Source organism: Uloborus diversus, chromosome 5, assembly GCF_026930045.1.
Source record: "Uloborus diversus isolate 005 chromosome 5, Udiv.v.3.1, whole genome shotgun sequence".
NCBI lineage: Eukaryota > Metazoa > Arthropoda > Arachnida > Araneae > Uloboridae > Uloborus > Uloborus diversus.
The window spans coordinates 58,643,982-58,706,130 of NC_072735.1; the positions used below are offsets into that span (position 1 = coordinate 58,643,982).

At 32.3% G+C, this 62,149-nt stretch overlaps 1 protein-coding gene across 4 annotated transcripts; it reads right to left on the minus strand.

The window, feature by feature from the left end:
• Window positions 1-3,046: 3,046 nt before the first annotated feature.
• On the minus strand, window positions 3,047-44,121 carry LOC129222103 (kynurenine aminotransferase-like). Of its 4 annotated transcripts, none has more exons than XM_054856544.1 (14): window positions 44,025-44,118; window positions 41,494-41,629; window positions 37,799-37,857; window positions 34,952-35,102; window positions 33,814-33,963; window positions 29,541-29,627; window positions 27,544-27,666; window positions 26,496-26,616; window positions 25,753-25,829; window positions 20,916-21,005; window positions 14,947-15,133; window positions 10,690-10,763; window positions 9,357-9,443; window positions 3,047-3,179 (listed from the first exon to the last, which is right to left on the minus strand). In XM_054856544.1, the coding sequence occupies exons 2-14, from the start codon at window positions 41,614-41,616 to the stop codon at window positions 3,114-3,116; spliced, it is 1,395 nt and encodes a 464-aa protein (XP_054712519.1). In that variant the 5' UTR covers window positions 41,617-41,629; window positions 44,025-44,118; the 3' UTR covers window positions 3,047-3,113. The 4 variants fall into 4 exon arrangements, with proteins under 4 accessions (XP_054712519.1, XP_054712518.1, XP_054712521.1 ...); XM_054856543.1 differs by lacking the exon at window positions 44,025-44,118 and adding an exon at window positions 43,787-43,946; XM_054856546.1 differs by lacking the exon at window positions 41,494-41,629 and having other exon boundaries at window positions 44,025-44,121.
• Between the last annotated feature and the right edge of the window lie 18,028 nt (window positions 44,122-62,149).

The window sequence follows — 62,149 nt, forward strand, 5'->3', positions numbered from 1 at the left end:
CTTTTCTGTATTTTATATATATATATATATATATACATACATATTGCCGGCTAAAAAATATTAAAAAATTTTTTTTTTTTGAGCAATCACGATTGCTTATTGTTCTTACTTGACTGTTTTTGACGTTCCTTTGATTTTTCCCACCACCACCCTCCGCACCATCACCATTGACGGGCTCCTCACGATGCTGCTCCTATAGCGAAAGCAGTCTCCAGGTTGCATCCATGTCCTACACACACACACATACATACATACATAACTACATGCACGCACACGCAAACATATACACAACTACACACATGCACGCGCACACACAAACACATACACACACATACATACATACAGACACCCACACATACACACAACTACCCACACATTCATGCCTGCACACAGACACAAACGCCTACACCCCCCCCCCCATACACATACCCCCCCCCACACACATTCATACACACAACTACCCACACACTTATGCCAGCACACAGATACAAACACGCATGCCTACACACACATATGCATAACCCCTACACACAAACACATACCCTCACACACAAACACACACTCATGACTGCGAAAAACATAATTTGAATTCAAGATGTCAAAATTCAAATTAATTTTTTTAAGCATATTTTCATCAAGAAACTATGATGAATACATTTATGAACAATAAATAAAGGTAATTAGTTGCTAACATAATTTTAGAACTGCAGTATGAAAGTGTACAGAGTAAAAACAAATAGTTTAGAAAGTGCATAAAACTGAATGAAATGTTAAAGAATAATTCTCACAGCTGAAATTCACATGACACTATAAAGAATAATTAAATTACAGAACTTTTGAATTGAAATGCGAAAAATATTTATCAGCCATAAAGACTCATTTCTTTTTCCTACACTTTTCATATTACCTGCAGGTGATTTTTATTTTTATAATAATTAATGTTATTTCAATTTATGTTTTGAAGGACAGAAATGTAACAGAAATAAACAAATGTGTTTATGATCCCACTGTAACCTCCCCTTAACTCTCTCCAACGAAAAAGAAAAACTTCCTAAGGCTTTTGTTTTATTTTTTAAAGAAAATCAGGATCATTTCCTAAAGTTTACAATGATACCCTAACCCCAGCTTTTGGTGACACAACTTGATTATTTTTTCAGTTATTTTGTTCCCCGAAACTATGCATATGATTACATCATATAATAAGCAATTTAAATTTAATTTTTGGTTCAACAAAAGAACAAAACATTTTTTAAAATATTATTTGATATAAAAAAAATATGTACATACTTTACTATTATTAATATTTTTTTAAAAACTGATGGTTGAAATAGATTTTTAATTTTTTATTTTGAACAAATATGCACATTTATCTAATGTTGCATTATGTTTCACGAGTCAATACTTTTCCACTTTCAAATGGTGCTTTTTGATAACCTTATAATGTTTTCAATAAATAAAAAAATCTTGGATTAAATGGCTACTAATAATTTAAAAATAAATTTTAATTAAAAATGCTCCTAAATTTGCTTGCTGACCACAGGCTGCCCCTAATATTTTAAATTTTCATGTCTAGTTAACATTTTCTGATTTTATTAACACTAATGATATGAAAATTGGCTAAAAGAAGTTGCATTATACTTTGAAATTATTTTTGGAAAACTAGGAAAGATTAGACAAATGGTCTCTCAGAAATAAACTGTAAAGTCAAAAAAAAAAAAAAAAAAAAAGACGGAGGAATTGGTAGCATTAAACATAATGATTATTTGAAGTTGAAGTTTTTTCTCTTTTTTTTACATCCGTTGGTATTTTTTACATTTTATTCGCTTTTAAGCTGAAATAGTAGTTTTTTTTTTTTTTTTTTACAAAATAGTCGTTTTTGTCTCTTTTTAGGCTAAAATAGTCATCATAGTCTGCAACTCTTCAAAATAGTCGCTTATTTGTCTGCAGTGGCAGCCATGCACATTAGAACATACCCAACACATTTAAAATTTCAAACCTCAAAACAGCAGTTTAGGATTTATTTATACTGTGAATTGAAAACTAGAGAAACAAGGTAAAGTGAATTAAGTACACAACTCCCCCCTTAAACATTTTAATTCATAGGTGAAAACAAATGCTTTTCATAAGAGGGGTTGTCCCAGCTGAGGACTTTTAATATCTTCATTAAATAGAAATTAATTTAGAAGAGGCGTTTGAGAAGTATGAGGTGTTGGTTATCTTTGAAAAAACTAACTTCACAACAGCAGAAAACTTCCAATCTTGTTTCTCCAAGAACCAGGATTTAGGACTTAAAATAATACTAAAAGTGACATTATTAGATCAAATACTGCAGAATTTTTGCATACATGACACGATTTGCCCCCCCCCCCCCCCCCAAGGTTCAACATGCAGATTTTTTAAATTGGGAATCAGTTAACTGGGAGGTAAAACTTTGCAGTTTTTGTGCTAGATTTTATAAATCCTTTTTTTTTTCAAAGGTGACATGGATTTGTTCGACACAATATTATAAAAATTTATATTAATGTAGTTTAATAGCTTTGTTTGGAAGTAAATTTTTATTCATAGCAGGGACAGAGCCAGCTTCTGGTTTTGGAGAGGGTCAATATGGGAAAAGGGAGAGGTTACAGTGCAATTTTGTGCTCAAGTAGGCGCTCTGGGGTGAGGTTTTTGAAATGTAGGTCCCCAAAGTAGTTTTAGGTAATATTTAGTCGCTTGGGGGGGGGGGCATCAAAGCAGTTTTAGGCAATATTTGATCGCTTGGGGGGGGGGGGGGGGCGTCATGACTTCTGTACCCGCGTCTGAGCTAGAGATATTTTTTGAAGCGCATTTAACATTTTAAAATGTTCACTGGAATACAAAAGATGTAAAATAAGTCATTATTTTATAAATTATAACAATAATACTGATAAGAGTTATTTTTTGAAATTATCTTATTAATTATCATAGGAAAAGTTGCGCAGCTTCATCTGCTTGGAAAATCGCACACAAATTAGCCATTCACACATAAATTAGCATACAATGTGGTTATTAAATAACAAGAAATAAATAATTTATCAAAATAAACTTTATTAGATACAATATATAGAGATTATCTTCGTCATAAACCATATAATTTAAACATTAAGTGATTTCTTCAAGTCATTTATAATATTTTCAGCTTGTTCTAAAGTTGAATCTTCCTGAAAAATAAACAGTCCAATGTATTAAAAATGAAATCTCATTTGATACTGACTAGAAAAATTAACAATAATTCTGTGACACAAGTATTTTTGAAAGTGGTGCAGTGAATAAAAACTACTCAATAGAAAAATAAGTTGAAAGCAGTTTTGAAAATCTTAATGCTTTGTGTTATACTGCATTCACATAAGCATCATCAATAATTATATAGTAATCTAACCCACATATGTATTGGTGCATATGGTGATTTTTTGAGTTGTACAAAAATTAAATCTGTAGTTTAACTAATAGATCATTAAAAAAAAAGTGTTAAGTTTTACTTAGGTAGAGAAAAAAATAATAAAATTTATCTACAAAACATCGAATTATCACAGATTTTCTTTAGTTTATTTCCTTGATCTGCAAAAGTTGATAAAGAATCTTTAGACGTTGGAAAATTTTAATTATCATCTTTGCTAAGTTAAATAAATAGCAACATGTTTTATTTTATAAAAGAGCATTTATATAAAATAAAGCATTAATTTAATGCTAGTAAGTAATTGACATGAAAACTAAGACAAACAGAAACTTGCATCCTTGTGATATATGACAATAAAAAGAATATTCAACAAGTGTGCTTTTCTCCATGATTGCAATTTGTACTAGTAGCTATTGGAAACTAGTTTATACCAGGAAGCAACGTAGAAGACATGTAGGTCCCTTTTGTACACTACATAATACAATAATGATTTTTTGAAGACAAAATACAGTTGTGGTTTAATATTTTCCAACTAATCGATTTGCAAACCAAAATTAGATGCTATTCTTGAACATCTCATATTTAAAAATGCTAGGTAGGTAAATCTTAGAACTTTTAAAAATGTAAAAAGATCAAGATTTTGAAGGCATTAAAAAAAATAATTGGGTACTTAAAAAACCGACTGTCATACAATTTTCTTGAGAAAGAGGGACAAAGGGGCAAAAATCATCATTATACAGGGTACATCATAATACCTTCCAGGGTTTAGAAGGTTTATTGAAACAAACATATATTATCAGTACAGCAGCAGCGTTGATTTTACTAGAGATAAAACCGTACACAACTTTTGTTTCCCAATTGTTCAGTTTGAGAACCTTTCGTAGCGCAGCAGATATCAAGACTAAAGTCTAATTTTTGTTTCACTTGCTGTAAAAGGTTGCCTTCAATACTAGTAAACGTTTTAGTGATCTTTTGGCAAGGGGCACAAATACAGTCTTTGATGTAACCTCATAAAAAAAAATTGCCAGGAGTTGTCCCGAAGAAAGCAGTGGATGCAGTAGAAGGTTATTGTTGTCATCAAAATCAGAACCTTATCTAACTATTATGAAGTTTGTTGTTAAGGAAATGGTGAACATGGGTCAGATAATGGGAAGCTGCAACACCTTGCTGGAAAATGAACAATCATTGTTCACAAAATGTTACAGCAGGTAAAATAAGAATTAGACTTTAGACTTGATATCAGCCACATTATGAAAGGTTTAAACATCCAGCATTTGGGGAACAAAACTTGTAAAATGTTTGTTTAAATAAGCCTTCCAAGTCTCGGAGGAAATTGTGACACTCTCATCATTCATTAACCCATAACAGGGGAGGTGAAAGAGTAGGACACATCAGAGGATGTGAGGTCGCATTGACAGATTTATTTTTATTTTTAAAAAAAATCGGGTAATTACGATACATTCCTGTAATTTCCCTTTGATGTTCTTTGGACTTTTATTTGCACGGGAAAAAATATCTTTAAAAATCATATGCTGTAGTAAATAATTTACTACTAGTATTAAAAGCGAATCTCTTATTTATTAATGATTTTATTTTAGTTATTTAATGTATACAGGACATTTTTATGCTAGAAAATTGATTATCTTACATTATGGGAAAATTTTAACAGCACCTTAACTATTAGTATTTAAGAGCCATTGTCTGTAAGAATCAGGCAGTTTACGGCATTTGTAATTGTTGACATTTTTAATTTTTCTTATTTTCACATATGTTGTTCCTTATGAGGAATGTAATGTTTGTGCAAAATATGAGCTTAGTCTGCCTTACCGTTTTTGGGAAATTAAATTTTAAATTTAGGGGGCGTGGCACATTTTTGCATGTTTTTCAAATTTGCAGATTTTAAAGTTCTTGTTGCTTTAAGCGCCCCTATGATGACATGGATTTTTAAATTCTATACTATTATATGGTCTTCTTAGATACTATTACAGCTATCAAATCCGTGTCACTACGAGGGCGACAGTCACAAACTCCGTTTAAAAATGATCGAAAGTGAATTTTTTTTACTACATTCAATGACAATTTTCTCAAAGCGCCTTCATGATGACATCAACGTTTTTACATAAATTCCTAACTACATTTGCATACATCAAAAATATGTAATAAAATTGGTGTCACTATAAGGGCGCTAGAAGATATTGGAACTTTTATGTGATAAATTTCACAAAAATGCAAATGTTTAAAATCTAACTACTATTCTCGCCCTCATAGCAGAGACCTGAAACTAATAAAGTTTGACAACCAACATGTTTGTCTAACATAGGAAATAAAAAAAATCGGTGTCACTCTTATTACTTTCGGAAATATAATCATTCGAAATTAGTATGTTATGGAGTTATTTAAAAAAAGACTTATCTAATTCAAATGGCTTTTTGCACAGTTTTTTTTTTTAAACTTTAATATAAAATTACAGTAGTGACACCTAAAATAATGTTTCTAATGCTTTTTATAAAAAAAAGCTTTATAAAAAGCATTAGAAACACAGTAAATCGATATAGGTACAGATGGACGTCTTGTGTAATGTGCATTATGGCCTAAAATAGTCGTACTAATATTCATATTTTTTCAACCATACTAATTTTTTATCTGTTATTTGTATTAAAAATGCAACTATTTATAACATAATGCCTTAAATAGTGATGAACATAATGTATTATATAGCGAGCATTCAGAATCTAAAACATAATTTGAGGATGACGCAGACTAAAACAAAGAAAGCATAAAAAAATCAAATCACCCAGTTTCAGAAAGACGGTCATCTCTAATTGATATCTGTTAATTTTGTTGCACTAAAGCTTGGGAAAACATGGTATACTGGAGAAATTGTAGAAGTTGACCATTTGCTAATTTGAATACAATCAGCATCCTAATAGCAGAGATCTGAAACTATTTAAGTTTGATAACCAAAACGTTTGTCTAACATTTGAACTAATAAAATTAGTATCACTCCTACTACTTTTGGAAATATAATCATTCGAAGTTAGTATGTTGTGGTGCATTTTTTTCATTTATTATTATTAATTTTTTTTTATTTGTTTATTTATGTATTTTGTTAATTTAATCTTATCACACCCAGATAGTGTTTTGACCATATTTATTTTTAATTTATTACAAAAAAGCAATGTTTAACATAAACAGCTTTGGGCAGTAAGAGCATCTTCATCTTGAATAAAAAATGCTCGTTTTGATATAGGTACAGGTGAATCTATTGTGCATAATATGTTTGAATTATCATACCAATACTCGCCTTTCTTCCGGTCAAATAAATTTATTTATTCCAATCCTTCTTGCCATGCATTTGACCTTTACTTGCAAATGGTCAACTTCTGCTATTTCTCCGGGATACCATGTTTTAACCCAAGCTTTAGTGCTACAAAGTTACCAGATATCAATAAGAAATGACCGTCTTTCTGAAACTGGGGTGATTTGATTTTTTATGTTTTCTTTGTTTTAGTCTAGGTCATCCTCAAATCATGTTTCAGATTCTGAATGCTCGCTATATAATACATTACGTTCATCACTATTTAAGACATTATGTTATAAAAAGTTGCATTTTTAATGTAAATAATGGATAAAAAAAATTAGTATGGTTGAAAAAATATGAATATTAGTATGACTATTTTAGCCATAATGCACATTACGCAAATACGTCCATCTGTACCTATATCGATTTACTGTGTTTCTAATGCTTTTTGTAAAGCTTTTTTATATATATATAATTAAAAAGCATTAGAAACATATTATCTTAGGTGTCACTACTTTAATTTTATATTAATGTTTAAAACAAACCATGCAAAAAGCCATTCGAATTAGAAAAGTCTTTTTTTTAAATAGCTCCATAACATACTAATTTCGAATGATTATATTTCCGAAAGTAATAGGAGTGACACCGATTTTTTTTATTTCATATGTTAGACAGAACATGTTGGTTATCAAACTTAATTAGTTTCAGATATCTGCTATGAGGGCGAGAGTAGTAGTTAGATTTTAAACATTTGCATTTTTGTGAAATTTATCACATAAAAGTTCCAATATCTTCTGGTTCCCTTATAGTGACATCAATTTTATTACATATTTTTGATGTATGCAAGTGTAGCTAGGAATTTATGTAAAAACGTTGGTGTCATCAAGAAGGCACATTGAGAAAATTGGCATTGAATGTAGTTAAAAAAATTCATTTTCGGCATTTTTAAACGGAGTTTGTGGCCGTCGCTCTCGTAGTGACACCGATTTGACAGCTGTAATAGTATCTAAGAAGACCATATAATAGTATAGAATTTAAAAATCCATGTCATTATTGGGGCGCTTAAAGCAACAAGAACTTAAAAATCTGCAAATTTGAAAAAACACGCAAAAATGTGCCACGCCCCCTAAATTTAAAAATTTAATTTCCCGAAAACGGTAAGGCAGACAAAGCTCATATTTTGCACAAATATTACATTCATGATAAGGAACAACATTTGCAAAAATAAAGAAAATTAAAAATGTCAACAATCACAACCTGCCTGATCCTTACAGACAATGGCTCTTAACGTCTTATATCCAAGAATAATTCAGCCCTCATCGACACTAGAACATTTTTTTTCACAACTTTAGAGAACAATTCAAAGAACTCTCAACTTCATCTAGAATATTTTCAAGGTTTGCTGATATATATCAGTCGATATATACCATGATAAATATCATGATATTTGTCCAATATTTTGTTTGAAAATATGATATTTTCAACATTTATGTTTTCAACTACGGTATTTCAGTATTAAAATTATATTAATCATAGTAATATTGTTCATTTATTATTAAAAATAACCAAAAAGTTACGTACTATAGTTTTATGATGTATTAATACATCATTAATATAACAAAGTAATATAACGTATTCTTTTTTTTAAATCTTAACAATTTTAATTTATATTAAAAGTGCTTAGTTAAATATAAAACATTGGTCAGAAAAAAGAAAATGTCTTATGACTGTGCACTGACTAATGCATATTTTCTGAATCATACAACTGCATAAAACTAGCTAACAGAGGAAAAATGAGTAAAACAGCTAATGTTAAATTAACTCCATTAAAATTAATAAAAATTTTAAATGAAATATTAGATATAAATAATGAAAGAAACCTTAATTTTAAGTCTACATAGTGTATTAATAATCCAAAAAAAGAAAGAGTGATTTGAGGATGCATTTATCTCTTCGGCATAACACGGATAAGATAAATAAATCCATTTCCTCGGTCTTAATGTTAAAAGCCATGTCTACTACTGGTGAAAATTGTTACACTGAAGGGGAGGTGTGGTCTCAGAGACTGCTCCTAAAGAATGCAATGAAATTTAAACCAGATGCACTTGCCAAAAGATACTGATAAGCATGGGGGGTGTTTAAGGTCACAAAACAAAAAGCTATTGGGAAAAACCATTCAATATCACTAAAAATGAAATAAGGGTGAAGGGATGAACTTTGAGCGGTCTCATTCTTACTTTTGTGATTAGCATCACTTTACAATGCAATAATCTTGCTTTCATGCTAGACTTTTTTTCTTTACATTTTTATGGGAGGTTAGGCTACAAAAGGACGACTAGCTTATCAAGAAGATAAGAGAGCATGTTGTCATTAATCACTCAGCTAAAACCTCATTTTTAGAGTTTCGAAAACACAATTTAACCACAATTATGTTCAGCTTTTGTTTCACCAGATGCAATGCATGAAAAGTATCAATTTTAGGACATATAACTTTGCTACGTGAAGATACATCTTTAAATGGGTTGATAAGAATGGATCAAACACAGAAATATAACACCTATTTAGTAATCAGCTTAATAAACAAGTATCACAAGGTATTAAAAAAATATTTCACCCCCATAAATTATAAACCAAACTTACTTTAATAAAGCAAAATCGAATAAGGTTTTCAGCTAAATGCTTATCTTGGTCACAATAGAATGCACTCGGAGGTATGCCCTGAAGCTTCTAAAATGACAATTCAATACATAACATTATATACATATATAACAATACATAATAAACATTTTACAAATTTTTTGTAGGAATAAAAAAGGCTATTGCAACCTAAATTGCTTTCCAATACAGAAGAAGACTATTTTAACACATTTTGGGACAAGAGGATTTGCGTTTTACAAAGATCGTCTCACAAATTTATAAAATCATATTCAGAATACAGTAAACTCCCGATTATCGGCAGAAACAAAGGGCATAGTAACTACACATAAGCAAATTCGCGGAAAATCCACAAATTTGATAAAAATGCTGCTAGTAGTTTAAGAAGATCAATATAATTTGCATAATGTTAAACTATGGATAAGACAATAACAGTGTATGTAAAACATGCATGTAAAAGCTAAAAAAGGATCACTCGTTACTGTAAACAGAATACACACATACATGAGCAAAGAGTGCAAGCAGATTGACTGTAACAGATCAAACTAGGTTACACCAAAAAGAAAGGGGAGAGGAGGAGAATTTTTAAAGACTAGTCCGGACATTCCTTTATGCACACAACTAGTGTAGATTTCAGCATTCAGGGTAGATCTAAAAATCAGTAAGTAGTATAGATCGGAAGCAGAAAGTAGTGTAGAACTAAAAATCAGGTTTCAACAAGTAAGATTTTGGTTACCCTTGACTGTTTGATGTCATTGGAAAGGGAGAGAGATTTTTCACAAATTAAGTTAAAATGTGTGCATTTATCTACATTCACTGAATCATCTCCAATTTCGATTTATTTACTTACTTATTTATTAAAGCATGAAAGGTCGCGAATAAGCTGCCCATGGATAATCGGGAGTTTACCATATATCAATATATTTGCACAACAGAATAAGTAATAACTAAATTGAATATAAAATTCAAATAATGAAATTTAATTACCATTTAAAAATAAATAGATTTTTTTTAACAGAGCATCTTGCACTTAATGGTTAGCATAGCAGCTACATTTTCAAAGACAAACTGTTACTATTTTTTACTGCAAATACTACTTTGTTTTTAAAAGCTTCGAATTAAGGTGGAAAGATAAGCAGAAAAAGGGTATATTTTAACGATACAAATTATTGCTCACTACTGAAAAATTATGCAGTTTATAGAGAATTGCATAATATAGGTCAGCAGTTTAGTGGTATTCTACTATATAGGCCTTTATAAGAAAATGCATGCATTGAGACAGTTAAATTTTGAGGAAAGTATTTACTAAACTACAAACCTTTGTTTTAGATAACCATTTGACAAATTTATAATCTTTGGTACCTTCCTCCTGGTCTAAATTAACCTTATTACCTAGAAGGAAAAAAATATTGGAATGTAATAAAGTACCAATATTTGATTAAATTGAAAAAAACATAAATAAAGAACAAATTTGCCCCCCTAGCTGCGTGCCACAGGGTTGACTTGTAGTTTGCCGATTGTTTGGTTGTTGTCTCTCGTCGTGAATTCCTTTTGGTTGACCCATTTGGTATAAATACTGGTGTCCATGTGTTTGAAATTCAGTTCTCTTACGACTTTCTGGTTGTGTGCTAAGGTTTTTCATTGATCAAGATGTTCTATTCTAGCCTTGATAAAGCTATATGTTCTATTTCTTGAGAATTTGCTATATTTACATTGGCTTTTCAGTGTAATCATTTTGCAGCGCAAAGCTTATTTGATCATTTTTCATTTAACTATAAGGTTTGTTTGATAGAACTTATGAATATTACTTCTTTTTTATTAATGCACAGTTATTGTTTTCAGCTCTCGGAATAATTTCTCAGACTAAAATGTGAATATATATGCAAACTATTTTTTTTTTCAACTGACTTCAGTCTTTTACAACTACTGCAGTCACTCGCCCTGTAGTGGTCTGGAGTCCGACTATGATGGGAAAGTCCCGGCTTGGGCATAAATGTACATTTTCTCTCCTGTCTTGTCCTTTCTTTGTGTGAATGTGTTGTTATGCTGTGAATAGTTGCCTACCCTATAAACGGGTCCTTACGGGATGTGTGTGCAGTGGAAGTCGGAATTCACCACAAATTTTGGTACAGTTGGAAAAGTGAAGCAGTACACCTCAAATTGCCTGGCACAAGACGACAACAACAACTACTGCAGCTTCAAAGTATTGTAACAGATATTCTACAAGCTATATACGAGGTGTGATAAAAAAAAATTTGGTGAATAATTTATTTAAAAAAGTAATAAGGTAACATAAAATTTGATTTAATCTCCTTCAAAGTAGTGTGCTTGGCGGACAATACACTTATCCAAATGTTGTCTCCATGATTGGAAGCATTCTGGAAGGTGTCTTTCGGAAGGGCTATCAGCTGCTCTGTTGTGGCCCTCTCAATGTCAACGATGGTGTCAAAACGTTTTCCTTTAAGCACAGCTTTAATATTTAGGAAGAGCCAGAAGTCGCGTGGTGCTAAATCCGGTGATAATCCAGGATGTGGACAGACAGGAACACTTTTTTAAAGCCCAAAAACTTGTGAAACAGCATCTTCCTTCGGTTCATCACTCAAAAGTCTGGGAACAAGTTTTGCCCTCACTTGTCTCATTTGCAACTCATCAGTTAAAATGCTTTGAACAGAACTGTATGAGATGTTTAGGTCTTCTGGTAGCTCTTAAATAGTCATTTGCCTGTTTGAACGAATTATTGTTTCCACTTTTGCACATTATGTTCTGTTTTTTAGGTTACTGGACGCCTTGCATGCTGCTCGTCTTCAACAGTCTCATTTCCGATTTTAAATTGGTGATACCACTTGCACAGAGTCTTCAAAGTATTACATTATTGCTGTGCACCAATTTTAACATTTTGTGAGCTCTTTTGAAACTTAAGAAATAACTTGATGTGAATGCATTGTTGAAACAGACACGATAAACTCAACCTCCCTCTAGCAGCTCTGGCAGCTTACTGACAACTTTAAACGTGTTACAACTTATCCTGCTAGTCTCAGATGATCACGCTACTGGACAAATCACAGCATATGGGTGTAGCTTCAGCAGATGCTGATATAAAAATTCATTCACCGTACTTTTTGATCACACCTCGTATGCAGATTTAGATTTGTTAGTATCTCCAAATAACACATTCGTGGAACCTGCAGTTTTGTCCATTATTGGCAAGTGTCTGCTATTAGGGAGGATTACATTTCGACATTTTACTAAGTTTACAGCAATCCATTTAATTAAAAATGACAATATTAATTAACTGCATATTGTTTATCATATTACATCTTAAATGCATAACTAACCCTTTGGTCTTGCATAAAATTAATGATTATGTTAATTAAATAGGAAGAACACTTGTTTAATTAAAATGTTCATTTGACAGAATTTTACAGTTCAATTTTCATTGAAAATCAATTTCTCTATCTCTTCAACATCAGTCTCTTTTTCACAACTTGTTGAAAAACCACTCCTTTGAGCGCTGCTATGAAAACCAGTACATGTGATTTACATATACCATGGTCATACTGATAGTGATGTGGATTTTAGGGGTGACTGTATCATATGCCTCTTCCCCCCCTCCTCTTGATAACCCCTATAACTTCACACCAGCTGTAGGTGTGGTGTGCTGGGGATAGATTTCTTTCTTTCTTAACTACATTCTTCAAAAGTTTAAAAAGAAAGACTAACTATTGGATCTTTTGAGCATAAATTTCACACCATACGACTCTTTAAAGAGCCAAGAAAAAAGCAAATATTTCTTCATCAAAATTACCCAAATGCAACCCATAATAGCAAATATTGTGAGCAAAATTTTTAATTCTGATGCTAAGGTTCATACTTGTCACCAGAATATTTCAATAGCATTAAAAGGAAATCAGAAAAGTATTTATCAAGTTTCCATCACTGATAACAGTACCAAGAAAATACTTAGGGCTGTGCTTAAGGGGTAGCAAACTGTGCTGCCGCAGAGGGCCGCTAAAATATTTTGAAGTTAAAGGGCTGCTAAAATATTGTGAAAAATATCTTCTTTCTAATGATACCAACGAAAAGAAGATGCAATGTGACAAACTTGAGCAACAGCGCATTGAAAATAGGCTACATTTCATGTGAACGATTTTGACAACCTTTTTGGATGCCAATATCTTTCAGAAAATCAATATTTACGCTCTGCAACTATAGCCTATTAAAAGCATGTATAATGACAATAGAATTACAAAAAAAGAGCTTTTGAATCATTTTTGTTCAGAATTTATGACATTATAAAATCCAAGAACAAGTTTCTCGACTGCGATTTTCTTGCGACTTTGCATGCGTGCTACACAAAAGTCAATGAACTCAAATTCATAAAAATACTAGAACTTATTGAAACCAAAAGTACTTTAAGTTCCTAAAATTTCAGGTTTCCAGTGTGATAAAATTTCCTGTAATCTGAACTTAAACATGGCAATTTGTTAAAACAGAATTTAAAACTCATTATTCTATCCTTATTCAAAAGAACACCATCGAAGAGAAAACTTATCTTGAAAGGAAAAAATCTGTTCTTTCTTAAAGAAGATGCAAGGTGACAAACTTGAGCTAAAGCGCTTTGAAAATAAGTTATTTTTCACTTGAACGGTTTTGATAGCCACATTGGATGACAATATCTTTTAGAAAATAGATATTCAAACTCTGAAACAGTAACACATACATCAAAAACAAGTATTTTTACAATGTAATCACGAAATAGGAGCCTTTGAATTGTTTTTGTTCAAATTTTATGACAACCTAAAATCTAGGGAAAAACTTCCCCGCCACGCTTTTTCACGAGTTGCGATATAATTTTCTGTAAACTTGGCACTTAGGCACAAAAAGCTGATCCGCTATCTTGGAATACATTTTTCGGAGATCCTAGATCCTCAAGATTTGGATCTATGAAGCTGAAAATTTGCATAGGATAGTTTGAAAGGCATCTCTACACCCCTATAAAATTTCATCCAAATTGGAGAAGGTCGAATGGGGAATGGGGACCCCTAGGTCACTTGCCATGAAATGACTCTCTTATATTTACTAGTAGTAAAAATAAGTGAAAAGGTAGAGAAAGGTCAAAATTTTTCATTCTTTTCCTGAACGTTGTTCTGAAGTTAGATTTCAATTTCGTATTTCATACCCCTCCCCGGGCTGAAAACAACGCAAGTCGGATACCAGTCTTTATTTCATCAATTATATACCTTTTGGATTCCAAAAATTTTCCTTCCAACCACATTTTGTGTCATATTGTTTTATATTAATTTTGTAATTACTTATAAAAAACTCGAACTAACTTAGACAGCTGGGTGACACACTACAGCAGGTTACGTTTTGGAACAAAATAAATAATAGTTGATAAATAATCATTTTTGTTATTTAAGACAAATTTGGCACAGGGTCGCTAAAACTCTAAGCACGCCCCTGAAAATACTAATACAATGGATATAAAAATAAATTTAACTCTGCATGCATGCACATTACAAAAATTACTATGCCTAAGTCCGAGGTATAATTGATTAAAAAATAAAGAACTGACCTAATTGGGAAAAGTCTGCAATCAAAAAATAGCCACCTTCAGGTATAGTTGGAGCCATATTGACTTCAGATAAAAATTTAACAATTCTATCTCGTTTTCGCTCAAGCATATCAGCTAATTCTTTCCAGTAGCTGTCTGGCTTACCCAAGCGAGCAATTTCAGTTTCAAATCCAACAGCACAAGCTTCCTATAAAAATAAAATGTTATTAACACAATGGGATACATAAATCTTACCAAAGTATAAACCAGAAATAAAAGTCTATGCCTAGGCATTTATTAATTAGAAAAAAATACAGTAATTATTTACAAGTTTGACTCTTTTTTAAAGCCATAATTATATTTTTTCTACATCTTTATAAAAAACATATGTTTTAGACATTATTGCAATAAAGTATCAATGTATTATAGCAATAAATTAAATTTATATGAAATTCATATTAATAACTAAAGGAAATTAGTAAAATCATCATAATAAAAAAGAGTCATTGAAAAATTAGAGGAATTCTTTTTTCAAAACTGGCTGGAAAATAAAAGATTGTCATAAATTATCTATAACACAATTTGATGTGGATAACATATTGGGAAAATCAATAACTGCAATAGAGTAACATAAACAATAGAATTTTTGATTGAAATACAGTCACAGGGTTCATATCCTTCAGAGAGAAAAAATTCAAGCACTTTTCAAGCCAAAAAAAAAAAAAATTTTTTTTCAAAGCAATATCATAAATTTGTACTTAAAACATTGTATGCAGATTTCATTCAAATTCAAGCACATAAATAATACGCAATAATATAAAAAAGTAGAGGAAAACAAAATTGCCTTTTCTACATTAAGAGACTGATAAAAGATCTACTGTGTCAAAAGTTTTTCTGCAAATGTCTGAAAAGCTCAGTCATAAAGAGGAGCAGATCCAATGAGGTTTAATTTTGAAATCTCTATATTCAGAGAAGTATATTTTTATAGAATTTGCAAGTGAATATTAAAAAAAATAAAATAGACAAGAAACTACAATACCCAAGTTCAACAGAATAGCCAGAGAGGATGTTTTGAAGTCAACCCCCCACCCCGGTTTCAACACTTAATTCCAATATTGATAGTGGTTAACTTGTATAAGGGAGGTTAGGACCAAAAACACCACCCAAAAGGTAATTTCCCGTTGCACTATTAAGTTGAAAAATATTAGAGGTTTGCAAATCAATTATTTGTCTGTATGTATTAGTTGTTCAGCCAATAAGGCATTTCAGCTGTCCTCAAGTAAATTTAAAAATTAGTAAGAAAGAAAACATTTTATGAAAGTCAGCAGTCCAGTCTCCACACCTCAAAGTTTGCAAAAGCTGCTTAAGAAGTGATAAATACTCTGAATGTAAACTTGAGTCTGCTTTTACTGAATAACTTGTCATAGTCAATAATGTGCAAGTTCAGATCCATAGAGCCATATTTCCAAATTAAAAAGTTTCACAAGAAGTTTATATATATTATGACGAATGGGTTATTATTGGAATTCCCTCTTGTGGTAAGCTGTTCCAAGGGCCAACAACCCAACAAAAGTTGAACATTTGAGGTAAAGGGAGGAAATCGGAGGTAGGGAGGTGAAAGCATAACACACATTACTGGATCTCCAGTGAATAACCAAAACACAATCAGTCCTGTTACATACCTTAATTATTTTAGCAGACATAAAGAAAATGATGTACTTATAAATACAACTTAATAAAATTATATAATTCAGCTTTCTATTTGAAATACAAACTTTAAGTTAAAATGTTCGGTGCTCAATTGTTTAAATTTATTTTTCAAAAAACCTGCAATAACTGAAAATTTGATAATGATAATTAAAATCAAAATTACAAAATTCAATAAGTATATATGTACAGTCGAACCCGCTTAATGGAATAGCCATTTTGCCACGAAAAAGTATTCTAATAAGTGGGATATTCCCTTAACCGGGATCAAAATAACACATTACATTGGTTTGGTACATTGAAAATGTATTACAATAAGCGGGATATTCTATTAACCGATATTCTAATAAGCGGGCTCGACTGTATTTAAGCAAAACAAAAGTAATTAATTTTTTAGTTATTAAAAAATAATATGAAACGTTAATCTGATGTAGCATGTCACAAATTAATTTCTAATTGACAAAAATATAAAAATATTTAAAAGATGCAAAGGATTGAAACCTCAATAAAGGGAAGCATATTTTCACAAATTAAGTTCAATGTTGGCAAATTTCCCATAAGATAAACTTATTTATTTCTTACTAAAATTAAACATAATATATGCTAATCTAAGAAAGCATAAGTGAAAATAACATCTGATTAGCCAAAATACTTAAATATTTGCAAGATGCAAAAAGAATGAAATTAAAAACACGAGAGGAAATTTTCCGCAAAGTCCGAGTAAATTCAATGTTTGCATGTTTTCCATAAATAAATTTGTTTATTTTTTACTAAAACTAAACATAGGATATGCTAATCTGAGGTAGCATATGCGAAAACATTTGATTACCCAAAATATTTAAATATTAGCAGGATGCAAAAAGATTGAAATTTCAAACACAAGAACAACTTTTCGCGAAATCCGAGCAAGTTCAATGTCGTCCAAAATAATTCCTTTGTTATATATTGAAATTAAAAAAAAAAAAAACTAATCTAAGGCACCACATGTCAAAATAACTTCTGATTGTAATAAACTTCAAAATATTTACAAGATGCAAAAGGATTGAAATCCCAAATAGGGAAGCAATTTTTTGCGATGTTGTAAATTGAACACATGTTCAGAAAATTGCATTGGTGAAATACTTTTTTAAAAATTTTAAGCACAATCCGATGAATTTTGAAAGAATTTAAACACTAAGAACCTTTTTCAAGGTTTTCAAGCACTTTTTAAAGTTTTTCAAGGGCGGACGAACCCTTACAGTGGAAAATGTTTAGCACGAAGCTTAAGGGACTGAAATAATTTTTCATGTTAATAGAATTTAATGTTAAAAGGTCTGTAACAGTGACTATGCTATACTACCATGTAGTATATATACTACCATGTAGAAGCAAAGCATACAGCAAAATACGAACATGTAGTTTTTACATCACTCTTCAGTAATAACTTTTGCTGCACTATTGCCTAATTGTTTAAAAACTGCTTGTTGATAATGCTTTATCATCAGTTACACTTTCTGATGAGGGATGACCTTATTGGTCTTTATGACCTTATGTGGAAAACTCACTATTTTGATAACATAGACAGTTCGCGACACCCCTCGCCTTTTCCTATGGCACCCAGTTTGAGAACCCCTGCGTTAATCGATTTTTCATGTTAAGCGTTTTCATGTTAAACATATTTTACTGTAATGGTAAATTCAAAACTCTTTTTTTTTACAGGGATAAGAGTGAGGGGAAAAGATATTAATACAGTACCACGCAAATTAATTGGGACAAACATATTTTTAAAGAAAATTCTTCTTTTTTCAAGGATTTTCTATCTCAAACTGGTTTCAATTGCATTTTCTTAGAACGGTCGACTGCCCTTGACTAATCCAAATTGATTTGACTACATGATCATGACATGTTGAAAATTTTCTCTTCAGTTGCTGTAAAAAGTGGTCAATTGTGTGAATTGTCTGTTTCTGACGAGTATTTAAAGAATACATATCATTCCAAGGAAAAGGACTAGAATTGTAAGCCTTTGTCAGCATATACTGTGAAGGATATCGCTGCTACAGTTGGAGTTGAAAAATCCAACATTTCTATGACTACTAATCAGTGAAAAAATTATGGGACTGTGTCTCTAGAACAGAAGGGACTAGAGTAAATGTGGACGCAATCGCAAAATCACACATCTAACAGATAAATTTCTTGTATGAAATAGTAAATTGCATTCTTAAAAAATAAGTACAGATCTTCAGGATTAATTTTTAGCTACAAATGGGAGCACGGGTTCATCGACAATTCGACGAAGGGTTATTGAATCTGAAATATTTGCAAGAGCACAGATCAAAAAACAGTTACTAACACCTGCAATGAAGAATAAAGTTCCAATTGGGTCATGAAATATCAGTCCTGGACTGCACAAGATTAGAAGAAGGTTGTATTCAGTGACGAAACACATTTTATTGTGCAAGGGTTTTGATCAAGATTTGTCAAGCAAAGTGATGGAAAATTCATCAGGTCAATACATCTTGTTTAAACAGTTGAGCAACCTCATAAAGAGACGTTTTGGGGTTATTTTACTTCTGAGGAACCCTTGCAGCTTAGTACTAGTTGAAGGGATGATGAACTCAAAAAAAAAAGAGTTTCTAATAATAGACAGATAAAATTGTGTGTATGATACAAACGTTTGCTGGTGATGTTGGTACCTCTGAACAAAAACTGCCAAAACAGCTTTTTCAAGAATAGAAATTTAGTGGTTTTGGGTTGTCCTGCTGATTTTCCTGTTGTTAACCCTATCAAATATTTGTGGAGCATTGTAAAAAAACGTGTGAGTAAAATGGACTGCTCAACAAAGAAAACAAAGGTTGAGAATGTTACAAAAGTTTTGCATGATGAGGACGAAATCAAAAATTTATGTTCTAATTTTTTAAAATCCATGCCAAATCATGCACACAATCTCATTCAAGCTAGAAGAGGACATAATTTGTATTAGATTGCAGTACTGTGCATGTAAGTTAACCTATACCAATTGAACTTCTTTTGTGAACATTTTTGAGCTTGTCCCAATCAATTTGCACAGTACCGTACTAGAAAGACTTAAAATTGCTGTATACTAGAAAGCAATCTCAAGGAAAACAGCAATATAAGACATAACTAAATTTGAATTTAGCACAAAATATGGATAGTAAAGCTATCAACTAATAATTTAAAATGCACAAATCGAATATTTACGATAATTCCAATTTAGCACCTTCCAATTTTTTGAGTGATTGAAAATTTTCTGAGCGAGTCCACATTCTTAAAGCATTTTCTCATTTAGCTAAATAAAAACAGTGACAGCATTATAATGTTAAGTGATGATGATGAAACACAAAATTAGTTTCTTTTTGGAAGAGCAATGGCTGCGTTTGAGTGGTGTGCAATCGGCAGTGTTCAGCATTTGAAATTTCAACTGGCTTCAAAAAGCAGAAAACAAAGTGCATACAATTTTTTTCATGCCACAACCAGTAGGAGAAAGAAAGATTTTTTTTTTTTTTTTGTAAAATATGTTAGGGGTCATTGTTGCCCTTACCATCTTTCTTGGTATAAGGTTCAATGTTTAGGCTGGCATGAGACGAATGATAAAGAATAACTAAGCACATTAATAATGCATATAATGAAAAGTCAGAAAGTTTTATAATGTTTAGTAAGTTATTATTCAATTTATTAAATATGAAAATACCAGAGGGACCACACAAGGCCCCTTAATAGTCCAAAAGTCAGGTTCAAATAATAAATACATAGCATCAAAAAATCACTTTCTTGTGAAAAATTGGTTATAGCTTATAATTCATGTAAAAGCAATCACAGAAAGTTGAAAATTTCTTTATTGCCATGCTAAGCACAAAGTTTTATCTGCACTTTTTTTTTAAATCAAAATTGAGTTATGGTCAATAGGTGGTTTTTTGTCATACCTTTCACCAAAATACAATGCTTTATGGTCATATGTCGATGGGAAATATATTTTAAAGAAATATGAAACAATTACATCTGAATCTAATACACGGAGGTTCAAAATTTTAAACATCAATTTCTCGTTTTGAACTCGGCTGCAGATTTGACTTTTGTGCATAGCCTTAGCATAGTAGAATAGGGAGGGATTTCAGATCTTTGATTAGATTTAAAAATAATATTTCAGGTTTGATTTTGTAAAATAGAACAAAGACAAATATTAAATTTCCAGAAATGCTAGCTGGTAAAATAATTGAAAAATAAGCAGTGAAATGTTTTTAAAGAAAAACACTAAATAGTCTTTTGTCAATAGTTAAGATACATACTTGTAAAGGAGTTGGACAAGTATAAACACAATTCTGGTGAAGAAGTTGTAGAGCATGGATTAAATGCTGAGGACCATACGCCCAACCTATCTACATGAAAGAGAAGGACATAAATAAATTTCAAGTTTGTACACAATATAGATAGCAAAACGTTTAACTATTTTTTAAAACAATATAAATCAAATATTTAATTCCAAGGAACTTAGTTTTACCAGTTCAAGAGGTAGATAAAAATATATTGTAAACTTTCCAAGTAATTAAGACCAAACTGATTGAAAATATTTTATTCATTTCATATTTGATAACTGAATTGAATTTCATATTATAAATAATCAATTTGTGACGTTAATTCACTATATGATTTAAACTATTAACGTAATTGCTCTTTTCACATGAGGATCATATTCACCATGACGAGGAGTAGTAAAAAAAATACTCACATTACTTTAACTACATAATACAATAGCAGAGGACATTACAACTTTATATCATTCTAGCAGTATTTGCACTCCTTTGCCCATAGTAGAAAATTAAAAAGTCACTTGTTTCGCCTGTATATTTGCTAATAATAGATTATGAATTTCTCGCCAATATGCTATGTTAATTTAATCATCCATGTTATGGTAATTTGCTCGTCGATGCTATGGTGATTCGCTCGGTGCAGAGGAATTAAATCCACCAATGGTGGTAAAAATAAAATCAAAGTGTAAAATTGAATTTTCGAAAAATCGCTTCGAGGTGCGATCTCCCCCCCCCCCTTAAATTTCATGAAAATCATGTCACAGAGATTCAGACGTCCAGACAGAAACTTTCAATTTTATAATGAGTTAAGATAATCTATATGATTTCAGTTTAAAAATGCATGCCAATTTTTTAACTGGCATTTTTACCTTATTTTTTTTCCAATTTAGAAGTTAATAATGTATTATGTTTTTCATAACCTATTTAATGATACTTAAAGCATTAGATTAAAAACAGCTATAAAAACAACATACTTTTAACTTGTTCAAGTAAAGAATTAAAAAAGTGCAAGAAAGTTCAGGAATGTATGATGTTTGATAAATCACAAGTGATTGTTCACAAGCAAGTGAAACTCATTGAATTACTAGCAAAGCAAGTTGTTTCAGCAGAAGCAGTAGGGGAAGCTGCTTCTGCAGAAGCCACGGACGGTTGTACCAGGGATGATTGTGACTCCATGAAAAAATACCTCAACTTTTTTTCCCCCAAGAAGAAAAAGTGTTTTGATGAGCATATATATACACATTACGTGTATGTACATATCATATTATGTATATAAATAATTTAGATACATAATTATTTGTTGAAGCTAAAACTCGAAGTTTTAATTGGCTTAATACGTCTATGTGCACGGTAGGAATTAAATTCTTTTAATTTTTCTCATTTCTTAAAATTTTTCAAAGAATGTTTTATTTTCCTCCTTTGTATCTGAATCCTTAACCATTAATTACATTCATTTACTAATACACTAAAGCCTAATACACTAGCATTTTTTAATGATTCCCGTTCCTTTCATGAGTATTTGTAGAAGAATGTTGCATTGCAATAATGCCTTCACACCATCATTAGCATATGTAAAGGGCTTGTTGCAAGAAACACAACACCAAAATCCAGCCCCAACAATTTTTTTACACTATATTTCCATCTTTTCATTGTAGGAATCCACTCTGTTTAACCATTCCCAATTAAATTGGTCTTCTTTCCTGCATCGATGGAGCCAATATCTTCAGATTTATCCAGGTACCTCATTTTTTAAATGAGAACATTCAAAGTTCAAACGAATAAATTTATCAAACAAAAAAAAGTGACGAAATGAAAAGTAAGAGTTAACTAGTAAAATTTAATTAAACTAATTTATATTTACGAGAAGCATATTAATAACGATAAAGTATAATTAGAATTAGTTCAATAACAACAGAATGCACGCAGATAAAGATCATAAACCAGAATATAAAATAAAGAAAATATTTGCATACGATCAATTCCTCCAACTGCCATAAAGAACAGACAGGAGTCGAAGCTCTTATCACTTTTCTCTTCCTACCTTCCCCCAGTTTACAAAACATGACCGTAGCTTACGCTTTATATTTATATCAAATGTCTTCAATTTGGATTTTTTCGTTTCATTAAACATTGCCCTAAATTTTACTAAAGTGGGTTTTTCTGAAAATATAGAAGTTCCGGTATTTTCGAAGATGAAGATACCGGAATTCAAGATGAAAATACCAGAAATCCGGTAAAATACCGGAACACAATCACCCCTGGGTTGTACCTACGGACGTTGGTCGGAAAATTCCAGGTATCATTGAGAGAGATCCTAATTGGGGTTCAACGTGTGAGTCACAACCTTTTCCAATACCCCAGAAAGTTTCAACGTCATCAAACGAACATTTAAGATTCTATCACATTTTTTCGGTTTTAGTAGGATCTAAATAAAAAAAAACATGAACGATTTCCTTTTTTTTTACTCTGTTGTGGATTGTATTATTCATTTTTGTTGTAGGCATCATGATTCCCTATATTTTGAAGGTTTTGTTTCTGATTTTTTAATGTTGTAAAACTGTGGTCCTGTCAATGTGACTGCCTTGCAAAACCAAAACGGCATACCTTTGTACCCAAGGACACACAACCATGTTTACCCATGGACAGCAATTTTTCGTTTCCTTGGGTCCCACCTGAGTTTTCTTACAATGTGAAGTACCTCAAAATGGTGGCTTGTCATCAACGTTCAAAATTTGCTTTTAACAATGATGATGAATTTGAAGTACGATTTGAAAAACATAGTTTTGAAGTAACCCCCCACACCTGTTGTAGGATCTACAGACCGCCTATTTTTATTTGAAGTTGATTTTTCTAGATTTATTTGGTTTAATTTAAACTGAGTTTTTTTGTAATGGGTTAATTTTGGTTAAAGGTTTCAATCTGCATATAAATTGAAGTTATTATGTAAGTACATAGAGAACCATACTATCATGAATCTAGTTATTTTTTTGTTTCAAAACATATTAATTATTCATAACATCATCAACTCTCTTAAGACTTATAACTTTTTTAAGAGTTCACTGACGTTAAAAATTAAGGAAAATTTAAAAAATTTAAAAAACCTTCGATTAATTTTCAAAGTTTAATTTCTGTTGGATATGTCATTTAATGTTATTTTCAATAGATGTATGAAATATTTCAATATAAAATGGCTTATGAAAATGCATTGAGTATATATTAGTTCCTCAGACCTATTTATATATTATTGTTTTATATGTCTATGGGTACAAAGGCACCTGTCCGCGGGTTGAATGGGTTGCTGTACCCACGGGCAAAAAAGAATGTTAAGAAAATTTTTATTGAGGTTGAAAGCTTTGAGATTTTCACCTGACAAAAATTGCCAAGTTAGATGATAAGTTGTAGTATCTGCCAGAAAAGTTTTCCGGTCGATTATCCATTCCTAGAGACCAGCAAAATTTTAAAAGTAAATTTTGTTTGTGGGTACAGCAGCTTCCCCTACTCTATAGTGCTAACCAATAAAAACAAATTTTGGCTCTGATGGAAGCAGTTCACTCACATTACACAGTAATTTGTACAAAATTTATAATTGTTTTGATGTTAATTTTTTACCCCTTTTAACCCTTTTTACCTTATTTAAAAAAAATGTACAGAAAATGTCACTGCTTTTTACAGAAATGTAAACTTAAAGTGGGATGATTATTCAGAAAAGTTCTGTAATCAACCTTCATGAAAGTTTTGCAATCATTTTGTCTTGTACAAGATTGTGGGAGATAAAAACTGTTTACAAAACTTACATTTCCAAGAAATTCCAGTTATTTCCATGAGAGGAAGTATGGTGATGGTTTCAGACCAGTAAGGAAAAAATATTTCTAATTGACAGTTTAATCCAATGAGAATCCTCAACAGTTCAAATCATCAGCTCCTCCTCTCTACTCTACTGCAGGGGTACTCCAGTGAGAGGGCAACTATGACCTCACTAGTATTTTCTTACTCCGCAAATTTAGTCTGACAATTCCGCAAATTTGGAGACAGAATTAGATTTACGTAATTGTGCATACCTGTTTTTTTATCATTCCGCAAATTTTTGAGTTTCATTTGTCAAATTGATAAATCTCCCACTCCCAAAAAAATAAGCTTGCAGCGACCCTGTCCGCCCATTTAGCAGGAAAACAGGCATTGGATATGAAACAACCCTAGTGGCTCCTATAACCTGGTCCATAGATGGAAATACTATTAATTCAATTGAAGACAAACAAATATTGTAGGATCATAAACATGAAAAAACTGCACTCATCATTAAAAAACTGCACTCAGTTTAAACTAGACAAAAATTGGTGATGTTATGAAAAAGACACGACCTCAAGTGGTAACTTTTATACAGAAAAGAATAACTTTTTCACTTTCGATTCAAAGTCAAATTCAAAGAAAAATTAGTTGAAAATTATTTGTTCAAGTTGTCTTCAAATCTTCATTTCGTTAGTACTTTTTTAACAGTAACTGTTCTATGCCAATCTAGCAAAGGCATATACTAATAAAAAAAGGAGATTTCTAAGCTAATGATTCAACAAATATGTGCTCAAAATATACTATTTTTTATGAAAATATTTATCAGTAATAGTAGTATAATAGTCATACAATAGCTTGAGAGACATGTGTTCTCTTGAAACTTGTGTTCAACCATGCTGGCTACACTGCATTACATCAAATCAGGATTAAAATAAGTCAAAACTAATCAGTTTCGTAGGTAATTAAATGAAAAATACTCATGTGTTTACAGTTACATTAATAAAAATTAAATTCATAAAATTATTCTTACTTTCCAACCTGTGACACTGAAAGTCTTTCCAGCACTTCCTATAGTAATAGTTCTCTCCCACATTCCTGGCAAAGTAGCTGTAAGGAATTAATAAAAATTAAGACATACGTAGTTGTATAAATCAAAGTAAACATATTGTTACAAATTCTGTAAATAGTAATTATTTTTATGATTAATTTGTTGTAATCTGGCTAAATTTGACATTTATTAAATTATTCTTAATCTAAAATTATTGTAGTAACTTAATCTGTAAATAGTTTCTTGTAATGAATATACAACCTCCTTACATTCAAATGAAGTATATGGTCCCTCCATTTCTGAAAGATAAGATTTGTGAATGGATTAAAAAGAAAATATGAGAAACTGGTAGAACGAACTAGGATTGTCTGGATATTTCTTTGCTGAGTATAAAGCGGTGTGGCATTTGAATGAGAGTTAGTTTTGCTTTTTAAACTGTCTAGAGACTGGTCTGAGCCATTGCTCTGAGAGCATGTATTTGGCTCTGTGTTTTTGCGTATTTTGAAGTAAATAACGTGTGTGACCATTGAGTTTATGGTGTTTAATTGATATTTGCCTTTTTGCTGATGATTGATTTAGCAGTTGTAACTACATTAATTGTACATAGCTGTAAATAAATCTCCTGTGCTTTTCTCAAGAACTGTGTTGTCATTGAAAGAAAGTTTGAAGCTGCACGGTACTCGTAACAATATTTATAATTGCAAATATGGAATTAAATTACTTACCCATTCTGATGTGTTCATTTCCTTTAAAAACTAACCATTCATATACTTCATCCATAACTGCAATTACATTATGTTTTTGGCACAAATCTGCAATCATTTGCAATTCATCCTTTGTAAAAATCTGCAATATTATGATATTTTACACTTCAAAACAGCTTTACTTGAAATTAGGAAAATATTTTAATAATTTTTAATAATGTGATAAAGATAAAAGTACATTTACATATAAGATTGTGTTAGTGAATGCCTTTGAAAATGCATTCATTCAAAAAGTCTCATTTTGAGTACAGAGGTGTCCCTTGTATAAAACGGTTAATTCGTTATGTGTAGTATCGAAACCGTGTTATACAAGACTTTTTTAAATATAACATTTTTACTTATTTTTAATACTAATTATGTATGTGCATGAGAAAAATCAGGTTAAGATGAATCTTGTTATATTGAAACCGTGTTACATCGAAATCAAGTTTCATAAAAACAAAGTAAAAACTTATTAGAGTTATCAACCATTAACAGAATGTATTAAACAAAAATGAAAATTCATCTTTATAAATATAACATTCCAGTTATATCAAAACCATGAAGTATTAAATTCAAGTTTCGTACCATGTAATATCAAAACCGCGTTATAATAATTGCAAATTTGGTATCGTGTAATATTGAAACTGTGTTTTAGAAGTATTGTGTTATAGGAGGGATGCCTGTACTGTTAATATTACTGTTTTATGGAAACCACATTTTTAACAATACTCCCCAAAAGGAAACTCATGAAAGCCAGGACAGTCAAGAGCTATGCAGCTAGTACTCATATAAATGATGATATCTAATGAAATGTTCGAGATTGATTAATTTGTTATCAAATGACTTTTCCCATTTCACTTTAAATGAGAAATGATATTAATATAGGGTAACAAAAACGTTTTGACTTAAAGTCGAAATTTATCTTGTTATCAAATTAAATTAACGTAAGACGGAGTGAATTAGCATAGGTCATGGAATAAATTTCTGCTCACTGGATTAATAATGATCAGAAAGTAAACATGCTTACCTTGCCCAATGGATTATGTGGTGTATTAACTATTATCAGTTTTGTTTTACGATTAAATTTAGATGCAAGTTCAGCTGGATCTAATATCCAATCCTTACTTGATACAGGTCCATCAGTCTTTATCTAAAATATAACGAATTCAACAAATAAGTTTGTATTAATGCACACAGCAAAATAAATAAATAAACAAAATAAATAAGACCTTTTTTGAGCAATAGAATTAAAATCAACTTTTCCCTTTTTTTTATTCTCTCAAATAAACAGTCATTATTCTTTAAAATTTTCATCCTGGATAACTTTTAAAAGAGGAACAAAAATTTGAAATTATTTATTTATTATTAATTTTTTTTGTGTAATTTCTATAAAAACGAAACAAAGGAAGAATTTATTAAAAAAAACCCTTAAAATGAAATAACTGCCACTTTTAATAACATATATATCCACAAAAAACTAACAATGCCCAAATATATTTTGCTAAAAATGATTTATGATAGCAAAATAAGTATGCAGTCACTAAATTGGTGCAGATTTTTTTTTTTTACTGATCTTTTATAAAAAAAAAAAAAAAAAACCTTCTGAATCGCAAGTAAGAGTGTGGGTATTGTAAATATTTCATATGAGTTTTGGTTCAATCAGTTTGAGTTAGGAGTTAATTAAAAGGCATTCAAATAGGTAACACATTTCCAGACTATGAAGATCTCTGCACATTTAAAACTATTGCATGCTGCAACACATCAAGTATATTGTTATAGTTTTTTAGTTTCTAAAAAGGAAATACAAAAGTTGTCACCAGTACTTTTTACACAAATAATTTTTAAGTATTATCTGCAAACAAATAATAAAAAGAGATTTCTGTTAAAAAATGGCAGGAAGCATGATCTAAAAAAACAGACAAGACTATGCTTGCCAGATTTCTGTAATGTTCAACCGGGACAATCCCCCCCCCTGCCAGCGTAGTGAGTATTTAAAAGGGTACACACCGTTGGTCGGTTTTTAGAGTGTTTTGAAGGGTACATGGGTTCCTAATTATGAGCTTAAACCAAGGGTAATAAATAATAACTGGCGCAAGCAGATAGATTTAACATTTTACTTCCTACATGTCAACATGTTTAAAGTTTTTCTTCTTGCTAAAGCTTTTGACTTGCTTTAGCAAGAAGAAAAATTTTAAATGAGAAATAAAAAATGGAACAATATTTACATGTTCTTCACATTGGCATGGTCTTTTTTAGAAAGTCTTTTTTGTTTTTTATCTTGTTGTAAAAATCCTCACAGGCTAATCCGATATTAATTTTACAAGTCTGTGCTACAAATCTGTACCTCGGAGCCAGACTAACGTAAGTCTGGAGATAGAAAGATAAGGAGGAGATAGGAAAACAGGATACAGGAGATAGAAAAAACATTTGCCTGACGCATGCAAGTAATAGGACGCGCACTATTTTAACACCGGTAAATAATTACAGAGGATTTTTTTTAGAATTACATTTGCATGGCTCAATGTGAACTAGGATTCTACATACGATGCAGTAATAAACAGAAAATCGTAATTTTTGGAATGACGTCAGTCTGGCTCTGATGTACAGAAATAACAAAGTTATTATTTTAAGTAATTCTTCCCAGTTAATTATTTTTAGACTTTTTTGGTCATCTGTTATCAAATTTACCTTTTTCCGGGACAAGAAGTAAACCGGCCGGGACACAGGGATTTTGTCTGAAAACCGAGAAGTCTGGCAAGCTTAGACAAAACCTATATTGCCCTATGAAAATTATTAACACACTACATATTACTCAGCTACTAGCAGAGAAAAAGCAAATAACTTTTGTTTTCAACGAAATGAATACCAATGAACACGAGTTATAGAATGTGCACCTCTGAGTTAAAATCTACTTCCAGGTGTAAATAGATTTAAGAAAAAAAGAGCTAATAAAATATATGTACTTTCTACAGAAAGAATGAAAAATTTGATGGAGGAAGAGTAAACATAGAAATACACACTTACAGGTCGTAAAGGTATGTACACTGGAACTCCTCCAGCCATTTTTGTCATAGGTTCATAGCAGTCAAAAAAAGGTTCAATTATGATTACCTGAAATGAGTATATTTACATGTGAATAATTTTATAATTTTATTTTTATATTAGTAGGAAAGAAAAATAAACCATTTTGTAGGAAACTTTGTTTAAAATTTAACAGTAGAAATTTCAAGCAATAATTTTAAATTTTAAGTGATATAATGATAAAAATAAAAAAAGTATAAAACAAAACCATATATGACTATATCAATGGTTGGAAGTAGGACGCTACAAGAAGCAAAACAACTGTAGTAGCCACTTTTTTAAGTAGCCTGTAGTGTGGCTCTCTACTTTCAGAAAAGTTCAAAGGATTTTGCTATGCCTAGAATTCCAAATGTTTACAGAATGACAAGTGGTTCAAAGTAATGGCTTTCAGACTTCAGAAATGTTTAAGAACCACAAAGTCAAATTGATGATTTAGTTGAATGCTCCACTGGAAAAGTGGGAAATGTGCGGAAATAGCATTTGCAAGCAATTTGACATTATGTTTTTTTCCCAACATATCAGCAGGCCATAATTTTGATCATATGTTCATAAAAGTTAAAACTCTAGGCATGTTAAAATCCTTTGAATTTCAAAGTAGGAATAATGGTACCTACCGATTCGACAAAACAAAAAACATGCATTTAAAAAGCTCAAATCATTCTGATAAAAAATATTTTCTTAAACAATCCAAAAATTAAGAAAATGACAGTTGTATATAAAATAGTAATTTTCATTTTTTTAAATTATTTTTTTAAAGTTAAACTTAATCATTTGACATATTTTTTCAAAAAGAAAATGGGACATTTCGAAATATTTAAGGGGAAGATTGTTTGCATAATTTTCTAACCATAAAACATATTTATGAGGAGGAAATTAGAAATTTATAATTTTATACGTATGAATTTTCATGATTAATTCATAGATTTATTTGTCATTAATTTTGAAAAATAAAGCAAGTAATAATCAGGCAACATTGATTAATGTTAGAGCTTTTGACTCCCTGCTTTTGTCTAAGTTTCACAAAATGACAAGATATTAAAGTTGTCCATTGTTTAATTACATTGACAGTTTCATAAAATTTATAAGTCATATTGATTTCAGGACTTTTTTTTCAGTTATTGATTTTTACTTTAACAAAGTAACATTACACTGGGTTAAGTTATGAATAAAACAACGTTAAAAGTTTTTGAGTTTATAATTTTGTCCAGTGTGTATTTTAATATCATTAATTTAAAAAAAAAAAATTTTTTTTAATCATAAATGGCAACTTTTATTCATGTGCAATGTGTGGTTTTAAATTAACTTATTTGAACAAAACTTTATCGTAATCCAGGATTTTTTATCTTTGAGTTCATACTTTTGTCCAGGTTTTACATAATGATAAAATTAAGGTTGTACATTTTTCAATTACATCGATTTTTCATTTAATTGATTAATCATGCAGAATTAAGCACTAATTTCTCAATTATTCATCTTTATTTTCATGAAAAAAAGTTAAACTGAGTTAAGTTATGATTAAAATAAAATTAAAAAACTGTATAGTCAGTGTGATAGAGAAGCATGAAAACAGGAATTGTTTTGTCGCGAGTGACCTCTATCCATAAAACAAAAGCTTTTGGTTTAAAATTCGTCCGCTTTTAATTGAAAATAGCACATAAGTAAAATAAAGCATTCTTAGGCATGTTGTATAATTTTTGCTTTTACATTTAGCAATTCATGAATGCAATTAAAATCGATTATTAAATATTTGTAAGGTTCTGCGATTGTTTGTTTGGTGAAAAGACATTTTCATTTCATCTTACCACTGTCATAGGTGGCCTCCTGGTATGGACCTTGGTGCTGAGAAGCTCAAATTTACATTACAATAATGAAAATTTAAGTTATTCACTTCTGTTCAAAATACGCATTTCATCTTCTAATCAATTTCATGTGTCTGGTTGTCTATATAAAGACAACTTGTATAAAATTACTGTTTCTATTCAAATAAGTTAAGTATAAGTTTCAATAAGTTCTAATTAGTGGAATTAACCCTTTTTAAGATGAACACAACCATAAGGAATTTCTTGCTATGCAACTGCATCTTATCCATTTATTACAAATACGTTCAATAAACTATAAGCTTTATTTTTATTCCTATATTTGTCTCTGACTTTAATGCGAAAAGGAATAACAAATATGCCTTATTTAATGATATTAATATCCTTTACTTTCCCTCATGAATAATAGCTAATTTACCACCTTTTTCTGAGGGCATAACATAACCATAATATCCCCAACTGTGAATGTACATTCTTGACCTAAAATTCAAAATCAATAAAATATGTGCAGGGGCGAGTGTACTACCTTGGGACATTTGTACCTGGGCACACTGCTAATTTCGAAGAATCTAACTAAATCTAATTAATAGCCGTCTTTTTATAATCTCTAATCACCAATTTTGTAATCTAAATGGTGCCATAGTAAAAATCAGCATCAAATGAGTAAAATTGACAATTTTGTGAGAGAAAGAAAATTTCATGACTCCAAAGTAAATATTTTCTTTGTTTTTATTGCATTTTCTGTCCTTGTATTTGTAAAACTAACCAACTAAATTTCATTTTGCTATGAAAGAGAAGTACTTTATATATTTTGGTTCTAAGAAAATAATGATAGTGCATCTAGATTTACCACCATTTTGGTTTTTCTTTATCTACTTGGTGATTGTACCTTAAGAGAGCCAAACATGTTGTACCTTAGGACACGTTTCAAGGTACAACATATGCATGGTTTGTTCAACATGGAACTGCATTGTTTGAACACAGGGCTGGATTTAAGGGAGGACAGGCGGCGCTACTGCCACGGGGCTTCCACAACAAAGGGGCTCCCACAATAAACTTTTTACAAAACATCCTGTCACGAGAGGAAAATATCGGATATATACATATATATCAAAATATTCGGATATATATCAAAATATCGGATATTTTCGAAAATATGATGATCTTTTCAAACCCTGATTAGGGACCTACACTTCTTCGTTGCCCTGGAGCCTCCACACTTCCGAATCTGGCCCTGTTTGTACACAAGCAATTCCATAATTAAGATATGTTTAGGAACATGGAACAATGTTCTAGTCTTATGTTGTCTTTTAAACACATTTAATGTTGAATCATAATTCATTATTTATGATTTAATTATGTTTTTTTTTTTTTTTTTTTTTTAGTGCAAAATTGGTTCAAGTATATGTCTGTTTCCTGAATCATGAAGACTTTCACATAGTACAACAGGATATGCCCCAAGGTACAATAAGATGTTGTACATTGGGCCAGCTCGGAACTTTTACTTTAAATGGCCGGCAATATTTTATTTTCAAACTATTTTAAAAAATGTATGGCATAAGAAATAGGTTGGGGTATTTTAACATGATTTATAGATTTCAAATTTGATTCAAATAATTGACGTTAAAAATTAAAATATGAAAAGTGACCCAAGGTACAACATTCTCCAGTATGAATGTTATTTCAATGAAGAGGAACATATTTTACTCTGTAGTATTGATATCTATTACTTCTTAGAGGAAATTAAAGAACTTTATCTAAACAATCAAGTATTTGATAAATTTCTATCACTTTTTAAACTGTGACAAACTGCCCCCCAAAAAAACATGTATAGATGATTCTGACTGAAATCAAGACTAAACAATTACAGTAAAAGCCCAACTGTAGAAAAAGTGCAAAATGTGGGAATTGCTCCATTCGTTAATTTTCCCAATAGTTATGAATTAATGCTCATTAAAAAATAATAAATAATTTTTTCGCTACACCACAAAATTTTATGGACATTAAGTCAAAAGCAATACACAACAAAAATTATAAAAGCAAAGTCAAACCTTTTAATAAAATTACAGGCGCAGAAATGAACCCTTTTTGTGCAAATGAATGAAAATCCAACGTTTTTCAACATAAGTATGTTCATTACATTAGATTTTTCTTCTTTTTACAACGTTTACATTCAAAAATAGCAGAAAAAAGTCTGATTTTTTCAGAAAGTAGGGCGTGTTATATAACCTATCTGCGTGTTTTCGACTTTTCCTGATTTTAATCCTGAAAGTAGAGGGGTTGACTTATATGCGAGTATATACGGTAATTGGAACCACAGTTTTATTCTGAGAAAGTTCTTTCCACATCAACCATGTATTCACAGCATTTTTATTCCCTTTTATAAAATGACCACTTACTTCATCTCCAGGGTTGACAAGGCCTAAAATTGTGCAGTACAATGCTTCATAAGCACCAGAAGTGACCAGAATTTCCTTTTGGGGATTTATGCTTCTTCCAACCAATTGGGAATACAATTTTGACAGAGCATTCACCAATCTAGGATGACCCTAAGACAAAGATATTCCTTAAATTGTCAATAAAATTTTATGTATAATGAAACGTTTTCTTGAAATTAATTTTATATAGATAGAGAGATAAGTATAAAGATAAATACAGTAAACTCCTGACTATCTGCGGAATTTGGTGGCACAAGTGCCACAAATAATACAAACTGTGGATAAACTACATAAGGCTAAAATGAGGGATAAGTAAGGTAAAAATTGTTCTTCCTCAAAAACATAGCTGCATTGATGCATCATACTTTCTTCAAATAGTGAAAACAAACAGTACAGTAAAATGTTTTGCATTTTTGCACAACAGAACTTAACATCAAAAAAGAACAAGTGTATGCATGATGAAGAAAGCACAATAAATAAAAAAAAGCAAAAATAGCCGAGTTGAAATTTACAATTTTTTTACAAAAAAACAGCCATTGGTATTTGCTTTTTACAGCGAGAATAGATGTTCCTGATTGTTGATTGACTTGCGGACATTTGGGAGTTTACTGTATGGATATAGATTAATATATAGATTAATTAGATGAATATAGACCAATATAGATTAATAAAGATAGGAGCATATAGATCGAGACCTTATTGATATTGCTATAAAAATGTTTTTATTGAAATATTTATATATATAGATTATACATACAAAACTGACAGTTGTAGAGACAGTTGGGTTGATACAGTGATAAATATAACAGATAGAAGGGGGAGAGATATGAAAAGATAGAAATATGTTTAGAGAAAAAGACTTAAATAAGTTTTATCTTGTTAGCGAATTTATTTAAGCAGCCATTGAAGGCAGCTTTTTGGTCTAAAAAGATGAAGGGCACAAAAAGTGAATTGTGCTAAATCAGCTAGTTACCAAAAGTAGCTGGTAGTACATAAAACCATTTCTATTACTTCTTAAAACTGTAGTGCAAAAAGCTTCTCTTGCCATGCTAATTCTAAATAGTATGAAATAGTGCATTTAGTATGCAAATATACTTACAAATCCTCTAGTATATTGATTTAGAAGAACGTTAGGGCCAGTTGTGGCATCACTCAAGGCTTTTGCTACATGTTCTGGAGCTGCAAAATCAGGAAAACCTTGACCCAGATTGACTGGCTTATAGTCAAGAGCCAACTGAATAAATTCAACCCTAAAAACATAAACCAGAATAGTTAAACAGAAAAATGATAACTTTATTTTACACCAGGGATTCTCAAACTTTTCTGACACGCGGCACCCTATAAAGAATTAGAGTTTTTCACGGCACCCTAGTCTACCTCCATTACATACATATACAATTATACATATTAAAATTCCCTGCAGGGTTTGGAAGCCTTATTGAAACAAATATACTATCAATGCAGCAACAATGCTGACTTTACTGGAAAATGAAACTGCACAAGCTTTGTTTCCGGAATGTTTGATATATAGACCTTTCGTATTGCGGCAGATACCAAGTCTAAAGTCTACTTTTTGTTTCAAACACTAACTGTAGCATGTAATGATCAATCTTAGAAAATACGGTTGGGATTTTTGACGCAAATCACGTGGCCCATAAGGCACAAATGGATGTAACACCACAAAAAATCTCTTGGAGTCGGGTCTGGAGAGCATTGTTTCAATGGAAGAAGGTGATTAACACACTATTGAGAAAATGGGGAAGGATTGTCAGATAATGGGGTGTCCCATTTTGTTGAAAAATGAACTACCATTGAACATGATATGTTACAGCGAGTGAAACAAGCATTCAATTTCTGACTCGATATCTGCTGCGTCAAGAAAGGTTCACATATTGAACATCTGGGAAACAAAACTTGTAGTTTCTTTCTCCAGTAAAGTCAACGGAGTTGCTGCATTAGTAATATATTCCTTTAATAAGCCTTCCAGGCCTTGGAGGGAATTATCACAAAACCGGGATACTTCACAGCAACCCTTGCCATCTGTTACAGCATTTAGTTTGAGAACCTCTGTTTTAAATATTCTATTACAGACTTACATTTAAATTCAAAAACTAAATGGAAAGATAAAAAAAAATTATCTGATGTTCTGAACAAGTGTTGAGCATAGTTTTTCCTCATTCAATCCATCATAAAAACCTAAGAGAAATCTTCTTGTATTTACACAAAACAAGTTTAATGGTGCATAAATTAATAATATACATCAGTCAAAATCCAGGATTTTGCAATACTAAATCCAAAATGTGGATTATGATCAAGCTTATTTTGAGGGAATAATTGTATAAGGGTTCATAACCCTTCAAAGAGAAAAAAAATCCAAGCAATTAAGTACATTCCAATAGTCAAAAGGTTTTTCCAACGCACTACTATAAATTCATACTGGGTCACAAGGGGAATTATGGGTCAAATAACAACATAATTTTATTTTTTTCTAAACTATGAAAGGTAAAATGATTTAATTTGGTATGGAATTAAGATTTGAATAATTTAGAAATCATTCAAATAATCAAATTACCCAATCTTAAATTATTTTTTTTATTTTAAAATGAGTTATACTTTTTTTTTTAGAATATTACAGGTCAAAAGTAAATAAATATTCCAAACCAACATTTCTTAACAAAGAGATAAAAGCATTGTATTTTATAAAAATGACACATCTGAGATAATTTTATGTTACTAGTCTAATACATTTTATTTCTGCTCTAAACATGATCTAGAGTAGCATTTCACAAATTTTCACTACCAGCGGAGACCGGCAAAACCTTTTGAAAAAAATTTACAGATATGTGAGGTTTCTTTTTATTTATCCATTTTTTCGTTTAGAAAAAAATGACTCGTAGAACGTCTAAAATTAAAAATAATAATAAAAGGATAAAGAGTTCTATATAAAACAAGGGTGCCCATATAGGGGGGAAAGGGAGGCTCAAGCCCCTCCCCCCTGGAAATGAGAACTTTCTTGCTTTTATTGCTTTTTTCTTTGCAAAAACGTATAAAATTTTCTTTTCCAGCCATTAATGAGTAAGTTATTAAAAATGTCAAATTTTAATATCTCTAATATGTACTGAAATCGTTTTCCATGGGGAAAATATTCTGCTAAACCATGGGGGAAATTTTTGAGCCCCCCCCCCCTTAAAATTTTGCATATGGGCGTCCTTGTTATAAAATGAAGTTTCTCACAAGTTCTTAAACTGAATCAAGTTTCTATGCAGGGCGAGATTAAGGCATGGGCATATGGGATTCAGGACCAGAGAGCATCATCATTTGGGGGGTACCAAATCAAGTTGAAGTTTTGAATAATTAGAGTAATTTTTTTCACAAAATAGCTAGATGTGAATATCATCTCAAAAAAAATTCTCAAATCACAAGTCCCAAAGTAACTCCTAGTTTAATGTAGTGTAACTTGCACTACACACTGTTTACTTTACATTATTATTACATTTAAAAGTTATATTTTTTATGTTTATATCTTGCCATTATTTACAGTTGTGGTAATATGCAAGTAATAAAAATATTTTATTACTTCACTATGCGGCATGCCGAGAGAGGGAGGGGGAGGCATCAAGTAAAGTGTGTCTAGTGTCCTCAAAAACCATAGTCTGGTCTCGCTTCTATGAGAACAAAACTGAAAATTTTCTCCATTTGATTTGAAATATTATTTAATTGACAAAACAAGTTGTTTTTGAAACAAGCTCTATGGGGAAAAAGGTTGATAGGTTAATATTTAACAGTTTCGCTGCCAATCTCGCGTCGGGGCAAAACACTGAACAAATTCTCTTCTTCAACCAGTACGGTACACATTAGTTGTTTCTGAGAGTTTTGGCAAGAATGCAGTTTATTAGCAGTGAACCTGTTAGAAGACGAAAAAGGAGAAAATAATGACAATAATTACCAAACGCTTTCTTTCATGCCTTTAAGTCTGTCTGCAGGGCCGTGAATAGCCATGCTTTTCTGAAATAAAATCAGTTTTTTAGCAAAATCAAACAAGTTTTAAAACTTTATAAAGAAATTGCTTGGAAATAAATAAAGAAATGGAAATACTAAAAGTAAAATAATTAATTGCTTTTGAATTGCGATACTATTACCTATGACATTCATCTAATAAATTAACAAAACTTTTTCTAGTCCTAAAAAATAACAAAACGGTACTTATAAGTTTACAAATGAGGAAAATAATCTTGATAGAAGACAAGAATAGCATGAAATGGAAATATTAATCATAACCAATATAAGAGTTTCGAATGCAGGCTTATCTGAAGCAAAAATAATTCATTCGCTATCACTGCCATAGGTATCACTGTGGCATTTTTATCTTCATCAGTGCCAATAATAAAGGACAGGGACAAGAAGGAAACATATGTTTATTACGAGTAATGTAGCATATATTGATGTGAAACTTACACTAAAATTAATGAAATGAAAATATTTTTGAAGAAAAATTGAACAGACTTCATAACTGCAGATACAAATTGCTGTAAAAAGAATAAATAATTTTATTCTTTGAACATCTTTGAAAACTACTTTTAAATATAATTTTGAGTTGGTGCAATATAAGCAATAGAAAAAATCCATAACTGTAATTCAAGTACAAATAAAAATTTTAATGGACCCAGGTTCTTCTCAGTAGCATTCACGAACCTTAAAGGTCAAGATTCACGGTCGCCACTCGCCACGTGGCGACCTAGTTTGAAAAAGTGGCGACCTAAAAAAGCAACCTCAGTCGCCATTTTCCCCCCTGTTGTTCCTAGAAAAAAAAAAAATCTTGGGATGAACAGGAATTATGCACATACTCAAGAAGGTGGAAGAAAATAAATCCCTTTCGAAACATACACCTGTGCGACGATAAACACATCAAGGAAAATCATTTTTTGACCAGAACGGCAAGACAGTTACGTGTGAAACATAGACTCTATATTTGGTCACTCACAAGATGGAAGTAGGCAAAGTATTTCAGTGCTTAAGTTTGCAAAAACAATGCAGAATTTGATGCTTATTCAAATGCAAACTAATGAAAATAACCCAAAATGTGCTGTAAAGCATTTTATTTATTTATTTTTTTTATTATTTAAAAGTTTTCTTGAGAAATGAAAAGTTTTGTATTTAAAATTTCATCTTATCCTTATTGAATTGACGCTAATGTGCTAAAAGCTATAACAGTTCAATTAAATTGATGTTTAATGAGGATTTTACATTTTATAATTATTTTTATGCTAAAAATTCAAAAACCTAAATCTTAATTTTTAGCGCAGTTGCCATATTTGATCACTCTTAATAGATGGTGTAATGCTGACATTACATATTACTTATTTTTGGCCTCCCGAGCAGTAAAAATATGCGTGTGTTGGCGCTTTTGGCGGGGGTTTGTTTTACTGCGGAGGAGGCGAATTGGCGAGGAACTTGCCTGGGTTCCGGGGGAAATGTTTGGGAAGAAGAAAGGACGAAGGAGAATTTTTTTAGAGTAATGTAAAAAGCACAGTGCAGTGCAGACGACTCGAATACAGCCCGTATGCCTTGTTGTCCTGATAAGAAGGAGGTAAGGCATTTTTATTAATGTATCAATAGAAAATGTGCATTTCGTTGATATTTAAATATTTAGTGTCTTGTTGTGGGCTAAGTCATATTTGCAACAACATAGAGATATTAATTAATTCACAAAAATAAAAGCTAAATAATTATAGTAACGGCCCTGTTTCTTTTCCATTCTAACGAAACTGATAATATAACAAATGAACCTCCATATATAATATATTTTAATAATAGCACTGAAACCAACATCATCACAGATGGAAGTAGACAAGATTCTTTAAGTGCCTAAGTTTCCAAAAGAAGAACTGGATGTCTATTGCAATACAATTCAAACTATTGAACATTCCGCAAAATGTGCCGTATTTTTCCACCTGGATAATTATTTTCTTGAAACATGCAAAATTTTTTCCTTCAAATTTTATCTTCAGAATATTATTTTATCCGTATTGCTTAGACTCTTTCATCTTTTTTTTTTTTTTTTTTGAGGATTTTTAATTATTAAAATTACTTTCATATTTTAAGTTTTTTGCGTAGTCACCATGTTTGGTCATTCGCAAGATGGAAGCAGACAAGAATATTTAATTGCCTAAGTTTCCAAAAATAGAATTCAATGCCTATCTCTGTGCAAACTACTGAAAATAACTTAAAAAAAGCCAAAAATAATTTTTTTTTTTTTTTTTTCAAAATTAGTTATTTTCTGGAAAAGTGAAATTTTATCAGCAAAATTGTATTTTTTGTAAATTTCATCTGAAATGCAGTTTCTCGCCGACTTTTCATTAATTTATTCAGACTCAGATCTATAAACTTCAAGGACGCCCATATGGTGGGGCAAGTGGGGGCTTCCTTGCTAGAACTTCCTTGCTTTTATAACTTTTTTCTTTGCAAAAACATAAAAACATTTCTTCTAGAGCAATTAATGAATAAGTTATTAAAATTGTCAAATTTTAATAACTCTAATCTGTACTGAAATCGGTTTCTATGGGGAAAATATTCTGCTAAACCGTGGGGAAAATATCTGAGCTCCTCCTTAAAATTTTGCATATAGGCACCCTTGATAAACTTTGGGCCCCTTTGCAACAAAATCTGTACTGCCCCCTACTCAGATGCCAGCAGTGTATATTTGTAAGATTAATAAGTCTTAGTGCTAGTTTGTTTTCATTTTTTGTTCAACTTCTTGAGCTGTTGAGCCCTTTAAAGACAGTGGCCCTCTCGCATTGCTGGGTCTGTGGGTATGCAGATCTATGCTATTATTTATTTATCTATTTTTGGAAAAAAAAACTAACCCAAAATACATGTTTATAGCTCTTACAATGTAATTCTGTTCAGTTGTATTTATTTGTTTTTTCATGAAAGTAGTAAAAACTCCTCTCCCATTTTGTACTTCAACACTCTGCGACAGTGGTGGCCACCAAGTTTTTGGGGTCTAGTGGCCACTGGCCACTTAGATATTTTCTGAATCTTGACCTTTAACGAACCTTACATTGATAACAACCTATTTGTATAACAGTGTAAATGTTTCATTCTTAATGTTGACTTGTTTTCTTGAAAAACAAAAAACAGTTACACATCTTTTTACCTATCATTTTTGAGCCAACTTTGAAAATTATGCTTAAAATAAGTATTAATGTTCAAAGAGTAAAATTATTTTTTACTTTTTAGAGTAATTTCCAGCTCCAGTTTTGAAGTTGGTTCTGAGCTTTTTACAAAAATATTTTTATTTAAAAAAAAAAGATTTGGGAAAAAGTGTGGAATGACTGTTGACTAATGACTAATAGTCTTCAGAATGTGTTTTCTCCATCCCTATGTATAATAATTCTATTAATTACAAACTTATTTGTTGATTTAAAAAAAAATCATTATTCAAATTTTCTGCACAAAAAGTTTCACAATATAGCATGATATTTTTATCACAAGAGTAATTGTATTAAAATGCACTCAATGAAAAAAAATTGTTCTCTAATAATAATCTACCTTAAATTAAAATAAAAAAAAAAAAAAAAAACAAGAAGAAAATAAAAAAAAAAAAAAAAAAAAAAAAAAAAGTCATATTAATATTCTTACTTTATTTTGACAGCTGGAAGAAAGAACAGCTTGTTCTAGAAATTTAGAATTTGAACTAAGCAGCTCATGATACTTGGACAATCTATTTTCTAAAGTCCACAACCTTTTCATATACCTTATCATCCTTTTACGTTATCTACAAATAGCAATGATACTTCTAAACAAAAGCCTCACAAAAGAAAAAGAAAGTGAACAAAAAATTATGTGTGTGTATCTTTTATTTTGCTTTTTCATAAAGTAGAACCTCTCAATAAGACACACTAAGGGGCCTAGACAAACTGTCCTTTCAATAGAGGTGTCCCTTCTTCGGAGGGAGATGAATTGATGCATTTGTGTACTTATAACTCAGCATTATTTCATAATAAATGTAAACTAATAACATTTAAGATGAAGTATTGAAAGTGTTTCATTTCTATTAAATAAAATTCAGAATTATTCAAACTGGAAAAAAAATAATAATTAAAGTTTTATCACATTCTGTAGTATCAAAATTTTGTAACTTATATTCATAAATTTAAATTTTGAATTAATGTATTACTTAGATTTGTTTGATGTCATAATTTCTAATACAAAACAGTGTGATCACATTTAAAGTTTTTTATACAAAGCTTGTCATAGGAGGCACACTATCTGTCAGGCCCATACGAAGGAAAAGCATGAATGTAGGCCTCAGCAAAAGTTTTAGAATACATATGTTTCTTTATTTTCATGTTAATGTCAAGACAAATTTTTACCAGTTAATATTTAAACAAAAAGTGAACCTTGAATTCCAATAAATTTGATATTTCCAATGCATTTATACGTAATTTTTTTGTAATTTATCTCCGTGACAGGTTCCTGTTCGAAGGGACTGGGATATCATACATCATTATTGTATGAAATCATAAGTTAATAACTGCATACAAGATGCATGTATGCAGATAGCGTGCGAATATATTGTTACACATTGTCTTCAGATACTTTATGAATAACATTTAAGTGTTTGACCTAATCTTTTTACTTCATTAACTATTTTTTTAAGTATAGGGGAAGGTGGGACACCTTGGGACACCATAAATTTCAGCTTAATTTTTGTAAACAGAAATTAGTTCTCTTAGGACATCATCAATGATAGCAGGATCTACTCTTCAGTGAACTTTGGAATTTCTCACATGAACAGGAAAAGACTGATCTAATTTTCTTTGCTTTGCTTTGAAAGGTTTGGAGTTATATTAATAGGCGATTTCATTATTAAAATTTTTAAGTAGGGAATGAAAATTCATGAAATTCAATCATGAAAATTTCAGGCAAGGGAAAACAAAAAAAGAAAGAAAGAAAGAAAGAAAGCAATGAAAATGCCCTTACTACAGAACTAAAAGACTTTACTAAAACTTTTACTTACTAAAAGTCTTTAGAGCCCTTAAATTTTTAAAAATTATTTGATGTCATGATTTGACATGGAAGATTGCTTTCTGTACAGTTTACCATCATAGTAAAACTAAAGCCTTACAGTTAAGATGCACATTTCTTCACAATAATAGTAAGTCTGAAAATATCACCAATGCACAGAAAAAAAGGGTGACTGAAAAGAAAATGAGCAACTGGTTATTTAATTTAAACATTTTTTTTCTGCCTTAAAAATTTATTTTCTTCAACTAATTTTACAAGTACCTGTAACCTACATCATAATTATTTGCACCAAACAATGTTTCTCAGTACATATTCCGTGGATAATACGCTTTGTCTCATATTATGCGTTATACAACGTGCTGAGCAATGCAAATAAAAACACATTTATTCTGAAAAATAAGCAAGTATTTTTGTACAATATACTTCGTACTGTGTACTGGCATATTTTTTCTTTTTGGAAATCAATGTTTCAATAAATTCTTTTGTTAGTATTGCGTTTACAAGGGCACATTATTAGCTCATTTACAATTGTTACCGATATGTGAGAAATACATATATTTAAGATAGCTTCTCGAATGGAGAAAGCATTCACCTCCTTCGTGTGCACAATCAAATCAAACTTAAGATTGAGCCTGCTATGTCAAACATTTTTCGACGCCTGGTGAAAACTTTGAGAAATTTGATTGTTCTCCTTAAAAAATGAACAACTGAATTCAATGTAATTTGTCTTTTTAACAACTTTAAGTCGCATGTTCAAAGAAGCTAAGGGATATCAGATAATGATTAAAACTGAAGACTTAAGACTCAGCGAAAGAGTAGAATTAAAGAAACCCTTAAACTATGTCAATAACAACATTACAACAGCTAGGATATTTTGACAAAAAATATTTTACAGAAAACGTACCAGTATTTTCAAGCTACAAACGAAGAATTTTTCACGAAAATTATAGTAGAAATTGAGAGCTTTTGAAAATTACAAAGAGAACGTGTTATGCAATGAACATAATCTTTTAATCCATAAACACGATTTCTTGACCTCTAAAAACGTTAAATTAACTCTTCAACGCTGTGAGAGTTTTTAAAATTACACTAATACTAATTTCTACGGTAAAAATAAACAGAACATTAAAATATCCTCTTACTTTTCTTTTTTAGAAATTTAGGAAATATTATATGCTAATACATGTAGTGAATGGACTTTAATTTTGATAGACAGGCTCTCGTCAAATAAACAACAAACAAAGCAAAAATTGTCAGTTACGGTTACGATCCCAGAGACACAGCAGGAATAACTCTCGTCAATGGCAGAACATGGCTACGTTTGCCGAAAGGGACTCCAGTAGCTGCCGGTCGATAAAAAAACGCAACGCATAAAGCATTATGAAATGATTTACGATAAAACCTAAAATTTTCGTAAATAAACCTTTTCTTGTAGCTTATTTTAAATCTCACCTTCAACATCATTTAATGCCTTAGTTGAAACAAAGGATTCAAATGTCTGACAATCCGTTTCATTCAGAGTTCATAATAGTGACTGAAGATCATAAGTACCTGCTTCGGCAGCTGACTGCGCGTATTATGTTGGTGGTAGAGTTATTTCTTTTCCACCTTTTCCTTTACTTGTTTTAACACTGGGGCACTCCGTCCAAAAATTGGAAGGGAGGGGAGAGGAATTCAAAATTTACAGAATAAAATTTCGAGTTTTAGGAAAATACGAGCACGCACACATATACTTACATCTAATAAGAATCATGGATCATCATTTTATAAAAAAGCAATAATAATGCTGAATGCTTATTCGCAAGTCCAATAAACTATAGAAGCGCCGCTGCTATCTCAGACAACAAAAGAAGCTGTGGTGTAATCCACATTCATTCAGTTTCTTTTTGTTTCGATTTCCGGCGCCGATCGAGAGCTGTTGGCTGAATCCTTTCTCTGCGCGTGCTGGAAAGTTTATGATGACGTCATTGATTCGCATTTCTGAGGTCACTGAACTTTTAGCCAACCGCGAGAAAGTTTTGGGTTTTGAAATGATTTGTATTGGACAGGGAACCGCAATAAATCGGTTATTTGGATGATGTAATTTTTCTTCTAGAAGCTTCCATGAAATGTTGATAAAAAGGCCACGCAACGTTTTTTAGGGAGAGATCATTTTTTTTGCTTGCATCGGAACGCCGTGTTGAAGAGCGAAGGGTTCTTGGCCCGATTCGCTCGGCCGAGTATGGCTCCTAAGCGGTCCTTTAGTTCGGTGTGCCTGTATTTGATGAGTGATTGTTTCGCATTGTGTTTTACTGCTGGCCATGATGTTTAATATGCTGTGACCACATGTCTGTTCTGCCACAGTTTTGTGCGTTTGTGCAGACCTTGCTTCCCGTTTGTAATGTGAAAAAGTGGGACAATAAATCGGATATGTTTACGAACTCTCATGGATTATTCTTCGTTTGGACTTTCAGCTTTCCGTTACCCGGCATAAGAACTTCGAATGTACGTGAGTACCCTTCGTAAAATATTTCGGTCTCAGTTCATGTTTGTGATGCCAACTTTTCAATTGTATCATGTGCTCTCGTAATGTATACTCATATCATTCCGGAGTTAGAGTTCGCCCATAACAATAAGATCGTATGATCAAGCTGTCAAATCTAACTAATAGTGAATTCACTTTGTCGCGGGGTGAATTCACCGTTCTTGGGTTTATGCTGAAATGTCTTTCGTTTATTTAAACGCTCACCACTATACGGATTCACGGGCCGAACACAAGTTCTTTGAATGATTTTCTTAGCCGGTTCCCCGGCCTTCCCCACCACTACGCGACATTTTTGGTGCGTGACCAGTCCCATCTTTGGCGTTGTGCCAGTTCCTTTTTCTTGTGAAAACGAGCTCATAAAAAAAAAATAAAATAAATTTGTAACACTTGATATTATGGGAATGAACTCTAACGCTCAGTGGAAATTGTTTGCTTGTACATCTACTGTTGAAAAATTGTTTCTTGTTGAAATTTTTGTCATTCTAAGTCAAATGAAATTTTTGGTTGTGAATTAATTTTTCTTTGACCATGCCTGCTAAAAGGAAAACCCGTCAGGTTGACCCAACTTTGTCAGCCGTGTCCAACACTGTTGTTAATGCTAGTGTGACACAAACCCCTCAAAATGCTGCATCTTGTAGAACTTACAGTTCTGGCAGATCCTCATTCATGCTCAATGTTGCTAATTTTAGTGGAGATCCCGCTGAAACACAATATTTTGTAGAGCAGGTTAAAGATATAATTAGTGTTAATTCGTGGTCTGAAAAAAAAGGTGTCTTGTACATTAAAAGTAAATTGTCAGGAGCAGCACTTAAATATATTTTAGAGACACCAGATTTAAGGTATTCTGACTCGGTTACAAAAGTAACTGATGCATTGTTATCATTTTTTAAGCCGGTGGTTAATACTTATTCTATGAAGGACTTTCACTCCATTAACATGGAACAATCAGAGTCAATTTTGAATTTGGCTCATAGAATAAAATTAATTACCACTAGTGTTTTCAAAATTAAGAATCCTGAATTTCAAAATGAAATAATGTATCAAAAATTGTTGTCTACCATTCCGTCAGACTTTAGAGTCAAAATTCTAGAACTTGACATCAAGTCATTTGACTTGGCTGTAAAAAAAATTGAGGAATTGCAAAAATTGAAAGATGATGTTAAATCCTATGAGAATCCTCAATTTTCTGATGAACATGTTTTGGCACTACAGGAAAAAATTGTTTCGCTAGAATTGCAACTGGATCAAAATAAAAGGGGTGTTCAGTCTAAAGCTAAACAAAATGATGGTTATCCAAAACAAAAATTGTTTGCTTCACAGGAGCATTTGGACACTATTCCTAGTAATTCTGCTTGTGAATCTAAACAATTTGAGGTGTCGTCAAGACAATTTCCTCAAAACCGTCAATTCAGAAAACTGTTGTGCAGATTTTGTGGTAAAGCTGGTCATGTGCAAGAAAGATGTTTCGTCTATTTAAAACAAATGAACAACAGTGCTCGATTTCAAAATCGACGACTTAGGTCTAATATTTCTCATGGTCGAAACAATTTTTTCAGCCAATCTCATAATTCAAATTTTGAGCCCTTGGGCCGTTCTGATTATTTTGAAAGACCTGTGTCGGGAAATTTTTCTAATACTGATAATCAATCGAATTCTAGAGCTATTAGATATAATTTCAGAAATGATAATTATCGTCAAAATCAGAGGTTTAATAACAGGTTCAGAAATCATCAGGTGAACTGTCTGAGTTTTTCGAGAATTATAAAAGATAAAATTCAATACAATGATATGGGTACACAGTATTCTCCCATTAAGTGTGTTAATGCTTCCCAAACATCTTTTGTGTATTCAAACAATGAATCTGACCCACAGGCATCAGAAAAAAATTTTTCTTTTCAAAATTGTGCATCAGTGGTAACCTCTGATTATCAAATTCAAAATAGAAGTCTGTTGGTACAAAACCCAGAGCCCAGATTTCACTTTCCACAGCCAGTTCACCATATTGCAGAGTTTTTGCCTAATTACAGTTATAATTTCTGTCTAAACAAAGACAAAAATGTTGTTAATTCTTGTCCAGGTGGTAATTCAAATGTTCGTATGGTACATGATGCAAAGGACATGAGTTCCTTGTGTACTGTAAATCAAAGCAATGTCATAAATGCCACACAAAATGCTAACATGAACTCTAATGATTTGTATCATAATTGTGGTGTTGATTTTCCTGTACCTCCTCCACCTGGTTTTCATAATTTTTCTGAAAATAATATGTCTTTTACACCTCATAATATTCCTTTTGTACCACAACCACCTATTTTCAATAACTCGGTGCCAAATTTTCATAATGTAAACCCTTCTGGCCAAAATAATTCTACTCGTGGTGGTAATGTGTCAGACCTGACTCGCTCTAGTGGTCATACTTACTCGAGACCTGTTCAAAAATCCACCGGTGTCATTAAAATTGGCAAAACTCTTGCAACTCAAACTTCTCCTGTGAAAAATAAGTCGTCATTGTCGGTTGAAGCTCAGGAATTTATTCCTGCAGCTCTGGTAAATGTAAGATTACAAAGTTCACATCATGAGGACTTGTCAAATAAGTTGCCATTAGTCAAAGTTCAAATTTCTAATTTGTTTTTTCCTTTTTTAATCGATTCTGGAGCCAGTCTTAGCATTTTGAGTGATGATGTTGTCCAGAAAATTAAACAAATTGTCAAAATCAAAAATTTAGGAAGACGAATAACTGTATCCACTGTGAATTCCAGTGTAGATTTTATTTCATGTGTAGAATTCTCATTTAAAATTCAAAGTAATTTCTTTCGTCATTCTTTCTACACTATGAATATCAGAGATAATTCTCCATTTGTGGGAATTCTTGGTTATGATTTCTTAACTAAACATAACATGTATATTCTTCCTAAAGAGAATGCATTATTTTATGACGGTAACAAATTTCCTTTGTTGAGGAGCCCTCATGAACTTGACAACAATGTGAACTTGTGTAATAATTGTAGTGCTTACACATCTCCCAGTTTGGAAGCAATGAATAGAGTTCAGGTTTTTTCTAAACAGTTTGTTGAACCAAAACAAACTGCTCTCATTAAAGTTTTTGCTCATGGGAAGTTAGACAACAAATCACATTTTTTGTTTACAATTTGTGATTCGGTTAATTCAGTTAAAATTGAAGAGTCGATAATTTCTATTGATGAGGATCCGAATGGGCAGCTCTGCAAGAAAAATTCTTTTTATCTATACGTTGAGAACAATTCTTCTCAGAAAGTTCATCTCAATAAAAACATGACTTTGGGGCACTTGAGTCAAATTGACCATATTCAGGAGATTGAGAATAAAAATAATGAGCATTCACTGAACTTTATTCAGGCATCTAATGAAGTTGTGCAACTCAGGGAAAAAGAATTTAACTTGGAAAATTTTAATTTGGCTCATTTAAAGGATGATCAACTGTCTGACATGCAAAATCTGCTGAAAGAAAATACACAGTGTTTTTCAAGTTCTTTGAACTCTCTCGGTCATTCAGACAGAATCAGAGTTGATTTTCAATTCACTCATGATTATCCAATTAAGGCGCTTCCTTTCCCCATACCTCAGAGTCTTCAAGAAGAAGCTAAAAATCAATTAAATCAGTTACAAGAGGCTAACGTGATTTCTAGGAATTTATCTAACTATGGTTGCCCCTGTCTCCTGGTGAAGAAAAAAGATGACGGATCAGGTGTACAAAAGTACAGATTGGCCTTAGACTTAAGACTTTTAAATGCCATAATTGTTCATTCATCTTACCCGCTTCCGAAGATCCATTCCCTGATCAACTCATTGTCAGAATACAAATATTTTTCAACTTTGGACTTACATGCTGCCTATCATCAAATTGATTTACCAGAAGAGTACCGAGACAAATTCTCCTTCACAACACCTTGGGGTACTTACGCTTTTCACAGAATTCCTTTTGGCGTGGCCAGTGGAGCGAGCATACAACAACATTATTCTGACACTGTTTGTGAACAAACAAACATGGATGGAATCTTTAGTTATCAAGATGATTTGATTGTAGCTTCAAGAACCTTTGATGAGATGAAGGTTAAGCTTCAGAAATTGTTTTCAGTCCTTAAAGACTTTAACTTGACTCTGTCACCGAAGAAATGTCATTTTTTCATGGACAAAATAGATTACCTGGGATTCCAGATTTCTCAACATAAAGTCTTGCCAATCTCGTCAAATATTGTGAAAATTACTTCCTTTCCTCCACCAAAAACAAAGAAGCAGCTGAAGCGTTTCATTGGTATTTGCTCATATTACAGAACACTCATATACAAATTTTCTGATTTGATTCATCCACTGAATCAGTTGACCCATCCTAAAGCAGTTTTTAAATGGACAGATGAAGTAAATGAATGTTTTCAAAAATTGCAAGAAGTGTTTTTCAAGAATCCATATATTGTTCAACCGAATTGGAATGAGAAATTCTATGTGAACACAGATGCAAGTGGACTGGCAATAAGTGGTGTGCTCTTGCAAAAGAGGGAAGGTTTGTTTATCCCAATTTCTTTCTTCTCGAAATTGCTTTCTCCAGCAGAAACAAGGTATCCTGCTATAAAGCTAGAATTGATGGCAATTGTGAAGACTCTCGAAGCATTCAAGTCATACATATTTAATCGCCACATCTTTTTATTATGTGATGCCAAAAGTCTGAAATTTTACAGTAAGAACTCGTCTCCTGCATCTTTAACTACTCGGTGGCTAATGACTTTATCTGAATACAATTATTCCTTCTTACATTTGGCTGGTGAAAAAAATTTATTTGCTGACATGCTCTCTCGCACAGACCTAACAAATCATCAAGTTGATATAGTATCAGATCCTTCTTTGTTGAGTGATAATCGAATTAACCCTGTGGTTGACACAACTTTCGATAAGGGGGAAGTTTTACCGGAAATTGTTGAAGTGTATGAGGATAATACTGGGAATTGTGTAAACACTGATGGTTCTGATCAAAATGTTAATTTTGTTGATAATGTACAGAATTCTGGTACACTTTTACAACATTGTGTTAATGTGTTGAGTTTAATTGATGTTGGAGAAAAGGAGAAAGATCCTTTGTTGCAAGTAACTCAGTCGACAATTTTAAAAGAGCAATTAAAAGATCCTAAATTATCTGTCATTTATAATAATATTCTTAATAGAGTTGCTCTTGAGAAACATAACAAATTTTGTATCCATCCTGAAACTTTGGTTTTAATGATGTGCAAAAGTAATTCATCTAATGATGATCAGGAAAATTTGAAAATTGTCATTCCTGATTCTTTAAAAGCTAAAGTTTTAAGTATTGCTCATCATTCACATCTTGGCATAAATAAGACTTATGCATTTCTAACTAAAAATGTTTATTGGGAGAGAATGTATGTTGACTGCTTAAATTACTGTGCTAGTTGTACCAAGTGCATTCAGGCTAAGCCTCATTGTATAAACAAAGCACCCTTTCAGGAAACCTTTTCACCTGTTAAATGCAATCAACTAGTGACACTCGACATCGTTGGACCCCTCGGCAATAACAAATATATCTTAACTGTCATTGATGCCTTTTCGAGACACTTAGAGTTGTATATTTTGAATAATATAACTGCTGTGTCAGTTGCTAAGTCTTTCTTTAAATACGTCACTTTGTTTGGTAGACCTGAATTAGTTTTGACAGATCTTGGTCGTCAGTTCAATTGTGAACTATTTGCTAAATTTAATCAGCTTTTTAATATTCAGTTAAGGCACACTACGTCGGCTAATGCCCAAGCTAACACTCTGAGTGAGAGAGTGAATCTATCCATTAAAACTTCGATTAAAGCTTTGCTAGCATCAGGTCTTGATTTTGATTATGCTGTTGATGTTCATAAAGCCTGTTATAACGCGTCCACACATTCAACTACTGAATTCTCTCCTAATTTAGTTCATTTCGGTCGAGAATTATCATTAATTACAGACATTGTTAATTTTAATATTAATCCATCTTTGGATTCGGCTTTTGAATTGCACAAACTTTTAGAGCAATTGCAATTTGTTTATCGGGAGGTTTACCAGAATTCTGTAAATAAGAAGTTGGCACAAAATGAGACCCAAAATTCCAATTGTAAATCTCGAAAGATCAATGCAGGCGACTGGCTGTATCTTAAGTCGAAAAATAAGTTTCGTCCATCCTTTAGTGGACCTTTCTTTTGTAAACGTATAGTATCTCCTGTTCTTGTGCTCATTCAAGAACTGAATAATAAAGCGGCACCTCTGAAAAAGATACACATCAACCGATTGATCAAGGTCCAGAAACGTCTTCCTTATCTTCAAGAAAATCAGTTGCCAAACGATGATGTTGTTCAGCGTCCTGATTCGCCTCAACCGTATCAACTCCCTGTTCCTGATGAGCCTGTTGACATACCCGTGTTGCGACCACCTTCACCTGAAGTGAGTGTCGATCGACTGGATGCTGAGCCGCCTGTTCTGTCGCCCCATCAGAGTCCGAATGCTGATGCTGTGCCCTCTGCTTGCCTTTCCCGAGATGCAAGTCCCTGTGGTGATGCTCCAGTGCCTCCCAGCCCTCGAGCTTCAATTCCTGATCCAGAAATGAGATGTCCCTATCCGTTAAGAAACCGCCGTTAGTGCCTCTTCTTGTGTCCATGCGTGCTACTGCCTTGATGAGATCTGCTGCCTGCCTGATGTTTTGGCTGACCTGCCCTTCAGATGTGATCGCCTGCTCCCAATGATGTGTTTGACCGTGTCTGAACCAGCTGCTGATGAGCCTTTGGTGTCCTCCTGTCACCTGATGTTGTGCCATGCCTGTTGACGTCCTCATGTGGTAGCTGACGACATTCTTTTGGTGTAACACTCTCACGAACTTTTTTTTTTTTTTCAGCAAGAACTTTTAAATTCAAAATTCAAGATTGACGAAAAAAAATGAAGAAAATTTGGACTGGTCTCCTGAAAAATTCAAGTAAAATTTTTGTTCTTCTGGAACTTTCTTCAATTACTCTCACGGTCAAGTATTTGTAAAATTTTTTTTGGTCAAAATTTATTCTTTTGCATTGCAGTACTTTCTTGGTAGGTTTGGAGTTCCATGTGCATGTGGAGTTGACCTATGCTGTGGCGGAAAATTCATTTTGGCTGCTTGTTGAAATTGTAAAAAAATTTTTTTTATGTAATTCATGGTTAGGATAACTCTTTACACAAACAAATATTGGTTAGGGAAAATATCTTTTTTGTTTCAGTTTGTTTTCTTTTAACAAAGAAAAAAAAAGTATCAAGGTGTTTTTTTTTGAAAAACACAAATTTTTTTTCCTTTTGATTTTGAAAATTGTTTTGTCCCATTTTAAATGTTTTTCAGAAGTTAGTTTGTTGCTTTCAGTACAAAGAGTACCTCTTCTTGTGATGCAAATAGTATGCGGGCTGGATGAGATCATTTCTGATCATTTCGTCATGCATGGTTGGACTGCTGTGCAGCCTCAGAATCGTCTCGAGAGGTCAAAATTGTCAATGCAAATGCAGTTTTCGATTGTGCATGCAGTTGTGTTTGGTTTTGGTTTTCTTGAAAGCTCTGCTTGTCCATCGCGGCCGTACATTTTCTTTTAATTTTGTGAGTCCCCCTTTTTTTCATTGGAACCGGCACTAGTCCCCGCATCTCAAGAATTGTTTTTTCTGCTTTGTGCAGCTTTCACCAACGTCTTCTGATTTGTTTTTTTTGACAAAGAAATTTTTTTTTGTTTCATTTTTGATCATTTGTTTTTCATTGAAAAATTTCATTTGTTTTTGATTTTCGTTTCTTGTGTCAGGATAGTGTATGGTGCATTATGAAATTTGACAGCCATGTGGGGTTATATATATAACAGAGTGATTGAATTGTTTTCAAGTGCTGTATATGCTGTTCTTGATGCATTGATGTAAATATTTGACTTGTGTATTGTCACTTTTGTTTGCCCTTTTTGCAGGTTGACTGGTTGAAATGATTTGCTGAGTGTGAAAGGTTCATTTGATGGTACTTCTTGGTTGGGTTGAGCCCTGTTGAAATTGGTGCACCTACCTAATGATGTTGCTTTCCTTCCTTTTTCCCCATTTTGGTGTTGTAGAGGTACATTTTTGGCTATCTAAATTTGTTCAGATCTGATGCCTTTTTTATTTCGACCTCAAAATTTCACAGATTTGGAAAAAAAAATTTTTGTACAAAATTGATTTGTGAAGTGAAGAAAAAAATCTTCCTTCGTGCCTCATTCAAAATTGTAACCTTCTTGGAGTACCAATTGAATGATGTGTGAAAACTTGAAATGAATGATTTGAATGATGGGCATTCTGCGTACACATGTACATTTGCTTTGTTTGTTTGTGAAATTCCATGTTTTTTTTGAAGTGAATTTAGAGCATGCAAATTTTTTTTTGATATAATTGAATAGTTAACATCTCTGATCAGAGTTAATGCTGTAAATGTTTTTTTCTTTTGGTTGAAGTGTGTACACACATTTTGAGTTTGAGATCCACTAGTGGTTGTAAATATTGCAGAATTGAAATATGGCCATTTTGTATATTTTGTTTTGAAGCAAAAGTTTTGTGCATTTCTCAAGTGAAATTTTTTTTTGATTTGATTGAAAGTTTGATGCACCCATGTTCTGTGTTAGCTGAAACACTGTATGTATAAAGTGAATTTCATTTGAATTATTTTGATTGCATGATGTGTAAATATTTTGAAATAATTTCAAGAAAATTTTTGAAATGGAAGCAAGGTTTTTTTTTTGGAAATAAGTTTTGAATTTGATATTGTGAAACGACATGTCAAAAATTTAATGCATCAAATTTTTGTTGTTTTATACTGGTTTGAAAAATGTTGTGTATCCTTGTACATATGGAGATGAACGAAAGTGAATTTTTTTTTATTTGGATACAATTGAGAGTCTTTGAAAATTTTTTTTCTGGCCTTTTTGTGGAACCTTTGAAAACGAAATTTTTTTTTTTACACTTTGAAATTGTTGGCCAGGTTGCTCTTTGTTTGTTTGTATGGCATTTTGAAAATTTGTATGGTTGGCCATGCTTCATGCCATTGTACATATTTGATGTAAAAAGAAAATTTGTGGCAACTTTGAAATTTGAAGAGTTTGGTTTACTGATGCTCTCTTGGGAAATTTTCAGGCTCAATTGGAATTAGTGAAGTTTGAGGCTGTTTTTGCCATGTTGCAAAATTTTTGAAAATCTGAGCCTTTGTAAATAGTTGTTTCCCAATGATTGTCCCTTTTCTGTGGCACATTTTTTTTAGAATTTGAACATTTTGGGTTATGATGACTCTGATGCACATTAATTTTTTTTTGATCTCCATCTTCAGGCAAAAATTTTTTTTTCACACCTGCTCTCAAAGGCAACTTTACAGCGTCTGCTGTGTGCCTGTGTCTATTTGTACTGGTTGTACTTGACGTTTTTTTTTTGGCTGCCCGGAATTTTTTTTTTTTTCAAAACTTTGTCAAGGGGGGGAAATGTGGTGTAATCCACATTCATTCAGTTTCTTTTTGTTTCGATTTCCGGCGCCGATCGAGAGCTGTTGGCTGAATCCTTTCTCTGCGCGTGCTGGAAAGTTTATGATGACGTCATTGATTCGCATTTCTGAGGTCACTGAACTTTTAGCCAACCGCGAGAAAGTTTTGGGTTTTGAAATGATTTGTATTGGACAGGGAACCGCAATAAATCGGTTATTTGGATGATGTAATTTTTCTTCTAGAAGCTTCCATGAAATGTTGATAAAAAGGCCACGCAACGTTTTTTAGGGAGAGATCATTTTTTTTGCTTGCATCGGAACGCCGTGTTGAAGAGCGAAGGGTTCTTGGCCCGATTCGCTCGGCCGAGTATGGCTCCTAAGCGGTCCTTTAGTTCGGTGTGCCTGTATTTGATGAGTGATTGTTTCGCATTGTGTTTTACTGCTGGCCATGATGTTTAATATGCTGTGACCACATGTCTGTTCTGCCACAGTTTTGTGCGTTTGTGCAGACCTTGCTTCCCGTTTGTAATGTGAAAAAGTGGGACAATAAATCGGATATGTTTACGAACTCTCATGGATTATTCTTCGTTTGGACTTTCAGCTTTCCGTTACCCGGCATAAGAACTTCGAATGTACGTGAGTACCCTTCGTAAAATATTTCGGTCTCAGTTCATGTTTGTGATGCCAACTTTTCAATTGTATCATGTGCTCTCGTAATGTATACTCATATCATTCCGGAGTTAGAGTTCGCCCATAACAATAAGATCGTATGATCAAGCTGTCAAATCTAACTAATAGTGAATTCACTTTGTCGCGGGGTGAATTCACCGTTCTTGGGTTTATGCTGAAATGTCTTTCGTTTATTTAAACGCTCACCACTATACGGATTCACGGGCCGAACACAAGTTCTTTGAATGATTTTCTTAGCCGGTTCCCCGGCCTTCCCCACCACTACGCGACATTTTTGGTGCGTGACCAGTCCCATCTTTGGCGTTGTGCCAGTTCCTTTTTCTTGTGAAAACGAGCTCATAAAAAAAAAATAAAATAAATTTGTAACACTTGATATTATGGGAATGAACTCTAACGCTCAGTGGAAATTGTTTGCTTGTACATCTACTGTTGAAAAATTGTTTCTTGTTGAAATTTTTGTCATTCTAAGTCAAATGAAATTTTTGGTTGTGAATTAATTTTTCTTTGACCATGCCTGCTAAAAGGAAAACCCGTCAGGTTGACCCAACTTTGTCAGCCGTGTCCAACACTGTTGTTAATGCTAGTGTGACACAAACCCCTCAAAATGCTGCATCTTGTAGAACTTACAGTTCTGGCAGATCCTCATTCATGCTCAATGTTGCTAATTTTAGTGGAGATCCCGCTGAAACACAATATTTTGTAGAGCAGGTTAAAGATATAATTAGTGTTAATTCGTGGTCTGAAAAAAAAGGTGTCTTGTACATTAAAAGTAAATTGTCAGGAGCAGCACTTAAATATATTTTAGAGACACCAGATTTAAGGTATTCTGACTCGGTTACAAAAGTAACTGATGCATTGTTATCATTTTTTAAGCCGGTGGTTAATACTTATTCTATGAAGGACTTTCACTCCATTAACATGGAACAATCAGAGTCAATTTTGAATTTGGCTCATAGAATAAAATTAATTACCACTAGTGTTTTCAAAATTAAGAATCCTGAATTTCAAAATGAAATAATGTATCAAAAATTGTTGTCTACCATTCCGTCAGACTTTAGAGTCAAAATTCTAGAACTTGACATCAAGTCATTTGACTTGGCTGTAAAAAAAATTGAGGAATTGCAAAAATTGAAAGATGATGTTAAATCCTATGAGAATCCTCAATTTTCTGATGAACATGTTTTGGCACTACAGGAAAAAATTGTTTCGCTAGAATTGCAACTGGATCAAAATAAAAGGGGTGTTCAGTCTAAAGCTAAACAAAATGATGGTTATCCAAAACAAAAATTGTTTGCTTCACAGGAGCATTTGGACACTATTCCTAGTAATTCTGCTTGTGAATCTAAACAATTTGAGGTGTCGTCAAGACAATTTCCTCAAAACCGTCAATTCAGAAAACTGTTGTGCAGATTTTGTGGTAAAGCTGGTCATGTGCAAGAAAGATGTTTCGTCTATTTAAAACAAATGAACAACAGTGCTCGATTTCAAAATCGACGACTTAGGTCTAATATTTCTCATGGTCGAAACAATTTTTTCAGCCAATCTCATAATTCAAATTTTGAGCCCTTGGGCCGTTCTGATTATTTTGAAAGACCTGTGTCGGGAAATTTTTCTAATACTGATAATCAATCGAATTCTAGAGCTATTAGATATAATTTCAGAAATGATAATTATCGTCAAAATCAGAGGTTTAATAACAGGTTCAGAAATCATCAGGTGAACTGTCTGAGTTTTTCGAGAATTATAAAAGATAAAATTCAATACAATGATATGGGTACACAGTATTCTCCCATTAAGTGTGTTAATGCTTCCCAAACATCTTTTGTGTATTCAAACAATGAATCTGACCCACAGGCATCAGAAAAAAATTTTTCTTTTCAAAATTGTGCATCAGTGGTAACCTCTGATTATCAAATTCAAAATAGAAGTCTGTTGGTACAAAACCCAGAGCCCAGATTTCACTTTCCACAGCCAGTTCACCATATTGCAGAGTTTTTGCCTAATTACAGTTATAATTTCTGTCTAAACAAAGACAAAAATGTTGTTAATTCTTGTCCAGGTGGTAATTCAAATGTTCGTATGGTACATGATGCAAAGGACATGAGTTCCTTGTGTACTGTAAATCAAAGCAATGTCATAAATGCCACACAAAATGCTAACATGAACTCTAATGATTTGTATCATAATTGTGGTGTTGATTTTCCTGTACCTCCTCCACCTGGTTTTCATAATTTTTCTGAAAATAATATGTCTTTTACACCTCATAATATTCCTTTTGTACCACAACCACCTATTTTCAATAACTCGGTGCCAAATTTTCATAATGTAAACCCTTCTGGCCAAAATAATTCTACTCGTGGTGGTAATGTGTCAGACCTGACTCGCTCTAGTGGTCATACTTACTCGAGACCTGTTCAAAAATCCACCGGTGTCATTAAAATTGGCAAAACTCTTGCAACTCAAACTTCTCCTGTGAAAAATAAGTCGTCATTGTCGGTTGAAGCTCAGGAATTTATTCCTGCAGCTCTGGTAAATGTAAGATTACAAAGTTCACATCATGAGGACTTGTCAAATAAGTTGCCATTAGTCAAAGTTCAAATTTCTAATTTGTTTTTTCCTTTTTTAATCGATTCTGGAGCCAGTCTTAGCATTTTGAGTGATGATGTTGTCCAGAAAATTAAACAAATTGTCAAAATCAAAAATTTAGGAAGACGAATAACTGTATCCACTGTGAATTCCAGTGTAGATTTTATTTCATGTGTAGAATTCTCATTTAAAATTCAAAGTAATTTCTTTCGTCATTCTTTCTACACTATGAATATCAGAGATAATTCTCCATTTGTGGGAATTCTTGGTTATGATTTCTTAACTAAACATAACATGTATATTCTTCCTAAAGAGAATGCATTATTTTATGACGGTAACAAATTTCCTTTGTTGAGGAGCCCTCATGAACTTGACAACAATGTGAACTTGTGTAATAATTGTAGTGCTTACACATCTCCCAGTTTGGAAGCAATGAATAGAGTTCAGGTTTTTTCTAAACAGTTTGTTGAACCAAAACAAACTGCTCTCATTAAAGTTTTTGCTCATGGGAAGTTAGACAACAAATCACATTTTTTGTTTACAATTTGTGATTCGGTTAATTCAGTTAAAATTGAAGAGTCGATAATTTCTATTGATGAGGATCCGAATGGGCAGCTCTGCAAGAAAAATTCTTTTTATCTATACGTTGAGAACAATTCTTCTCAGAAAGTTCATCTCAATAAAAACATGACTTTGGGGCACTTGAGTCAAATTGACCATATTCAGGAGATTGAGAATAAAAATAATGAGCATTCACTGAACTTTATTCAGGCATCTAATGAAGTTGTGCAACTCAGGGAAAAAGAATTTAACTTGGAAAATTTTAATTTGGCTCATTTAAAGGATGATCAACTGTCTGACATGCAAAATCTGCTGAAAGAAAATACACAGTGTTTTTCAAGTTCTTTGAACTCTCTCGGTCATTCAGACAGAATCAGAGTTGATTTTCAATTCACTCATGATTATCCAATTAAGGCGCTTCCTTTCCCCATACCTCAGAGTCTTCAAGAAGAAGCTAAAAATCAATTAAATCAGTTACAAGAGGCTAACGTGATTTCTAGGAATTTATCTAACTATGGTTGCCCCTGTCTCCTGGTGAAGAAAAAAGATGACGGATCAGGTGTACAAAAGTACAGATTGGCCTTAGACTTAAGACTTTTAAATGCCATAATTGTTCATTCATCTTACCCGCTTCCGAAGATCCATTCCCTGATCAACTCATTGTCAGAATACAAATATTTTTCAACTTTGGACTTACATGCTGCCTATCATCAAATTGATTTACCAGAAGAGTACCGAGACAAATTCTCCTTCACAACACCTTGGGGTACTTACGCTTTTCACAGAATTCCTTTTGGCGTGGCCAGTGGAGCGAGCATACAACAACATTATTCTGACACTGTTTGTGAACAAACAAACATGGATGGAATCTTTAGTTATCAAGATGATTTGATTGTAGCTTCAAGAACCTTTGATGAGATGAAGGTTAAGCTTCAGAAATTGTTTTCAGTCCTTAAAGACTTTAACTTGACTCTGTCACCGAAGAAATGTCATTTTTTCATGGACAAAATAGATTACCTGGGATTCCAGATTTCTCAACATAAAGTCTTGCCAATCTCGTCAAATATTGTGAAAATTACTTCCTTTCCTCCACCAAAAACAAAGAAGCAGCTGAAGCGTTTCATTGGTATTTGCTCATATTACAGAACACTCATATACAAATTTTCTGATTTGATTCATCCACTGAATCAGTTGACCCATCCTAAAGCAGTTTTTAAATGGACAGATGAAGTAAATGAATGTTTTCAAAAATTGCAAGAAGTGTTTTTCAAGAATCCATATATTGTTCAACCGAATTGGAATGAGAAATTCTATGTGAACACAGATGCAAGTGGACTGGCAATAAGTGGTGTGCTCTTGCAAAAGAGGGAAGGTTTGTTTATCCCAATTTCTTTCTTCTCGAAATTGCTTTCTCCAGCAGAAACAAGGTATCCTGCTATAAAGCTAGAATTGATGGCAATTGTGAAGACTCTCGAAGCATTCAAGTCATACATATTTAATCGCCACATCTTTTTATTATGTGATGCCAAAAGTCTGAAATTTTACAGTAAGAACTCGTCTCCTGCATCTTTAACTACTCGGTGGCTAATGACTTTATCTGAATACAATTATTCCTTCTTACATTTGGCTGGTGAAAAAAATTTATTTGCTGACATGCTCTCTCGCACAGACCTAACAAATCATCAAGTTGATATAGTATCAGATCCTTCTTTGTTGAGTGATAATCGAATTAACCCTGTGGTTGACACAACTTTCGATAAGGGGGAAGTTTTACCGGAAATTGTTGAAGTGTATGAGGATAATACTGGGAATTGTGTAAACACTGATGGTTCTGATCAAAATGTTAATTTTGTTGATAATGTACAGAATTCTGGTACACTTTTACAACATTGTGTTAATGTGTTGAGTTTAATTGATGTTGGAGAAAAGGAGAAAGATCCTTTGTTGCAAGTAACTCAGTCGACAATTTTAAAAGAGCAATTAAAAGATCCTAAATTATCTGTCATTTATAATAATATTCTTAATAGAGTTGCTCTTGAGAAACATAACAAATTTTGTATCCATCCTGAAACTTTGGTTTTAATGATGTGCAAAAGTAATTCATCTAATGATGATCAGGAAAATTTGAAAATTGTCATTCCTGATTCTTTAAAAGCTAAAGTTTTAAGTATTGCTCATCATTCACATCTTGGCATAAATAAGACTTATGCATTTCTAACTAAAAATGTTTATTGGGAGAGAATGTATGTTGACTGCTTAAATTACTGTGCTAGTTGTACCAAGTGCATTCAGGCTAAGCCTCATTGTATAAACAAAGCACCCTTTCAGGAAACCTTTTCACCTGTTAAATGCAATCAACTAGTGACACTCGACATCGTTGGACCCCTCGGCAATAACAAATATATCTTAACTGTCATTGATGCCTTTTCGAGACACTTAGAGTTGTATATTTTGAATAATATAACTGCTGTGTCAGTTGCTAAGTCTTTCTTTAAATACGTCACTTTGTTTGGTAGACCTGAATTAGTTTTGACAGATCTTGGTCGTCAGTTCAATTGTGAACTATTTGCTAAATTTAATCAGCTTTTTAATATTCAGTTAAGGCACACTACGTCGGCTAATGCCCAAGCTAACACTCTGAGTGAGAGAGTGAATCTATCCATTAAAACTTCGATTAAAGCTTTGCTAGCATCAGGTCTTGATTTTGATTATGCTGTTGATGTTCATAAAGCCTGTTATAACGCGTCCACACATTCAACTACTGAATTCTCTCCTAATTTAGTTCATTTCGGTCGAGAATTATCATTAATTACAGACATTGTTAATTTTAATATTAATCCATCTTTGGATTCGGCTTTTGAATTGCACAAACTTTTAGAGCAATTGCAATTTGTTTATCGGGAGGTTTACCAGAATTCTGTAAATAAGAAGTTGGCACAAAATGAGACCCAAAATTCCAATTGTAAATCTCGAAAGATCAATGCAGGCGACTGGCTGTATCTTAAGTCGAAAAATAAGTTTCGTCCATCCTTTAGTGGACCTTTCTTTTGTAAACGTATAGTATCTCCTGTTCTTGTGCTCATTCAAGAACTGAATAATAAAGCGGCACCTCTGAAAAAGATACACATCAACCGATTGATCAAGGTCCAGAAACGTCTTCCTTATCTTCAAGAAAATCAGTTGCCAAACGATGATGTTGTTCAGCGTCCTGATTCGCCTCAACCGTATCAACTCCCTGTTCCTGATGAGCCTGTTGACATACCCGTGTTGCGACCACCTTCACCTGAAGTGAGTGTCGATCGACTGGATGCTGAGCCGCCTGTTCTGTCGCCCCATCAGAGTCCGAATGCTGATGCTGTGCCCTCTGCTTGCCTTTCCCGAGATGCAAGTCCCTGTGGTGATGCTCCAGT

Bases quoted from the DNA above. Each gene is read 5' to 3' on its own strand.
- LOC129222103 (XM_054856544.1), bottom strand. From the start codon at position 41,616: ATGATAAGGTATATGAAAAGGTTGTGGACTTTAGAAAATAGATTGTCC. The intron at 25,830-26,495 runs GTAAGTAATTTA...AATTCCTTACAG, and splicing joins AAATGAACACATCAGAATGG to CTACTTTGCCAGGAATGTGG. The intron at 21,006-25,752 runs GTAAGAATAATT...TCTTTCATGTAG, and splicing joins TCAGTGTCACAGGTTGGAAA to ATAGGTTGGGCGTATGGTCC.